The 60,948-nt window shown below is 43.5% G+C and overlaps 1 long non-coding RNA gene across 1 annotated transcript; it reads right to left on the reverse strand.

The window, feature by feature from the left end:
• Window positions 1–28,825: 28,825 nt before the first annotated feature.
• On the reverse strand, window positions 28,826–47,597 carry LOC142657175 (uncharacterized). Its single transcript, XR_012849829.1, has 3 exons — window positions 47,546–47,597; window positions 31,337–31,462; window positions 28,826–28,894 (listed from the first exon to the last, which is right to left on the reverse strand). It is a non-coding gene; the product is annotated as an uncharacterized LOC142657175 (long non-coding RNA).
• Between the last annotated feature and the right edge of the window lie 13,351 nt (window positions 47,598–60,948).

The following is a 60,948-nucleotide window of genomic DNA, read 5'->3' on the forward strand; positions in this document are numbered from 1 at the left end:
AAGACCTCCTCAAACCTGACATGGTGCCTAAAATATATTCCTAAAAAAAGGAGGCCCCAAAATCCACTGGGTGTTCCTTTGCTTCTGAGGCCTGTGCTTCAGTCCATTAGGACACTAGGGCCACATGTTGGATATTTCTAAAATCTGCAGAATCTGGGCAATAAATATTGAGTTGCGTTTCTCTGGTAAAAGCTTTTGTGTTACAGATTGTTTTTTATTACAAATGAATTTCGGCAAAAAAAATTAAATGTGTAAATTTCACCTCTACTTTGCCTTAATTCCTGTGAAACGCCTAAAGGGTTAAAATACTTTCTGAATGTGGTTTTGAATACCTTGAGGGGTGCAGTTTTCAAAATGGGGTGATTTATGTGGACTTTCTAATATAGAAGGCCCTCAAACCACTTCAGAACTGAACTGGTCCCTGAAAAAATGGCCTATTGAAATTTTCTTGAAAATATGAGAAATTGCTGCTAAAGTTCTAAGCCTTGTAACGTCCTAGAAAAATAAAAGTACGTGCAAAAAAAATTATGCAAACATAAAGTAGACATACGGGGGATGTTAACTAGTAACTATTTTGGGTGGTATTACTATCTGTTTTACAAGCAAATACATTTAAAATTAGAAAAATTTTAATTTTTGCAAATTTTTGCTAAAATTTGAAGTTTTTCACAAATAAATATTGAATTTATCGACCAAATTTTTTCAATCTCAGAATCGCTTGGATAGGTAAAAGCGTTCCGGAGTTATTACCACATAAAATGACACATGTCAGATTTGAAAAAATCATCTGTGTCCACAAGGCCAAAACAGGCTGTGTCCTAAAGGGGTTAACTGTTAGCCATAATCATCAACATTAAAAGAAAACAATGCTGGAAATAGATCACTCTGTGTGTAATGAATCTATATAATATATGAGTTTCACTTTTTGAATTGAAATACTGAAATAAATTAACTTTTTGATGATATTCTAATTCATTGAGAAGGACTAGTATAGCTATTAATTTCACAGTATTGTTAGTTATGTTCAGTTTGCATTATTGTACGTGTGTTAACCTCCTACCCATAACCTAACCAGTACCATTAGCTATAACAATAGCCAACTGGAGACGTCGACCCACTAGTTCACTAATGGATTTGGCCTAGGGGTAGACCAGAGAGCGAAGTCTAAGGCATTGTGTGTTCATCACCATTAACCCCCACAAGGAGGTGTGGACTATTCCACAGGGAATTCCAAGGTGGCTACCCCTGGAGTAGTCTCCGTTAACAACAACTGACCCATAGTTTAGCTGGAGAACCAAGTCGCGGTACCTGGGCAGAAGGCAGTAAAACTGAAGTTCTACAGACCTAGGGTCAAGGAAGGAGGCGTTCAGTCGTTAGTAGGTATCAGACACAAATCAGAACGGCCTAATGGGATTTGATAGAAGCACCAAGTGGTCAAACAGGCTGTTTTGCCCTGATATGTAGATGTGTAGTGATGTAAACCAGCAACAGGAGCTAAAAACAGTAAGAATCAAAACGGGATCTTTTCTATTTACCCCATGCCCACAAATTTCCACAGCTTGTTTTCCTTGCAGACACTGAAGCGCCTAGTGAGAGTGTCAGGGACTGCAAGGGGTTAAGAAGGATGGAACGTTTCAATAATGCCCAGGACCAGGATTGGTGAACAAGGGGTTGAGAGGGGCGTGGTTAAGAAGATATAAGGCAGGGGTTTGGGGCAGAAAGCCCTCTTACCTTCAAGCTGCAGTGGAAGAAACACCTTTGCTGCTGCTGGAAGATTCGGAGCGTGATCCTTCAGGACTGATGGCGGAAGATCTTTTGCGGCAGGTTGCACAGCGGGTGGCGTTGGAAGGGCCTGCCTGGCTGGAATCCCTGCTAGCTGATGGGGGACGATGTGGATCAGAGCGTGTCATGGAACAGCCGGGAGCGGCTACCCGAGGTAGGCCGCAACGCGTTATTCGCCCCCCAGTTCGTTTGAGCCCTAGTCCCGTTGCTGTTCGGGGCGCTATGACTGCTGCACCGGTGTGCGCTGGTCACAGCATGTCCCCTAGGCCTATGTCGCCTGGCGCCTCGTCGGTCGACATAGTGCCGCCCTCCCCCCGTCCACTCGTCGCGCTGGCGTCCCTCCCCATGGCGGTAAGAGGGCTGCTGTTAAACCGGCGCAGGCACGGTACAACCCACCTCGAGCTGCAGTTGCGGGCACGGATGCGGCGGCCGATTTCCGGGACAGCGGGGTGAGTATGGCGGGCCCAGGTAACTGGTCCGCCATGGTCGCGTACCACGAGGCATGTTCGCGGGAGCTGGGACTTACTTCCGGTTCCCGTGAGCCGCCGGGGCCGACGCCATCGCTCCCCGTTCTGTTCTCTGTGCAGCCAGAAATGGCTGTGGGGAGAACAGAGGCGGGACTTCCTGGCCGGCGCAGGTCGGCCAGGAAACAAGATGGCGGCACCCATGGAAAGAGGATGGCGGCGAGTACAAGGAAGCGAGCGGTGAATACGCGGCATAGCCCTGGGGCGGGGGCTTCTGCTGCGCCTGCTGCTTCTCAACTCCAATCTCCCCCAGTTCCCTGTCAGCAGGGGTCGAGGCCGGGAGGGGAGCGTGCTAGTGAGGATAGGGTCAGGGGAGCGGTGGACCCGTTTTGCCCTTCTCCTGCCTTGTCTCATTTTTCTCCTGCAGGTCCGGTGAGGGAGCGTTCCAGGCGAGGGAGGAAACGCCGAGCTGGAAGACATCGTCATCGCGGCCATCACAGACGTCGCAGATCAGGTGGCGTGAAGAGGCATGGTCGGCGGTCTTCCTCGTCTTCCAGTGAGGGATTCTCCTCCTCGTCAGCGACATCGGCATCTGCCTCGTCAGGGTCGTGGAGGAGGTCGTCGCGGAGATCGTAACGGCCGCAGAGACACAGTCGACGCCGGGAGGTGCGGCACTTGTCGGTGGATCGTGAGCAGCTGTCCCAGGTTGTCCCTCCCGCCGGGCCGGTGGAGGAGGTTCAGGCCGTGGTTCCAGTGCCGCGGCAAGTGGCTGACGGACCCTCTGGGAGCGGTGAGTCGGCCTGCGATGACGCATGGCTTAATAAATCTACTGCTTTGGGTGCTGATTTGATTTCCGTTTTAAAAGCCGTGGTGGCTGGTTTGAATGTGAATGAGGGAACGTCGGTTCCCTCTGTGCCACCAGGGGGGCTAAGCTCCCGTTTGGGAGAGAAAATACTTTAGCTAGTTTAACGTTTCGAGATTCTTTGTTTTGTGGGGTCGCTCCTCTCGGGACTCATTTGTCAGCTGAGACCAAGGATAAGATTTGGAAGAATGAATTTGTGGATATTTGGTCCTTGGTCTCAGTGGAGCAGGTGACTGTTGATAAGGAGCGGGTTTTTTAGAGAGGTTCGGATAGGAAAGCAAAAGTCGCGAAAACGTTTGGCAACTGGGTACAGTGTTATGCTACACTGGCTCACGTGATTTGCCAGCGGTATCCCGGGAAAGGGGCCGAGTTGTTTGTTTATTTTGACACAATTTTCAGCGCCCACAGGCTACACGGTGGTGCGGCCTGGTGGCGTTATGATGAAGAATTTCGGTGTCGTTTGGCTTTGTCGCCCGATATTAGTTGGGCGACTAAGGCAACGGACGTGTGGTTGCAGCTCATCTTAGCGCAAGGGAGCAGACAGCAACGACCCTTTCCCGGTGCGGCCGCAGCGCCAGGTCCCGCCCCCGGAGCTGCGGCCGCTAGGCCCACGGGGGCCTGTTGGCTCTACAACGAGGGCCACTGTCGGTTCTTTGCCACGTGCAAATTCCGACATGAATGCTCCATCTGTGGGGGCGCTCATTCGGCACTCCGTTGTTTCCGGAGAGGCAAGCAGCCGGTCAAGGCACCTCCTTCCGGCGCAGCGGAGAACGCCGGTGAACGTTCTCGAGATGGTCCCATGGTTAGAGCGATACCACAGGAGGCGGGAAGCAGAGGTGCTCACTAGCGGGTTTTCGTTTGGTTTTGTGATTCCTTTTGAACATTCTGCAACATTGTCGTTGGCTGACAATTTGAAGTCGATCAATGAGTATGTTGGCATTGCGCGTCTAAAGTTGGCGAAAGAGGTGGAGTTAGGGAGAATGGCAGGTCCATTCTGCGAGCCGCCGTATCCGAATCTGCGAGTTTCCCCCCTTGGCTTAGTTCCGAAGAAGGAGCGGGGGAAGTTTAGGCTGATTCATCACCTTTCCTTTCCTCGTGGCGGTTCTGTTAACGATGGGATTCCCAGGGCGGATGCGGCGGTTTCGTATACATCTTTCGATGTTGCAGTGAGGCTGGTACAGGCGGCAGGACAAGGTGCGTTGTTAGCTAAGTCAGATATTGAAGCGGCTTTTCGTTTACTGCCGGTTCATCCGGAGTGTTTTCGCCTGCTGGGTTGTTATTTAGATAATGCTTTTTATGTTGATATGTGCCTTCCCATGGGTTGTTCCATATCGTGTAGTTACTTTGAAATGTTTGCGTCCTTTCTAGAATGGGTAGTTCGTTTGGAATCTGGTTTTGCTTCGGTCATTCATTATTTGGATGATTTTCTTTTTGTGGGCCCTGCGGGCTCTGGGTTGTGCAGCACGTTGCTACGGGTGTTTCGGCAGGTAATGTCGCGTTTTGGGGTACCTATTTCGGAAGACAAGACTGAAGGCCCGGTAACTGTTTTGTCATTTTTGGGCATTGAGATTGATACCGTGCAGATGATTTTTCGCTTGCCTGATGACAAGTTGGCAAGTCTGGTGTCGCAAGTTGACCAGGTCAGGGGGTCTAAAAAAGTGACGTTAAAACAGTTACAGTCATTATTGGGACTGCTGGTGTTTGCCTGTCGGATAATTCCAATGGGTCATGTTTTTTCTAGGCGTTTGTCCTTAGCCACTAGGGGTATATTGAAACCGAATCATTTCATCCGGGTAACGTCCTGGATGAAAAAGGATTTGTTTGTCTGGCATTCGTTTTTGAGTTCATTTAATGGTAGGTCGGTGTGTCAGGACGCTGAGTTGTCTAATATAGATTTGGAATTGTTCACGGATGCAGCTGGGAGTGATGGTTTTGGAGCAATTTTGGGCCGAAGTTGGTGTAGATCTCCTTGGCCCTCGCATTGGGGGGAGTTAGGTTTGGTACGTAATTTGACGTTATTGGAGTTGTTTCCGATTATAGTTGCTATAGAGTTGTGGGGTAGCGTGATGGTGAATAAGCGGATTGTATTTTGGACAGACAACATGGCGGTGGTGCAGGCGGGGAACGGTTTGTCATCTAGTTCATTGCCTGTATTAGCGTTATTACGATGGTTGGTTTTAAAATGTTTGGAGTTAAATGTGTGGTTTCGTGCAAAACATGTTCCGGGAGTCCGTAATGTGATGGCCGATGCTTTGTCTCGTTCACAGATGTCCTGGTTTCGGGAATTGCACCCGGCAGCTTTGGCAGAAGGGGAGTCCCCCCCTTCACTTATGGGCCCTGGTCGAGGACAACTTATGAGACTGTTGAGGGGTTCTGTGGTGTCAGCGACTTGGAAGAGTCATTGCAGAGCGTGGGATCGGTGGTTGGAGATTGCGGGGGGTAATTTCCCATCACAGGATGGTTGTCACCTTGATATCACCCTTGCAAGCTTGGTGCAGTTACGTCAGGAGGGTTGCAGTGCGGCCACTGCAGGAAAACATTTAGCAGGTGTGGCCTTTATGTTAAAATTGTGGGGATGTAGAGATGTTACAAAATAATTTGTTGTTAGGCAGTCTTTGAAAGGGTGGAGGAAAGAGGCGTTTTCCAGGGACACGAGGCGTCCAGTATCTTTTGCGCTCCTGGGTCGGCTTCTATCCGTGTTGTGTTTTGTGTGCCGGGATGAATATGAGGTTTCGTTGTTTGGCGCGGCTTTTTCTTTGGCTTTCTTCGCCGCATTACGGTTTAGTGAGCTGGTTCCACCCAGCGTGAACACAAGCGGTGGGCTACTCGGATCTGATGTGGTGGTGTTGGGGGATTCCCTCCGGGTCTGCGTTCGGAGGTCAAAGACAGATACAGCAGGGAGGGGAGCTTGGTTGTTGATTAGGAAGATTGGGGGCCAGGAGTGTCCAGTAAGGTTGGTTCAAGAATTTGTGTCTGTCCGGGCGCCCGGGGTTCAATTCTTGATACATCAAAATGGTTCAGCGATGTCGCGTTTTCAATTTGAGGCGGTTTTTAAGGCCGGGCTAAAGTACCTGGGGCTGCCACAGGGCGAGTTTGGCACGCATTCGTTTAGGATTGGCGCTGCCACGGAAGCAGATGCCTTGGGCTTGGATTCAGTGGCTATCATGCGTTTGGGTAGATGGTGTTCTAATAGCTATAAGTCGTATGTGCGACCGGATTTGGTTTTAAAGTGTGATTAATCATGGTGGTTCCCCTGTTAGTTTCCTTTTCTCCTCCTCCCCCTGACCCCCCCCTCCCCACCCCTCCCCTCCTTCCTCGTTTCCATAAGGTATCGTGTTATGCTATTCCTGTCTGTATCCTTTCGCATTTGTCCGGGAATTTAGCTTGACTTTTCTTTTGTTAGGGTCTCGGCGCCCCCAGGTGTGGATCCTGGGGCACTCATATGTGCATTGGGCGGCGGTCCGAGCAGTACGGAGGCTGTTGGGTCCGAATTTGGGCCTCTCACAGGCCGACGTCCACTGGAGAGGTGTCCGGGGACTACGGTGGGTGCAGTTACTGCCAGAGGTTGTGGCAGTTACGAGGCACACGGAAGGACCTGTGGTCCTGATCATCCATGCTGGGGGGAATGATATCGGCCAAGTAAAAATGGCCGAGTTATTATCGTTTATACGGACTGATTTGGCGCGATTTCAGGACCTGTTCGCCCGTTGTATTGTGGTTTGGTCCGAGATAGTGGCGCGCACGGTGTGGCGAGGAGCGAGGAACATGGCGGCATTGGAGAGAGTGCGCAGGCTTATTAATGTGCGGGTGTCGCGGTTCATTCGCTCAATAGGTGGAATTGGGTTGCGGCACCAATCCCTGGAGGGGGATAATGCGGATTTGCTGGCGCCGGATGGAGTGCACCTCAATGATATCGGGCTCGATATCTTTTTATTGGATCTGTTGGATGGTGCCGAGAGAGGGCTGGCGTTGCTTGGTGGGGGTGGTCGGGGGACTGAGTAGGTTTCTCAGTTCCCCTTCTTGGCGGAAAGTACGGCAGAAGAAGACAGAGTTAGCACCCTACATGCCTGATGGAGACATGGAGCATCGGCATTTCAGGAGAAGGAGAGAAAGAAATATATATATATATGTCTTCATGCCGATGGTGTAAATATAATAATAAAGCTGTGGCCACTTCCACATTTCCATAAAGAAGGTGTTGGTGTGTTATTTAATGAAGGATGGTATAAGGTCCTGGGCAGGTAAGGTGGACAATGGGTCCTTGCAGTCTTGCAGACACTGAAGCGCCTAGGGAGAGTGTCAGGGACTGCAAGGGGTTAAGAAGGATGGAACGTTTCAATAATGCCCAGGACCAGGATTGGTGAACAAGGGGTTGAGAGGGGCGTGGTTAAGAAGATATAAGGCAGGGGTTTGGGCAGAAAGCCCTCTTACCTTCAAGCTGCAGTGGAAGAAACACCCGCCCTCCCTCCCCTGGTGGTGTTGGTTTTGTTTTTTGAAAAATTTTTCTACTGTTATATTCTTGTTCTGCCGTTTTTTCTGGTTTTTCGTAGATGTCACAGCTGGCGGAAAGTACGGCAGAAGAAGACAGAGTTAGCACCCTACATGCCTGATGGAGACATGGAGCATCGGCATTTCAGGAGAAGGAGAGAAAGAAATATATATATATGTCTTCATGCCGATGGTGTAAATATAATAATAAAGCTGTGGCCACTTCCACATTTCCATAAAGAAGGTGTTGGTGTGTTATTTAATGAAGGATGGTATAAGGTCCTGGGCAGGTAAGGTGGACAATGGGTCCTTGCAGTCCCACAATAATACTTGTCTGTATGCAGTTTTCTTGACGCAGATACAGTTGAACCCAATACTGAAGCAGGGAAACATCAGCTCCCTGCTTTAGAATTAGTTCAGAGTGGAGGAGCAGAGGGAACTCCTCTGCTTGCCGTGGACTCCCTGGGCATAGCGCTACTTTAAGCGCTGTGCTCGGGGAAGCCGCTGCCATCACTGTCTATATATGGACAGTGACAGTGACGTCAGTGGCTACTGATTGAGCGGAATCCCTGTTGCTGTTGCTGATGATCTGGCTGGGGATTCTGCTCCTAGAGGAAACCCCTGAGTCCACTGTCCAGAGTCGGTAACACGGATTCCGCACAAGGAGTAGCCACTGACGTCACTGTCCATATATGGATAGTGACATCAGGGCTTCCCTTTAGGAGCGGAATCCCCGGCCTATGCTTTGGTTGGGGATTCCGCTCCTCGAGAGGGTCCAAATAGTGCTATTTACAGAAGAGGGTAGCACTATCTACAGGGGGTGGCGCTATCTTCAAAGGCGGTGTGGCACTATCAACATGAACACTGTGGCACTATATAAAGGCATTATCTACATGGGCACTAACTTCTTGGGCACTGTGGCACTATTTACAAGGGCGCTGGCAGTTTATATGTCGGAACTGGCACTAGGGGCAGCTTTGGGGGCATTATACTGTATAAGGGCAGCTAGGGGGCATTATACTGTATGGGGCAGCTATGGGGGCATTATGCTGTATGGGGGTATTAAGCTGTAAAAGGCAGCTATGGGGCATTATACTGTATAGGGCAGCTATGGGGGCATTTTACAGTATGGGGCATCTGTGTGGGCATTATACTGTATGGGGCATTATACTATATGGGGCAGCAATGTGGGCATTATGCTGCATGGGGGAAGCTATGGGGCATTAATGCTGTATGGGGAATTTGTTTTGACATTATACTGCATTGGGGAATCTGTGTGGGGATTATACTGTATGGGGGCATCTGTGTGGGTGTTATACTGCATGGGAGACTCTGTGTGGGCATTATACTGTATGGTGGCAGCTAGAGGGCATTATACTGTGTGGGGGCAGCAAATTGGCATTATACTGTGTGGGAGGCACTATGGGAGCATGATACTGTGTGGGTTGAACCGGGTGTGTACAAGCGGGGATTGGGTGGGATTAGAGGCGTGGCTTAAAATAAAAATAAAACAGTTTGTCCCTTTTTGTGATACTTGAAAGTTGGGAGGTATTATGTTAGTGGCAGTTGGAGTGTTCCATATACAAACACTTGGGTAACTTGTGTTGTATTTGTGTGATGCACTTGACAGTGTATAACTCCTACAGTATGCTTACTTCCGAGTGGCTTATTTTTGTGTGGTCAGTCCAGGCTTTAGCTGCAGCCTAGTAGTGGATGGTTGGAATTTACAGAACAGTCATAATCAAGTAAATTAAACTTTGGGGGCATGTCGAGCACCATACATTAGGTCTGGGGTCCATGACAAAAGATTCATTTATTTTTTTGTGTCTGGAGCTTAACTAAGTGCTAATAACACACGGATTTCATGATGATTGTTCTTCAGAAAATGACACCCCATTAGCTTGTAACATTCCACAGGAAATGCTGTCTCATACACATCTGGTTCTAATAAGCCCACGTGCCACAATTGCTAATACAGCAAATTTTTTCTCTTAACTCAACAGGTGGGAGGAAAAATATTTAGGCACAATCCTTTTTACTTTTAACTCCCCAGGTCAGTAGTATCCATCATCAGTGGGACAATAACTATCTGTTGCTGTAGAAATAGCGCAAACAATAATATTAATATGTTCCAAGAAAAGTGCAAATCTCTTATCAGAGCTAGAATGATTTCCAGTTATGATACATTTTGGGAAATGTGTTTGTACCTGGTGATGAGCATTTCAAAGAGACTGCTGATATGGGAATTCTCTCAGGGAATGTACTGCAGAGCCTGTACTCATTTAGATTATGGGGTAAACAGGTACAATTGTGAAGACTGATTTCCACAATCAGTTTCTAGCTGTATATTGGGAGCAATATGTACTTTTTATCTACATATTTTTGCATATCTTCTTGAAAGACTTAGGGCCCTTTTACACTGGACAATTTTGGGGCAAACGATGTGTAAACAGGGCAACGATCAACCGATGAATGAGCAAACGCTCGTACATCGGCTGATTGTATAGTTTACGCAGCCTAAAATATTGTCATTGTCGGCATGATAGAAATGTATGGGGATGAGGTATCATAGTAGCGAGCGCTAGTCTCCATACATTACTGAAAATAACTCCTTGTGAAAGTAGCAAACGAGCGCCGATAAACAACCTGTCTCGTTGATCGCCGCTCGTTTACACGGTCCTCATCGGGCAGTGTAATAGGACCTTTTATCCACGCAAGCAACTCAAAACATTACTGTAAGCAGCTGTATTTGTTGTTGCACAGTCCTAACTTCCGTATAATGCGTTAAAGGCACTGTATATGGAAAAAGTTGTGTGCACCACAGGAAAATATTAAGATGTAAGCCTGATCCTAGATTTACCTGTAGACAGTGGCATTGCGAGCATCGGGCTTTCGCGGCCCAAGTGCCAGACTTTTGGCCCGGTGCCCCGGATGCCTGCCACATTAGCTATAGGGGTCGCAGCGGTCTATACTATACAGTATAATATTACTAATGGCTGGGGCCTTGTACCTAAGCCTACTATGTAGTAGGCTCTGATACTAAGCCTACTATGTAGTAGGCTTAGATACAGGGCCCATTAGACAGGATCACACATGGGCCCTGTATCTAAGCCTAACATGTGGTAGGCTTAGATACATGGCCCATCAGACAGGATCACACATGGGCCATGTATCTAAGCCTACAACATAGTAGGCTTAGATACAGGGCCCCAGCAGACAGTAATCTTATACTGTATAAGCTTACTGTCCGCTGGGGCCCTATATTTAAGCCTAACATGTGATAGGCTTAGATACAGAGCCCATCAGACAGGATCACACATGGGCCCTGTATCTAAGCCTATCAGATTTTTTGTTTGTGTATTTTTACAGGATCGGATGTTGAACTACGTCGGATTCGAGGACTACTTCGATGACGGCTTTTTTTATTTTTTTATTTTTTTTCAGTAAAATGGTTAATGAGGGTTGTGTGTTTTTTTTTATTTCAATAAAAAAAATGTTCTATGTCTTTGTATTTATGTTAAACTTAATTACTACCGCCTTAGTAATGCCCACTGGCTGATTGACAGCATCTATTACTAAGGTGGGCTTAGTGTTAGCCGGTGAAAAGGCTAACACTAACCCCCATTATTATTCTAGTACCCACCGCCACCAGGGCTGCCAGGAAGAGCCGGGTAAGATCCAGGACCCGACCATCTCTAGTGTTGGTTGGGCACTGGGGTGGCCGCAGGCTGGTATAACTAGTTTGGGATATCCCAAAAACAGTGGGCCTTCCCACCCTGGTAATTCTAGCCTGCTGCTATGTTGTGTCTGCCAATTTATGAAAAATGGGGGGACCAGCCAGTTACAACATAGCAGCAGCAAGCTAGCACTGCCAGTGTGGGAAGGCCCACTGTTTTTGGGCTTTCCCATCCTAATAATGCCAACCTGCGGCCGCCCCAGTAGCCAACTATCACTATAGATGGTTGGATACTGGATCGTACCTGGCTCTTACCGGCACTCCTGGTGGCGGTGGGCACTTGGGTAATAATGGGGGTTAGTGCTAGCCTTTTCACTGGCTAACAATAAGTCCCACCTTAGTAATGGACTGTGTCAATCAGCCAGCAGCCATTACTAAGGCAATAGCAATAAAGTTTAAAAAAATATAAGAACATAGAAAAAATATTTTATAGAAATATAAAAAAACACACACAACCCTCAATAATAATTTTTATTGAGAATAAAAAAAAAGCTGTGATCCAAGTAGTCATCGAATCCGAAGTAGTCCAACAACCGAACCCGTAAAAACACACACAAAAAAATTGGCAGCAATGTGAGCGAGCTGGACCCTATATCTATAGCTATATGGTTGTAGTGCTACAGATATGCTGTCTCATATATGTATATATATACACATATACACACACACATATTTTTGTTTTGGGGGGGTAAACATGCGTCTGGGGGCTTGTGCCCCATATCTTTTAAAACCCTAGCAATGCCCCTGCCTGTGGATACACCACAGCTTCACAATCACCAGTGTTTATACAGTAAATATATTACTGAGTCTCAACCCTCTTAACTTAGTCTAGTGATGCTTGTGAATTGTGCCAGTAGTGCTTATTACAGTGCCACACATAGCAGTGCACATTACTAATAACAGCCATATTACTGCCTATTAATAGTGCCATATAAACCAGTCTTCATTAATACTGAAAGTATACTGCGTCCAGTGGGTTCTGGAGATTTTGAGGTATGTGGTATTCCTTAGTGTAATATTAAATTTTTCAACCACAGTGACTATTTTTATGTATCCATCCTTGTTATTAGTATATATTATGTATATTGTTACTATTTGATTGGTGCACCTATTGTTACTATTTATTAAATGTTTATAATATGTGGTTATTTAAGATTTTAGAATGCTATTACCTACAGAAAGAAAAAGAAAAAAAAATACTACACAGGGAATGTTGTTGGACTTATATCTACGGAGACTCCCCCTTTGTTTAGAAGGAGCACCTTTAGTTTGGTTATGTATGCATAGAACACAGATTTAATGAAATTTGCACAAACCCTAGTATTATAAATTATTATAATCTAGAAACATAGAGGGAATTCATTCAATACAAACTTGTGTGTAGGATACTTTTGCATGCTTACTTTTGGTGCAATCTATCCAAATATTTCCTTAGGGAAAAAGTGGCACCCTGGTTTAGGTTTGTGTGGGCAGTGCTTAACTTCTGTCTTTGGTGTTCTTTGAGGCCTCATTTACACGAGCGTGTGCGTTTTGCGCGTGCAAAAAAACGCTGCGTTTTGCGTGCGCAAAAGGCAATTGACAGCTCCGTGTGTCATCCGTGTATGATGCGCGGCTGCGTGATTTTCGCGCAGCCGCCATCATAGAGATGAGGTAGTCAACGCCCGTCACTGTCCAAGGTGCTGAAAGAGCTAACTGATCGGCAGTAACTCTTTCAGCACCCTCGACAGTGAATGCCGATCACAATATACACCAACCTGTGAATAAAAAAAGACGTTCAAACTTACCATGAACTGCCTGCTTCCTCCAGTCCGGTCTCCCGGCCGTTGCCTTGGTGACGCGTCCCTCTCTTGTCATCCGGCCCCACCTCCCAGGATGACGCGGCAGGCCATGAGACCGCTGCAGCCTGTGATTGGCTGCAGCTGTCACTTGGCCTGAATTGTCATCCCGGGAGGTCGGACTGGAGGAAGGAGCCGGGACTTATCGGTAAGTCCGAACTTCTGTTTTTTTTTACACGTATATGTATATTGTGATCGAAAGTCACTGTCCATGGTGCTGAAACAGTTTAAGTCTTTCAGCACCGTGGGCAGTGACTGTCTCCTGACGTCGCGTACCCGAACATTTTTTGCCGGGTTCGGTCAAAACGAGTTCGGCCGAACCCGGTGAAGTCCGGTGCGCTCATCTCTAATTTGACACTCCGTTTGGATGTTTGTAACCAGAAAAGCACGTGGTGCTTTTCTGTTTACATTCATCCTTTTGACAGCTCTTGCGTGATTTTCGCGCATGCAACGCAGGACCGTCCGTGTGGCATGCGTTGTTTTCACGCACCCATTGAAGTCAATGGGTGCGTGTTGCGTGAAAAACGCAAGAATATAGAACATGTTGTGAGTTTTACGCAACGCACTCACGCAGCGCAAAAATCACGCATCGTCTAAACAGCCCCATAGACTATTATAGGTGCGTACGACACGCGTGAAAAGCACGCGCGTCGCACGCGCGTATAATACGCTCGTGTAAATGAGGCCTGAATCTGAGTTATGCACCGACCCCTCAGGCCATGCGCTTGCCATAATACAGTCTATCAGTTTCTCCCGGAGTGTACCTTTAAGAAATATATTTTTTTTGAATGTTGTAAGCCTGGAGAAACAAACCATGTAGATGAAGATGTGTCAGACAGATACTTATAGGTGCCTTAAACCATTGGTGTAGCTATAGGTGGTGCAGGTGCACCTGGGCCCTGGTGCTTGAGGGGGCTTCTCTGCCACATAAGCAGGCAACAGCAACATTTATGGCACATGGTAGGTGGCGGCTATTACAGATTTTTCATTCAAGGGGTTTTCAGAGTTATTTAAAAAATTGGCCACGGTAAGAGAGATGCAAAAAAAAAAAAAAAAGGGCCATTGCTCACCTCCTCGTCATTCAAGCGACGTCGCTTCCGGTCCTCCCTGCCGCTGTGTATTGACATAGCTGCAGTGATGACGTGCTTATATACCCACAGGATCGCTTCAGTCAATCACTGGCCTCAGTGGGTATACGGCACAGGATTGATGAGGCCAGGGCTTGGCTGCAGCGGTTATGTGGGTATATGGGCACATCATCGCTGCAGCTATGTCAATAAATAGTGGCAGGGAGGAAAGGAGCGGCGGCGCTGGAACGACGGGGATCTGTGAGGTGAGTAATGGCTCTTTTTTTTTTGTATACCTCCTACATTGGCCAATTTTTTAAATAACTCTGAAAACCCCTTTAACCCTTTCCCGCCGCTCCACTGGCGACTTACGTCGGGAAAGGGTATTTAAATATGGCGCGAATTCAGAAGCAGAGCGGGCACCATAGCCGCCGTGTCTCTGCTGTGTTGCACAGCATGGACCCAGCGGCAATGCTTGCGATCAGAAAAAATTCTGATCACAAGCATTTAACCCCTTGAAATGCCAGTGCCAGATGTGACCACCGGCATCTGAGAGGTTTGTAGTGCCCCTTCCACTTCAGGGCCGGTCACCGACTCCCGCACCAGTGTATTCCTATAGCAGCTGGGAGCCTTGTGAACGCTCCCAGCCCTGCTATAGGAAGATTGCTATTGAGACCTGCCTGTACCAGGTCTCAATAGCAACACACCGATTTTGCCATGGACTGCAATGCTGTGATATTGCAGTCTATGGCATAAGCGATCTAATGATCGCAGGCTCAAGCCCCCTAGGGAGGCTAAATAAAAATAAAATAAAAAAGTTAAAAAGGTTTTTAAAAAAATTTAAAAATTAAAATCACCCTCCTTTCCCTAGATCACATATAAAAAGAAATAAACAATAATAAACATAAACATATTAGGTATCCCCACGTCCAAAAATGGCCAAAATATAAGAATATAAAAATATTGATCCTATACGGTGAACGTTGTAGCGGGAAAAAAGGTAAAAATGGCAGAATCTCAGTTTTTTGCCACTTCAACCCCCCAAAAAATTGAATAAACAGTGATAGAAATGCCCAACATTACCAAAATGGTATTAATAAAAACTACATATTTCCATGTACAAAAATACGCCTTACACAAGCTCTGTACACAGAAACATAACAAAGTTACGGGAGTCTCAATATGGCAATGCTATTTTTTTTTCCGTTTCTTTCAAAAAAATAATTTAATGGTAATAAAACATAACAAAAACTATATCAATTTGGTATCACCGTGATCTGCATAATAAAGTTAACATGTCATTTTCACCGTACAGTAAACACTGTAAAAACGAAACCCAAAAGAAAATGGAGGAACTGATGTTTTTTTCCAATTCCACCCCGTTCTGAATTTTTTCCAGCTTCCCAGTACATCACACATAATATTAAATAGTACCATTAGAAAATACAACTTGTCCCATAAAAATGAAGCCCTCATCAACGAAAAACTAAAAGAGGTATGACCTTTTGAAGGCGGGGAGGAAAAAACAAAAGCATAAAAAAGAAAATGTCTCTGGTCCTAAAAGGGTTAAGGTCCAGGTGCTACAATAGCCATCTCATCTTCTTCAAGAAAGCCAACCCCACTGTATTGGAGAACCTTTTAGTCAGCTTATAAAACAGATGATGATTTTTTAAGGAATGTTAGTTCTAGCCAGAGTGTGCTAGTTTGCATTACACTCTGCATATTATTACATTGGGCATCTACAAGACCACACTGCACCCTGCATGGAAATAAACTTTTTTTCCCCTCTTCAAAACACTTTAATTCATTTTTAAAGGTAGAAGTAATGCAAGGCACAGCATAAAATTGATAGTACAAAACAGAAGACAGAAAGCAAAAACTTCAGAAATAAAACATTAATTTCCTCCTTACCTGTGCAATGTCGGTTCAAGAATGTTTATGACATTATTATAGTCATTATCAGGGCTGGCACAGGGCGCATCACTCTAGCAGGTGGAAAGGGGCACTGCGCTGGCTCCCTTCCCCTTCTTGTTTCAGAAGCGCCTGTGCCCGGCAACTCAGCAGCTGGCTTTTCCACCCGGACGCTTCTTCACTCAGTGGCGTCGCTATCAGCTGCTAGCAGACACCGGGCATGAGGGCGCCCTTGTCGCACATCGGGATTGCCCACCTGCACCCCATGGCCAGCGGCACCGCTAGCTATATCCCTGCTCCGCTATCTACTAGCGCCAATGTAGCTCCATGAAGGAGCGGAATGCCCCTGTGCCTGGGGATTCCGCTCCTGGACGGAGCGCTTGATGTCTCTGTCCATATATGGACAGTAACATCAGGGTCAAATCCTGAAGCGGAATCCCTTTCCACAGCTTTGCCGACTGTGTGACCAGGGATTCCACTCCAGGAGATGCCCTTAACTTCACTGTGCATAAATGGACAAAGACGTCAGGGGCTTCTACTGGAGTGGAATCCCCGATGCTGTGACCGGGGATTCCACTCTAGGAGAAGCCAGTGACGTCACTGTCCATAAATGGACACAGACGACAGGGGCTTCTCCTGGAGTGGAATCCCCGGTCACGGCGTCGGCAATGCTGTGGACGGGGATTCTGCTTCAGGAGTTGCCCCCGATATCACTGTCCATATATGGACAGAGACATCAAGCGACTCCAGGAGTGGAATCCCCAGCCACAGGAGGATTCCGCTCCTTCAGGGAGCTATAGTGGCGCTATCCACAGGAAGGGGGGTGCTATCTACAAGTGGGATGTGGGCTGTGTGGAACTAACTAAAAGAGGGCTGTGTGGCACTACCTACAAGGGGGCTTTGTGGCACTACCTACAAGGGGGCTGTGTGGCACTACCTACAAGGGGCTGTGTGGCACGACCTACCAGGGGTCTGTGTGGCACTACTTATCAGGGGGCTGTGTGGCACTACCTACCACGGGGCTGTGTGGCACTACCTACAAGTGGCTGTGTGGCACTACCTACAAGGGGGCTGTGTGGCACTACCTACAAGTGGGCTGTGTGGCACTACTTACCAGGGGGCTGTGTGGCACTACCTACAAGGGGACTGTGTGGCACTACTTACAAGCGGCTGTGTGGCACTACGTACAATGGGGCTGTGTGGCACTACCTACAATGGGGCTATGTGGCATTACCTACAAGGGGGCTGTGTGGAACTACCTACAAGGGGGTTGTGTGGCACTACCTACAAGGGGGCTGTGTGGCACTACCTACCAGGCTGCTGTGTGGCACTATCTACAGGGTGCTGTGTGGCACTATATACAGGGGGCTGTGGCACTACCTGCAAGGGGCTGTGTGGCACAACCTACAAGGTGCTGTGTAGCACTACCTACAATGGGGCTATGTGGCATTACCTACAAGCGGGCTGTGTGGAACTACCTACAAGGGGGGGGTGTGGCACTACCTACAAGGGGGCTGTGTGGCACTACCCACAGGGGGCTGTGTGGCACTACCTACAGGGGGCTGTGTGGCACTACCTACAAGGGGGCTGTGTGGCACTATCTACAAGGGGGCTGTGTGGCACTATCTACAGGGGGAATCTGTGAGTAGCGGGCTGATGGATGGTTATTTTACTGTGAGTGCGGGGCTGATGGTCATTTTACTGTGAGTGCTGGGCTGATTGTTATTTTACTGTGAGTGTGGGGCTGATAGTCTTCAAGTGGTTTCCACCTCTGAGCTCCAATTAAAATTAAGAGGAGGCAGAAAATACCTGCGGCGCTCGTTTGGTGCTTTTTTGCCTGCGTCTTTTGCATTACCTTCAACGGCTCAAAAAATACACCAAAAAAAAACCAAAAACTACGCTGTTAATTCCAATATCTGCTTTAAAATTCCTGAAGGAATTTTGAGGTAGATTTTTTTTTGCCTTACAAAAAACGCTGTGTGAACATACCCCAAGGGTGTAGTGCTTGTTTTTAGCCATTTTCTGTCTTTCTCTAAAACAATTTTTGGTAGGGGTGCCCTGAGGAAATTTTCTTTTCCAGTGGTGCCTCTAGTCCGAAAAGGATGGGAAAATCTGCACTAGGCTACAGGATCACGCCGGCCGACACAAGGATCCCGTCGTGGAGCAGCTCAGTTCGTTGCGAGAACGGGGCCTAGGTGAGAACAATTTTTTTTTGTTTAGGGGCACTGTCTACAAGGGGGAGGTGGGGGCTGTATGGCACGATCTACAAGGAGGAGGTGGGGATTATGGTACTGTGTACAGGGAGACTAGGCTGTATGGCATAATCTACAGAGGGGCACTATCTACAAGGGGGGGCTGTCATTATCAGGGCTGGCACAGGGCGCATCACTCTAGCAGGTGGAAAGGGGCACTGCGCTGGCTCCCTTCCCCTTCTTGTTTCAGAAGCGCCTGTGCCCGGCAACTCAGCAGCTGGCTTTTCCACCCGGACGCTTCTTCACTCAGTGGCGTCGCTATCAGCTGCTAGCAGACACCGGGCATGAGGGCACCCTTGTCGCACATCGGGATGGCCCACCTGCACCCCATGGCCAGAGGCACCGCTAGCTATATCCCTGCTCCGCTATCTACTAGCGCCAATGTAGCTCCATGAAGGAGCGGAATGCCCCTGTTCCTGGGGATTCCGCTCCTGGACGGAGCGCTTGATGTCTCTGTCCATATATGGACAGTAACATCAGGGTCAACTCCTGAAGCGGAATCCCTTTCCACAGCTTTGCCGACTGTGTGACCAGGGATTCCACTCCAGGAGATGCCCTTAACTTCACTGTGCATAAATGGACAAAGACGTCAGGGGCTTCTACTGTAGTGGAATCCCCGATGCTGTGACCGGGGATTCCACTCTAGGAGAAGCCAGTGACGTCACTGTCCATAAATGGACACAGACGACAGGGGCTTCTCCTGGAGTGGAATCCCCGGTCACGGCGTCGGCAATGCTGTGGACGGGGATTCTGCTTCAGGAGTTGCCCCCGATGTCACTGTCCATATATGGACAGAGACATCAAGCGGAGCACTCCAGGAGTGGAATCCCCAGCCACAGGAGGATTCCGCTCCTTCAGGGAGCTATAGTGGCGCTATCCACAGGAAGGGGGGTGCTATCTACAAGTGGGATGTGGGCTGTGTGGAACTATCTAAAAGAGGGCTGTGTGGCACTACCTACAAGGGGGCTTTGTGGCACTATCTACAAGGGGGCTGTGTGGCACTACCTACAAGGGGCTGTGTGGCACGACCTACCAGGGATCTGTGTGGCACTACTTATCAGGGGGCTGTGTGGCACTACCTACCACGGGGCTGTGTGGCACTACCTACATGTGGCTGTGTGGCACTACCTACAAGGGGGCTGTGTGGCACTACCTACAAGTGGGCTGTGTGGCACTACTTACCAGGGGGCTGTGTGGCACTACCTACAAGGGGGCTGTGTGACACTACTTACAAGCGGCTGTGTGGCACTACGTACAATGGGGCTGTGTGGCACTACCTACAAGGGGGCTTTGTGGCACTACTTACAAGCGGCTGTGTGGCATTACCTACAAGGGGGCTGTGTGGAACTACCTACAAGGGGGGTGTGTGGCACTACCTACAAGGGGGCTGTGTGGCTCTACCTACAGGGGGCTGTGTGGCACTACCTACAGGGGGCTGTGTGGCACTACCTACAAGGGGGCTGTGTGGCACTATCTACAAGGGGGCTGTGTGGCACTATCTACAGGGGGAATCTGTGAGTAGCGGGCTGATGGATGGTTATTTTACTGTGAGTGCGGGGCTGATGGTCATTTTACTGTGAGTGCTGGGCTGATTGTTATTTTACTGTGAGTGTGGGGCTGATAGTCTTCAAGTCGTTTCCACCTCTGAGCTCCAATTAAAATTAATAGGAGGCAGAAAATACCTGCGGCGTTCGTTTGGTGCTTTTTTGCCTGCGTCTTTTGCATTATCTTCAACGGCTCAAAAAATACGCAAAAAACAAAACAAAAACAACGCTGTTAATTCCAATATCTGCTTTAAAATTCCTGAAGGAATTTTGAGGTAGATTTTTTTTGCCTTACAAAAAACGCTGTGTGAACATACCCCAAGGGTGTAGTGATTGTTTTTAGCCATTTTCTGTCTTTCTCTAAAACAATTTTTGGTAGGGGTGCCCTGAGGAAATTTTCTTTTCCAGTGGTGCCTCGAGTCCGAAAAGAATTGGAAAATCTGTACTAGGTTACAGGATCACGCCGGCCGACACAAGGATCCCGTCATGGAGCAGCTCAGTTCGTTGTGAGAACGGGGCCTAGGTGAGTACAATTTTTTTTTGTTTAGGGGCACTGTCTACAAGGGGGAGGTGGGGGCTGTATGGCACGATCTACAAGGAGGACGTGGGGATTATGGTACTGTGTACAGGGAGGCTAGGCTGTATGGCATAATCTACAGAGGGGCACTATCTACAAGGGGGGGCTGTGTTTGGCAGCCAGGGGAGGGGGGCATTATACTGTGTGGGGCCTCTAAGCGGACATTATACTTTATAGGGGTACTACAGGGGGCAATATACTGTGTGTGGCACTTAGGGAGCATAATACTGTGTCCTTGAAGAGATTATAATATATTATTAAATATTATTATTATACTGTATGGGGGGCACTAAAGGGGCATTATACAATGTGGGGGCACTATATAGTGCATTATAGTTATACGGGCCATTTTTTTATGATGGGTGGGGCGCCGAAAGATAATTTTGCACGGGGCGCCATCTATCCTAAGGCCGACTCTGGACACTATAATAAACTTTCTCAATGTTTAAAGACACTACGTAGGTAGTGTAATGTATTCTAGCAGCGATCAGTGCTGCAGGTCTTTAAGTCCCCTAGTGGGACAAAAAAAATAGTTAATAAAAATGTTTTGTGAAAGTGTAAAAATAAAAGTTATAGCTTAAAAAAACAAAAACGGCTTTTTTTCCTATAATAAGTCTTTTATTATAGGAAAAAAAAAAAAAGTGCATATATTTGGTACCACCACGTTCATAATGACCCAAACTATAAAACTATAATGTTATTTTTTCCTGCACAGTGAGCACTGCATAATAAATAAATAAAAAACAATGCCAGAATCGCTACTTTTTGGTCACCACTCCAACCCTAAATATAGAATAAAAATAGATCAAAAGTCGCATGTACCCCAAAATAGTACCAATAAAAAATACAAAAAAATAAGCCCTTACACAGCTTTTTTGACTGAAAAGTAAAAAAAAGTTATGGCTCTCAGAATAAGGTGACACAAAAAATGTATTCTTTTTTTTTTTAAAAGTGATTTTATTGTGGAAACGCTGCAAAACATGAAAAAACTATAAACATATGGTATTGTCGTTATCGTATTCACCCATAGAATAAAGTAAAAATGTCATCAATAGCGCATGGTGAACACGATAAAAAAAAAACAGTCAGAATTTCTTGTTTTTGGTCACCTTGCCTGCCAAAAATGGAATAAAAAGTGATCAAAAAAATCGCATGTACCCCAAGATGGTACCATTGAAAACTACAGATTGTCCTGCAACAATGCGGTGTGCGTAGTCACGCCTCTAACCCCGCCCAATCCCCACCAATACACACACGGTTCAGCCCACGCATATCATACTCCCAAAGTGCCTCTCCACAGTATAATGCCTCCATAGAACCCACACACAGTATAATGACACTATAGCTTCCCCCCACACAGTATAATGTCAAATAGCTGCCCCCATACAGTATAATGTCCATAGATGCACCCATAAAGTATAAAGCCATCACAGATGCCCCTATACAGTATAATGCCCACACAGATGCCCCCATACAGTATAATGCCCCCATAGCTGCCCCATACAGCATAATGCCCCCATTGCTGCCCCATACACTATAATGCCCCCATAGCTGCTTCCATACAGTGTACTGCCCATCACAGATGCCCCTATACAGTATAATGCCCCATAGTGCCACAATGCCCTATAAATAGTGCCACAGTGCCCACTGTAGATAGTTCCCACATAGATAGTACCAGTTCCCACATACCACAACAGTGCCTACATATAAAGTGCCAGTGCCCACATATAAAGTGCCAGTGCCCACACAGTGCCACAGTGCCCATGTAGATGATGCCCATATAGTGCCACAATGCCCATGTAGATAGTGCCACAGTGCCCACATAGTGCCACAATGCCCACATATAAAGTGCCAGTGCCCACACTGCCCATGTAGAAGGTGCCCATATAGTGCCAAAATGCCCATATAGATAGTGTTGCACCCTCTTGAAGATATCGCCATCCTGCCTGTAGATAGCACTAATTCCCCCTGTAGATAGCTCCACCCTGCCTGTAGATAGCGCTAACACCCCCTGCAGATAGCTCCATTGGGGCTCCCTCTAGTTGCGGTATCCCCAACCACAGAATCAGCCACGCTGTGGCTGGGGATTGCGCTCCAGGAGGAGCCCTTGACGTCACTATCCATATATGGATATTGATGCCAGGGACTTCTCCAGGAGGGGAAGCCCCGACCAATGCGTCAGCAACACTCTGGCCTGGGGATTCCTCTCCAGGAGTAGCCCCTGACTACACTGTCCATATATGGATAGTGACGTGTGGGGCTTCTCAAGGAGCGGAATCCCCAGCCAGAGCATCGGCATTTCTCTAGCCTGGGATTCTGCTTCAGGAGGAGCCCTTGATGTCACTGTTCATATACGGACAGTGACGCCAGGGGCTTCTCCAGGAGTGGAGTCCCCGCCCAGAGCATCTGCAAAGCTCTGGCCGAGGATTCCGCTTCAGGAGGTGCCCCTGATTTCACTGTCCATATTTGGACAGTGATGTTAGGGGCTTTAAGATGTTGGAATCCCCGACCAGAGAGTTGTCATCGCTCAGGCCGGAGATTCCGTTCCTGGAGTAGCCAGTGACGTCACTGTACATATATGGACAGAGACGTCAAGGCCTTTCCCAAGACAGGAGTAACCGGCCAGAGAGCTTGCGCTGCTCTGGCCAGGGACTCCATAGTTGAATGCTGGAGCAGGAAGCTGACGGTACCATGCTTCAGCATTGGATTCAACTGTATCTGCCTCCTGAGGACGCAGATGCAGTTGAAACCAGGACATACCACCAGCCGCGCGGGACACAGCACGGAATCCGGGACTGTCCCGCTGAATCCGGGACGGTTGGGAGGTATGCAATATAAGTAAATAGTCAAAGAGCTTGTGACATTTCAAGATTGTTCAATGAGTCTTGCTGATTTTTTGTCAATTTTTCCATGTCGGTGAGTATAGTTTGAGACAGCCTTTTTTTCTATAGTATTATTATCTGCTTGTCTGGTAGAGGCCTCATCCTGTTTAGTTTCTGAGATGTCAATCAGGTTGTCATTACTGTTATCTGTACACATACTTTTTCTTGTTCGTCATGTCATCTTCTGTCCAGTAAGTTTCCACAGGTAAGTGCTGCTCCATGTCAATCTTGTCATAGTCCTCTTCTTCTGTTGATGGGCTGTATCGCTGTTGATCTACCGTAAGTGCACCGTGTGTTGTGCTTTTGTAGTTTTATGTAAATGCATCCTATTTCTCAATATTTTTCCATCATTTGTTTTGACCACATAAGATCGAGATGGCATTAGTCAAAAAAATGATTGTACTTTTTCGTGCCAAGTTGATCCATTCCAAATTCTGACTTCAGAGTCTCTTTGTAAACTAGTTGCAGTTGTAAACTTTATTAACATTAACAATTATCAGCACAGCATGTAGAATGTTTCCGGCTTGCAGCAGGTTGGCAACAGGTATTTGGCCACAGACTGGTAGCAGGAAGCTGGATACGGACTGGTAGCAAGTAGCTGGCTCCAGACTGGTAGTCGGTAGCTGGAGACGGAATGGTAGCAAGTAACAAGATATGGACAGGAACCTTCGCAGGAACAAATTTAAAGGGAAGGTGTCACGAAAATATTTTTTTTTATATAATATTGCTTTTAGTATGATATTAAAATAAATTTTATTTATTTGTGTTCTTGTGTTGTACTTTTTACTTTTTTCTTACTTTTACTTCTCTATGGGGGTTGCCATTTTTTTTTTCATCTCAGTATGTGTCGATTAACGACACATACAGAGATGGAATACGGCACATACATCCCCATAGAGAATGCGAACGGGGGCCATTCCATTCACTATAGCGTACGCCGTCTGTGTGGGAACGGCGCATGCGCCGCTCCCACACAGACCAAAAGGAAGGTCTTTGGCAGAGCGAAATCCGGTGCCATTTTCATGTGGATGAAACCGCGGCCTGACAGTAAGATGACGACTTCCGGTCGTGGCTTCCGGCCATATGTTCAAGGTAGCGAAGACGCAAGGTATAGGAGCGGAGGCGGCAGCGGCCGCAGGAGCAGGTAATGTTTGTGTATGTGATATGTGTATTATGTTCGTGTATGTTCGTGTTATACTGTCTGATTACCACTGTATCTAATCCTCCTACACTGTGCATTCGCTCAGAAAATGGCGGCACACAGTGTAGGAGGTTTGAGGATTCAACCCCCTCCTTCTCCTGGCACTAGCCAGAATAAGGGAGGGGGGATTGTGTGAGGACACTAGAGCGAGTGTTTCTACCCCAAATTTGCCGCATAAAGCAATGAGGTTGCTTTACCACATTGCCAATGCTGCAATTTTGGGAATTACTCCCTCTAGTGACCAGCACATGGAAATGTTATAAATTAGAATCTTATTTATAATATTTCCTGACTTATGAAGAAATTAAAAAAATTAAAACAATGTGTAATCACTTACATACTAACTGTTTAACTGAAAAAAAAAAAAATTTCTAGCGACACATTCCCTTTAAGAGCTGCATCAAAGTTCCTCATGCATCAGGTGCCACTGCCTTAAATATGACTGAGCATCAGGGATATGATGGGGATGATAATGGATGCGCACACTGGACCTTCAAGAAATGGCCAAGTGTGCACCCTATAAGACATTGCGTGCAGAGCAGCAAGCAGAGGGGAGAGATGGAGCACGACCACAGGGAGCAGACACATACTGGCTTCCGTCGCCGCCGAGGGACGTAGCATGCCGGCAGGCTTGGACCACCAAAACAACCTCACAGCCAGTGCATCGGCGGCAGGGGTGAGTAACCACCAGCAGGAGCGGCACACTAGGATTCAGAGGTTATTATAATATTCCAATGGTACTGGCATCATGGAGTAGTTATGCTGTTTTCCTTAAGGGCCTCACATTTCTAAATATGGTATTTTCCAGGTGCAAATAGATGGTATTGTTAAAAATAAACATAACACTTGGACTATTAGTGTCTCAACTACTAAAATCTATTTCTCTGGAGTTCTGAAGTTATTGATATTTGATAATCTAGAAAATCCTATGAACCTGCATATATACCGGCCCAAAGGACGCCAGGCAGAATATTTTTGTACAAAATAAGTATGAAATACATTTTTAAAATGCAGTAAAATAAAAGGGCGCTGAAATATATTCTAGTTTAGAAATGCAAGAAACAAATTCTCAAAAAAAATTACACACCTCCCCCATACTTAATTACACATTTTTTAAAAGAATTCCATTAGGGTTTAACATGCAGCTTGATAACACTAATTCTTAAATTAAGCTCAAGCACAAAAAGATTGTTTACTCAGTTTCTGAAAAGCTTAGTAGCAAGTTTATTGCCTAAATACAAGCTATTTTACACTCTTAATGCAAAAAAACAGTCACATAGTCATATACACTACCGTTCAAAACTTTGGGGTCACCCAGACAATTTTGTGTTTTCCATGAAAACTCACACTTATATTTATCAAATGAGTTGCAAAATGACTAGAAAATATAGTCAAGACATTGACAAGGTTAGAAATAATGATTTTTATTTAAAATAATAATTTTGTCCTTCAAACTTTGCTTTCGTCAAAGAATGCTCCATTTTCAGCAATTACAGCATTGCAGACCTTTGGCATTCTAGCTGTTAATTTGCTGAGGTAATCAGGAGAAATTTCACCCCATGCTTCCAGAAGCCCCTCCCACAAGTTGGATTGGCTTGATGGGCACTTCTTGCGTACCATACGGTCAAGCGGCTCTCACAACAGCTCTATGGGGTTGAGATCTGGTGACTGCGCTGGCCACTCCATTACAGATAGAATACCAGCTGCCTGCTTCTTCCCTAAATAGTTATTGTATAATTTGGAGGTGTGCTTTGGGTCATTGTCCTGTTGTAGGATGAAATTGGCTCCAATCAAGCGCTGTCCACAGGGTATAACATGGCGTTGCAAAATGGAGTGATAGCCTTCCTTATTAAAAATCCCTTTTACCTTGTACAAATCTCCCACTTTACCAGCACCAAAGCAACCCCAGACCATCACATTACCTCCACCATGCTTGACAGATGGCGTCAGGCACTCTTCCAGCATCTTTTCAGTTGTTCTGCGTCTCACAAATGTTCTTCTGTGTGATCCAAACACCTCAAACTTCGGTTCATCTGTCCATAACACTTTTTTCCAATCTTCCTCTGTCCAATGTCTGTGTGCTTTTGCCCATATTAATCTTTTCCTTTTATTAGCCAGTCTCAGATATGGCTTTTTCTTTGCCACTCTGCCTTGAAGGCCAGCATCCCGGAGTCGCCTCTTCACTGTAGACGTTGACACTGGCGTTTTGCGGGTACTATTTAATGAAGCTGCCAGTTGAGGACCTGTGAGTCGTCTATTTCTCAAACTAGAGACTCTAATGTACTTGTCTTGTTGCTCAGTTGTGCAGCGGGGCCTCCCATTTCTCTTTCTACTCTGGTTAGAGCCTGTGTGTGCTGTCCTCTGAAGGGAGTAGTACACACCGTTGTAGGAAATCTTCAGTTTCTTGGCAATTTCTTGCATGGAATAGCCTTAATTTCTAAGAGCAAGAATAGACTGTCGAGTTTTGAACGGTAGTGTATATACATCACCAGAACCAACCTCAGGCCATGTATACAGTACCAGAACCAAGCTCAGAACATATATACAGCATCAGAACAAAGCTCAGTGCATTACTACAGAACCAGAACAAAGCTCAAAACACAAATACAGCACAAGGACTAAGATTAATAGATATTTACAGTACCAGAACAAAGCTCAGTCCATAAATACAGTACCAGTACCAAGCTCAGTACATAAATACACCACCAGAACAAAGCTCAGCACATATGTATATATGTATATTTTTAGAGTTAGGCATATTGTCTTTTTTCACACAACTTATACTTTGAAATCATTCCTATGTTGATGCACCCCATGTTGGAGTTACATTGAGTTATAGTAACTGTGTATACCATCAGTGTATTTAAATATATATATATACTCAATGTATACATCTGTGATCCGTACAGGATTTATTTTTAGATTCTCTGTCTATGTCATTTAATGTATTTTATTCTTTTTTTTCAATAAAGATATTTAGTTGTTTCATACATTGATATATATGGACTCTGTTTCTCTGGTTTATCATATATATATATATATATATATATATATATATATATATATATATATATATATATAGCTAGCACCATTACTAAGATCAGTGCATATGACAGCAACAGAACCAAGCTCAGTACATAACTACAACACCAGAACCAAGCTCATAACATAAATACAGCACCAGGACTAGGCTCAGTACAGATATACATTACCAGAACCAAGCTCAGTCTATATTTACAGTATCAGAACAAAGCTCAGTCCATATATACTTTAACAGAACCAAGATCAGCACATATATACAGCACCAGAACAAAGCTCAGCACATAAATACAGCACCAGAACAAAGCTCAGAAAATATATACAGCACCAGGACTAAGCCTAGTACATATATACATTACCAGAACCAACCTCTGTCCATATATACAGAACCAGAACCAAGTTCAGAACATATATACAGCATCAGAACAAAGCTCAGTACATTACTACAGAACCAGAACCAAGCTCAAAACATAAATACAGCACCAGGACTAAGCTTAATACATATATACAGTACCAGAACAAAGCTCAGTCCATAAATACAGTACCAGTACCAAGCTCAGTGCATAAATATAGCACCGGAACAAAGCTCAGTAAATATATACAGCACCAGAAACAAGCTCAGTACATATATACAGCACCAGTATTAAGCTCAGTACATATATACAGCACCAGAACAAAGCTCCTAACATATATAAGGCACCAGAACAAAACTCAGTAAATATATAAAGCACCAGCACAAATACAGCTCAGTACAAAGATAATTTGCAAAATGAGGTTAATCAATTTTATTTCATTTTGTACCATGTGAAACTACAGCTCACAGCATGACCTCAACAATAGTAATGATATGGGAGCAGCTGTTTCACAAAAAAACAATGGTACCACTACCACCCATCATCTTGCAACGGACCATACAGTACTGATTAGTCAGAGGGAAAATAAACATTTAGATTCAGTGCTTTACAGGGGTCAACTTCTATGACTGGAGTAGTTTTCTATCCTTTTTTCCTGCTTTTGGCCCAGACCAGCATGAAGATTTCTTCCAGCTACATCTTGCCTCTGAAGAGTTTGTCTCCAGATGTCTGTTGTTTCTCACTCTTTCAGCACCTCCTATAGATAGTGCCACATTTTATATTTATATTAGATTCAACAAGTAGTAAAAGCATTACCAGTTTTTTTGCAAAGTCCTCATAGTTCGCGTTGTGCAGGAAACCACTGCTTCCTGTGGCCATTTCAGTAATATAAAAATTTCATCTGCAAACACAGAACTTACACAGTAAATATTGTTGTAATGTCACTTCACTGATCAAGACATTAATCAGAATAAAAAAATGCAATATTTCACGGAAAAATACATAAAAGTTCAAGGATGGTTTCAATGTGAAATTTACCTGACTAACTTTCATTTCACAAATTTGTAAGGTGTCGAACTAGAGTTTGATACTGTGATACTGCATACAAATGATGTTATTTTCTGTGTTTATTTCATGACTGGGACTCTCGCCGATCAGAAGAACAAAGTGACCAAGGTATATTTGGCTTATTACCTGCGCAGCTGTGCTCCCAGCCTCCCAATGTGCAGGGAACTGCGACACAGCTCTATTCAAGTGAAGTTCTTCTATTTCTATCATTGATCATTGGAGTTTTAGCTCAGGGATTGGCAATCTTGTAGATGCAGCGATCTACTGGAATAATACGTATGTAGATCTACCAAAATATATTTTATAGTTATCTAATTTTGGTTGAACAGATTCTCTTTGAATACATGAAATGTTATCATTAGTTATATAAGTTTTATATTGAATTTTATATTTATATTAGATTCAACAAGTAGTAAAAGCAAATTGATAACTTTTTTTGCAAAGTCCTCATATCTCGCGTTGTGCAGGAAACCACTGCTTCCTATGGCCATTTCAGTAATATAAAAATGGCACCTGCAAACACAGAACTTACACAGTAACTATTGTTGTAATGTCCCTTCACTAATCAAGACATTAATCAGAATACAAAATGCAATATTTCAGGGAAAAATACATAAAAGTTCAAGAATGGTTACAATGTGAAATTTACCTAACTAATTTTCCATTTCACAAATTTGTAAGGTGTCGAACTAGAGTTTGATACTGTGATATTGCATACAAATGATGTTATTTTCTGTCAACAATTGATATTCATACTTCTTGGTTGACCTTCAGTAATTAAAGCTTTCCTGGACAAAATCTTTGACATCATCATCGACTTCTTCAAGACAAGTTTTAGGTTCCAGATTCGACTATAATAGTAAGGCTAAATTCATACCACATTTGTCTATGCAGTTGCGTAGGTCTGCCTTAGACTGCTACTATAAGTTGCTTTGTATATTGTTGTATTCAAAAGAGCCAAAAGCTTTTCAATATATTTGGGGGATGCACCGTCCACGTGTATTGCGGCCACACATATACCATTTTGACTTAAATAAAAAAAACTGTATACCTTAACATTTATATTTTTTTGTCATTTATAGAGTTTAGTAGGTTAAAAAAAGTAGCCAGGAGAAAACTTTTCTAATGTATGTCAAAAGATACTAATAGTACAGTATTGTACCTTGTTAGCCATCCATAGAGACAAGAATTGTAGCTATATAATATGTTTTTTATTAACTAAATAAGTAGATTACAGATTCTATACGTTTCAAGACAGCTTAGGTCTCATCCTCGTCACACAATGCATGAAGAAGAGACCTAAAATGTCTTTAAAGCTTGCATCTGTAATCTACTCAGATTAAAATTCTAGATACAATTTTATTAATATTTGCTAAATGGGTTGTTTGTGGTATTGCAACTCAATCCCATTCACTTCAACGAAGCTGAGCTGCAATACTGGACACAACCCATGGACCGATCACATGGGTGTGAATCTGTTTTTTTAAGAAAAAAAAAAACAGCCATTTTTCTAATCCTGTACAACCACCTTTGAAAGTGACAGCCCCAAATTACAAAAAAACACAAAAACAACCAAACAACAAACCAAACATTTTAAAATAAACCCTGGGGTATTTCTACTTCTTTTTATGACATTAATAACAGGTGCCATAGGGCCAAGTATCTGAGGGGGTCCATCTCCTCTGTTACAGGAGGATCAAATCACCAAGACATGGCATAAATTATCCCAGAAAAACTTTATATGCACATTAAAACATTCAGGCTAATCATATGCTTTCTACTTTCTGCACTTATATGTTGCTGGTAATCACTGTGGCCCATGAACAAAGGATACAATTTTTTAAAGCACTTCTCTTAGAGGGGCATTGTGTACTGTAAGGCTTTTTACCCATGGCAGAGATATGTGTGGCAGGCAATACAGTGGCACATGAAGACCCATGTGGCTCGGTATTATGTAGTCATAGTAACTATCTGTGCTCCCATATGGTGCTCCATTGGGTGCCGTATGTTGATGATATTCTTTTTTTAGCATGGGAGACTATGTGCGACTTAAGCCACTGTATGGCATGTGTCAGAGGTATACATTAAATTAGGTATTTTACCATAAAGCCCTAAAAAAAAATTGAGGGAATGATCCCCTGCTCAAGGACTTTGTTAAGAAAGTGTACAAATCAGCAGAAAAGAAACCACGTGGGTTGTGGATAGCCTGATATAAGTGTGACCATCTCGTAATTGTTGAAAAGTCATCTCTATCATATTTATTGGTAGGCCATACCACAATATTCACTCCTTTGTCCACTGCCTTGTAACCCACATCATCCTATGATTGCAGTTCCGGTAGCGCCGTGCGTTGACTAGTTGTCAAATTGTCATTGGTAATTTTCTTCTGTGTACATGTTGCCTAATAGAGAGAAATGTGTCAATCAACGACTGGAGAACTAGGGAAACGTGCATGTCATTAGACACAAGTGCTGCAGCACAAATATAACATGTAAACTGTCATAAACTACTGAACATTATTAAGTGGCAGACTACTAAAATCACTGTGTCTGTCACTACTTTATGCTGCTCTCTTGCAGGGCAGTATAAAAACTTGAGAGATCCTTTTAATAAAATAGATTTAATCAACATTGAATGAGGCCAAATATGGATCAATAAGAAATCACTATCTTAACTTTAATTATATTTTTAAAATGGTTTTCCTATCATAGAAAGTGATGAAATCAATCAGTCGGATTCCCTCTGAACAGAAGTGTGGATTTCTAAAGTTAATCTGGTTTTCCCTTCATCCTAGCAGCAGCACAATAATGGGGTCTTTCTGTCCCTGTGTGCTAGTAGGACAGATGGAACTTTTGATTAATCAAATTAAACACAAATTAACTAGAGCCCCCTGACCCTAATAAAAGGACATCTAGGCCCTACCACGTTTGTTTATTATAAGTATTAATCAGGGCGGGAAGCTTGTGCTGCTGTTAGTACTAAGAGAAAACAGATTAACGATAGAAATCTACAATTCCCTTACAGCATGTCCTACCAGAAGAAAAATAATGGGGATTCAGCATGAAGTAACAGCATAGGGAGGGCCCTCTTGTCTGGTGGAACTCAAAATTTACCACTTAAGAGCCGTCTTCTCCGAGAATCAAAAATTCAGCCTATAATGGTTGATAAGTACTAATTGCAAGCTCCAAGCTACACAGCAAATCTAATCCAACGGGATCAGACTTTATTCAACCCAAGAGGTGAACAGTGCTCTAGTAGAGTGGGCTCTAGAAATATGAGATGGATCAGAGTTCTAACAATGTCAGCCAGTCTAATGGTCTCATCACTCCATCTATCCAGGGTAGGTTTTGGTTAATTTTAAGCCTTTGTTTCTCTGAGTGAACAATTAAGAAATTTTAACTTTCCTGATTTCTTACTCCAAGCTTAAAAGATCTCAAGACAACAGGAGAGATCTAGCAATGGAGATTACATTTCTCATGAGAAGAAAGTTTATGACACAACACAGGAAGGGAGATGACCTGATTACGAGCTGCAAATGGGGGTACTCTGGGAGTGAAGTTTGGCAGTAGGCTTAACAATACCATGTCATGAAGGAATTTGATGTACGGATCCACTGATGACATCGATTGAAGCTCACCTATTCTCTTGATAGATGACATGGACAGGGCGGACATACCACATGTGCAAACCATGCAGCTGCACAAGGGCCCAGTTCATTGCGTGTAAGGGACTGAGACAGTGGCTCACAGTTATTGGTGCATTGCTGGAGAGACACAACGTGGTGTGCCATGATAAACTATTGGAGAGCATGAGGGCCCATATTCCCCTCTTGCACAGGGGCCCTCCACCGCATATGTCCACCCCTGGTTATGACTAGGAGGAAATAACTTTTTAGGATAGGTAATTATGTGGGTGGTAGATGAGCATAAACCTCTTAGGACTAAAGCAAAGTCCCATTTTGCCACAGGTCTGAGGATGGTAGGTCTCATTCTAGCAGATCGTTTCAGGAACCTATTCACCAAGTATCTTACCAAAAAAGGTGGACTTGGACTAAATTTGGACCTTTAAGGTCGATGGAAGTCTAGGATGTTGTTAATCTGCGTGTTGGTACTATCCACTCCTTGAGTGGAATACCAAGCTGAAAAGATCCATTCGACCATGGGCTGGTTAACCTTCAGGCTGTCAGATTGAATCTCTTCAGGATCTGAGTTAAGTGCTCTGAAACACCATGTTCTGCACTGGGGGAAGTCTCCAGTAACACTCTCAACTTATCTGAATCAGTTGGGAGTAGGAAAAAACCATTACCGCCATGGCTTTTACCATGGCCTTGTCTTGCCTGATTTCATCAGTACCCTGGATATCAAGGAAAGCGGAGGGAAAATGTGGGGCAGCCTGAACCTCCTAGGGATTGACAGGGCATCCACTGCCAAGGAATTGTCCCCTGATTTAGGGAGATAAATGTTTCTACCTTGGTGCTGAACCTGTTCGCCATGAGATCGTTCCCTGGCACTCCCCACATCCTGGTGATCTGCTTGAATATCTCTAGAATCAGAAATAATTCTCCCTGGACTGCTATACCTTTACTCAGTTGGTCGGCAATAATGTTGAAGTAGCCTTAAATATATACAGCAAACAGATGGGTAAGTTCAACTCCATATAAAGAGCTTTCCCACTTCCATGAGAAGGGTTCTGATCGGATGCCACCCTGCCTAAAGTTTTGTTGCCTAACCTTACACGGACTGCTTTCCCCTGGATTTGCAGATCCAAGTAAGAGAGCATATGATATGGCTTTGAGGATGAAGAACATATACCTCGAGAAAGAGGGGATTCCTTGAACCCTGGACTGTATACTCCTCCAGGTGTGCTCCCAACCTAGTTGAGATGCATCTGCAATTAACAAGACCCAGAGATGCTGGATCAATGACCCTCATGTCTCTTAGATATTTCCACATCTGACGGATTCATGAGTTTAAAATGGCAGGTTGCACCTACTATTCAACCACTCAGGGTTGTCTTACCTTAGGTTCTGGATCTCTCTCTGGATGGGTCGTAAGTGCCATAAGGCCCAGAGAACTGCCTCTGCAGCTGCTGACATGAAACTTAAGACCCTCTGCCGCCAAGATTCTTTCCCGCCAAGCAGGAGGAAAGGGGAGAATAGATCCTGGGAGTTTATGACAATTCCTAAGAGCATCTTTGTTTTTGATGGAACAATGTCTGACACTTCCCAATTTATTATCCAACACCGTTGAAGTAACTGTACAGTAATTTGAACATGGAGCAACAGATGAATCGTTCAGGCAAAGAACCATAGATATCCCCTGGGTTCTTACAAGCATCAGTAGCGTACATCACCTTAAATAAGGTGTAAGGAGCCGAAGAGATCCTGAACAGAAGAGTTGTTAATTACAGGATGCTTGACACTGCATCTTATCTACAAAGCCATTCTTAGCAGGAAAAGTGGAATGTGAAGGTATGTATCCTTCAAGACCAGAGAGGCCATGAAATCTCCTTTTCATGAATCTGATTGTCTCCTATCTGAATTTCTTCTAAAGAATTGCAGGTCGATACGTTCCCCTCATTTGCCTGAAGGCATAGGAGCTAGAATTTCAGAAGAATAAACTCCAGTTCCTCTTAAAGGAGTAGCGATCTCTTCTTGTATCTTCCTTATGAGGATTTGTAAGAAGGAGACTTCAGGATGACCTGATGTAAGGAAGGAGTACGGGAAGTCTTCCCAGAGGAAGCAAATGAAATGTATTGAATATTATGGACTACATGATCCTCAACCCCAGGAAAAGGTTATACTTTGCCAGCTTCAAAGGAAAGTTGGAGACGCCACCAACAGGAAAGGATTTAGCATCAGAGTTTGGGCTTTCTGGTGTCAGAAATTAAATATGAATCACCCCCTCCAGGGGAGACTGCAACCTTAAAGGGGTCGTCCACTACCAGATATTATCAGGGTGGTGCGGGTCACCTGGACGTCACACCTATCAGCTGCTCCGTTTGCCTGCGGGCACCGGATGTCATTGCACAGTACAGTATGCAATGTATGGAGCCGGAATCAGTTGGCTTCGTACATTGCATAGCGGCTGGGCTGTCAAACTGCATCTCTGCTCCTATTCTCATGAATAGGAGCAGAGCTGCAGAACTGCAGCTCGGCTGCTATTCCATGACCGGAGCCATCTGCTTCCGGCATGGACGTGCAGTTCCTGCAGGCAACCGGAGCGGCTGATCGGCGCGGGATCCGGGTGTCGGACCCCCACAGATCATATATAAGTCATCAGTTGTCCGGTACCCCTTTAACGCAGAGCCTTAGATTGCTCGGCCATCCTGATTAACTTTGTTAGGGCTATGGAGCCTCTTAATCCTCCTCTCTGGAACCTTTGTCTGCCTATTGACTTCTGAGGCATCTGAGGAGGTTTTTCCACCTTTGAAGGATCTATGTCTATCTTAAAGGACTGCAGAAATTGTGACCCCTTCTTGTCAGGGAAGTTCTTCCTGATCTTAATCAGCTCGTAGCCAAAGACCCTACTTGACTCATACGTTAACCCACAGAAGTTGTACTTGGAAGCATTAACTGTGACCCAGAGTTTAAGGGTCCTCTTACATGGGCCGACGTTGGGCAGTGCAAAGAGCGCTGATCAATGAGACAGCTCGTTGATCGGCGTGCGTTTGCTTCTTTCACAAGCTATGTATGGGGAAGAGTGCTCATTACTACGATCGCTCATCCCCAAACATTTCTGTCAAGTCGGCAGTATGTCTCCGTGTTTACACAGGGAGATGTGCTGCCGACAACGTTAATATTTTACGCTGCATAAACGATACAATCAGGTGATAAACTATTGTTTGCTCATTCATCTGCTGATCATTGCCCTGTTTATACAGGGCAATGATCGGGAATGAGCGTTCTGTGAACGCTTGTTTCCCCGATAACTGTCCCTTGTAAAAGGGCCTTAAGGCAGAAGGAATGTCTACTAGCGGTAGATAGGGCCATAGTCTTGTCTGACAACTTTACCTGTTGGGAGCTACTATCACCCAGATAGTCAGGGACCCAACTGCTGATATCATATTGTGTAACTCTGACATCTGTATCTAATAGATCCCTTTTTATAAACCTTGGAGATTTTCAGAAGTTAATGGTACAAGGGGTTTCCAGTCAGTCTTCCACTCTGATACTTGCCAGGCCTAAAGCTGTATAATGTCTGCAATCAGGCACATTTAGCTTAGCTAATAAGAGATTCCGTGGCCAGGCCATAGGATAAGGCAACGTTCTCTAGACCAAGTGGACGTTGTACAGAGGAGTGTATGACGCTGACCAATCAGCGTCATGCAATTCTCCCCATTCATTTAGTCAGCTCATAGTGACACTGTGTTGTTCACTATGTGCTGTCTTATACTGACATATTAACGTTACTGAAGTGTTTAGACAGTGATTGGACATTCCTTCCAGCCAAGACGGGATGTCTATTCACAATCCCTGCACTTCATTAACGTTTCTGTGGTACTTACAGCACAGCAAGCGTAATCTCGCGACATCTCGCTGTAAATGACAGGTTACAGCAAGATTACGCTTTGCTCTGCTGTAAGTACCAAACAAACATTAACGAAGTCCTGGCTGGAAGGATTGTCTATTCACGGTCTAAACACTTCAGTAACGTTAATGTGTCAGTATAAGACAGCACATAGTGAACAATGCAGTGTCACTATGCGCTGACTAAATGAATGGAGAGAAGTGCATGACGCTGATTGGTCAGCGTCATACACTCCTCTGTACAACGCCCACTTGGTCTAAAGTAAAAACACGCCCACTTGGGCATTAAGAAACTAATTAGCATAAAGCTAAAATAGCTCCTAACGTGGTAAAAATAGATTGTTTTTCAAAATAAAAAGCACTGCTGTTACCTACATTACAGCGCCCATCTCCTTATGTAGGTGATAGGGCACTTATAATGTGGTGACAGAGTCTCTTTAAGTGTACCTCATCCATAGGAAACATGGACCTTACTTAGGATGTTTCCACTTCTGCCTTTATAGTTTTTTCAAAGCTTCAACTACTTTGAAGGCCCTACAGGTGGAGACTTGACCTTTACCCAGTTCAACATCCTGGTCCCTTGACAGCATGGACTTCAACAATCTCTGTGTTCTCTCCATGGTAAATAATATTCTCCAGCCTTTTCCTCACCTTCCTCAGATAATTCTCCATCAGAATGATATATTGACTGACATATATGATGTATTTCTGGCATTATGCCAGAAATACGATTCGTCACCAGTGAGCCTTCTGAGCCCTCTGATTAGCTGCAGCGGTTACATGCTACGTGCATGTAAACAACCACGGTAGTGCTGGTTGCCGGGGGGCAAGGATAGGTGAGTATTGCTTTTCTGGTTATTTATTTCATTTCCAGCCCCTAATAAAAAAAAATTCACATCCTGAATAACCTATTTAATTTGATTAATTAAAAATTCCATCTGTCCTACTAGTGCACGGGGCAGAAATATCCCGTTATTGTGCTGCTAGTAGAATGTAAGGGAAAGTGATGTCATATCCTAGTAAAATGCCACTACTTTCTCTGATGGGAAAATACATTTGATTTAGTCACAGAGAAAAATCCATTATTCAATGCGTTTGTCTTTATATTTACAGACTAAACATCCTTTTGGAGAGTATGGTTACTGAATGTTCTTTTTCTGTCCAGGCAATGTGAAGAGAACTGACTATTAAGATCATGCGGTATTTGGGAATTCCCAAGCTACAATATATTTACTGAGGCAAAAACTCTAAGCACCGATGGTGAGCTCACTTGCACTTTTGCTTATTGTAAGAGTAAGGTTTCCAGCTGATTACAATTGTTCTGAAATTCTGGTGGAAATTACTCTGTGTCTGATATTTAGAATTGCTTGCTGTAAATTGTGTTGTTTTAAAATAATTTTCTAATGTTTTCACAAACACCGATCAGTCATAACATAAAAACCACTGACAGGTGAAGTAAATAACAATAATTATGGCGCCTGTCAAGGGTTGGGTTATTTTAAGCAGGAATAAAATATTGAAGTTGATGTGTTGGATGCAGGAAGAATGGGCAAGCATAAAAATCTGAGCAATTTTGCCAAGGGCCAAATTGGGATAGCTAGATGAGTGGGTCAGAGCATCTCCAAAACGGCAAGTCATGTGAGGTGTTCCTGTTATGCCGTGGTTAGTTCTGGCCAAAAGTGATCCAAGGAAGGAAAAACTGTAAACTGGTGACAGGGTCCTGGTCGTCCAAGGCTCATTGATGCGCATAGGGACCGAAGGCTTGCCCATCTGGTCCTAACCCACAGAAGAGCTTCTGCAGCACAACTTGTTGAAAAGTAAACTCAGTCTATGATAGAAAGGTGTCAGAACATACAGTGAATCACAGCTTGCTGCGTTTGGCGCTGCATAGCCGCAGACCGGTCAGAGTGCCCACACTGACCCCTGTCCAATGCCAAAAGCAGCTAAAATGGGCACATGAGCATCAGAACCAGAATATGAAAGAAGGTGGCCTTGTCTGATGAATCACGTTTTCTTTTATATCATGTTGTCGGCCGGGTGCGTTTGCATTGCTTATCTAGGGAAGAGACTGCATCAGGATGCACTTTAGGAAGAAGGCAAGTTGACAGAGGCAGTGTGATGCTCTGGGCAATATTTGAATGGGAAACCTTGGGTTCTGGGATTCATGTGGATATTACTTTGACATGTACCACCTACCTAAACATTGTTGCAGACCAAGTACACCCCTTCATAGCAACAATATTTCCAAATGACCTGGAGGTAGCCAAATGTTTTAGAATGATAATTCATAACTTTATTAACAAATCATAAAACATAGTTTAAAAGATATATTTCAGTCTATAATGCAAAAAAATCTAAAATAAATTGTCTATTGTAAAAAATAAAAAAATAAATCCTAGCAATGCTCCTAACAATGGAAGCAATCTATACTGCTACTTGGTAAAAACCAAGAGGTATGTATCCAAATGGAATTGGTATTTACATGAGCCGCTAATGACCGAGCAATTTTTTAAGTTTTTCCATCGTCGCATTCAAGGATCTATAACTTTTTTATTTTTGCGTCGACATAGCTGTGTAAGGACTTTTTTTTTGCGGGATAAGTTGTATTTATAATAGCACCATTTTGGGGTACTTATAATTTATTGATTAACTTTTTAATAACTTTTTTAGTGGGGTACTGGAAAAAAAACAGAAATTTCGCCTTATTTTTTTGAGTCTTAATTTTACGCCGTTTACCGTGTGGTATAAATAACATAATAACTTTATTCAGCGGGTTGTTATGATCGCAGCGATACCAAATTTATATGGATTTTTTTATGTTTTCCTACTTTTACACAGTAAAAACACTTTTTTTTAAAAATTATTTTTCTTTTGTGTCTATTAAAAAATAAATAAATAAACTTTAATAAAGGTCTATTAGAAAAGTGCTTAAAATCACAAAACACATTGATTAAACAAAAAAACAAAACATTTAAAGTTTTCCATATCCTTTAAGGAAGGAGGTAATGTTGGATTTCAGGAACCAATTTTTCTGTCGTCACCCTTTGTCATTCCAGAGCTCATCACTTTTTATTTTTATTACATTTCAAATTTCATCTACAAAGCTTACTTTTACAAGGGGACTATTCAACATATTATAGCTTGTTTTTTCCCCCCAGATAAGTTACATGTGGTTTAACTATTCAAAACAAACAAGGATCCTTCCGATGGCCTATGTTCAGCAATAATAATGGGGCCAAAGCACAATAGGACACATACTATTTAGCACCAAACAACCTTAGTTGGAGATTAGAAATATATTGGATAAGTTACTTATAGCAATAAGGCCCCATTCCTATAACAACGCCATGTACACAGACCTGTACAGCACAGCACGGAGGGTTCCGGTTGTCTGTGGCATGGTGCCACTGTGAGGCAAGTACGTCTAAAACAGAATGCGCTAATAATGCTAAGATTGTTTTTTCTCATGGATTGGCGCCATATTCTGGATACATGTAACACAAATCCCAAATACAGCCGCGTTCCTTGCTTATTCATAGTTTGAGATTTTTCGCAAATAACCTGCTAGTCTTTTTTTAGTAATATGGTCTATGTTTTCAATGGTAACAAAAAGATGTTTGGTACTATAAACAATGGTCAGAGACCAATATGTTAAAAAAAGACGCTACAACTCAGTTTGCATATCGGTGATGGATATATAAATTACCTGATATTATCCACTGTATTCTAGATGGATGGCATTTGGTCAGAAAACGCGCAATTAGTAAAAGTTGGATGGAATACCTCATTAAATATATGATTTTAATATTCCCTAAGCATTACATCAAATAGACCTCATGCATGCCCTGTGGGTAATGCTCCACGATGCATCAAAAAACCGAGCCGCCACGCTGTTTGGCACGATTATATGTTGAGGCATCTTTTTTACATAAATGGGCAATAAAGTAAAAAAATATAGAAAAGCAAATTTCATACAACACTTTCAGAATTTCCCTGATGTCCCTGCTCAAAAGTTGGCATGTATGCTATAAGGTAAGTATAGATTTGATCATACCATATCACACCGATTATTGTCATGTATTGAACTATAATACACATCAACGGCAATTTCCCTCTGACATGTCTGTAGAAAATATTTGTTTAATCATAACATTCTCATGTCAGATCTGACGGTGGTATTACATAATCACTGCTCATCTCTTCTTGTAGAAGCAGTCTGTCACAAATGTCTCATGGAAGTTCCTTCTTCTGTGTAAATCACTGATTTAATGGCAGGTGGTGCTCCCTCTCTTTTTATAAAAGGGGTTCCTCAGCAGCTGCAGTGTGTATTATCGAGTACGGTAGCCCAGTTGCTGCAGAATAATACATTCAATGCTGCATATCTTCTTTTTGGAAAGGATGGGGGCATTTCATATCAATCAATCAATCAATCAATCAATCAATCAATCAATCAATCAATCAATCAATCAGTTTTGGACAGGAAGCTCCTGCTTTTTCTTCATAAAGAGGTGAGGTACCCCCTACTATGAATTCTAGAGAATTTTAGAAGTCATCTAAGTGTCCCATGACATATATGCTATTATAAGGTCACGGAACTCCTTGATAAATTCTAATAACTTACATTAGGGGATACATTATTCCATGTATATTTCTACTTTCTAATATAATAGTCAGTGCCCATGAACAGTGACTTATTATAATCTTCATTAATTTCCTATAAACAGAATTTCATTCCTCCCGACGGAGTCAAGAAAGTCCAATTTCTAAGGAATTTTAGTCCTTTGGAGATTAATAGGGGAAGTCTGAGAATAGTGAAAGTCTGCCAAGAAAAACAAGGGCTAGAAGTTGAACTTGGGCTGTTAATTTTCTGAACAATAGAACGCAGGAGAAACGTAGCAGTTTCTAAGAAGTTAGATATTAATATGTTTAGAACCTGGTCTATTTCCATCATCTAATTTATAAACATATTCTGTCAGAAGACATCAGAGCCTCCCTCATAATTTATTTCCTGGTAAAATGTATATTGCCTACACATATTTACTGTATAAATGAAAATGTTAACATCTTTATAAATATTCAGTGTTTCGTTCATGAAATCGCCACGTGAATGAGCATAGGGCTCATTCACTTCAGCACAAACACAATTTGATTTTACGTGAACATTTTGAGTAACGTTTCAAATACTTTGTTTTGATTTATTTCATGTCCTTTCTTATTTTTATATAGTTATGTGAAAAAGTAAGGTCACCCCATGTGAAGTTTATATTTTCAACATATATGCGCAGTATATAAAGATGAACATGATGTAATTGATCAAAAACAATAACAAATCGATGTTACAATAATTTATTACACAAAAAAATTAACAAATATGTCCATGTGCGCATTGAAATCATGTGCTTCATCTGTACAAGCTGCACGGCTGAAATCCGCATGGCAAAACTGCAGCAATTTGTTGTAAAATCACGCGCTGTTCTCTGAAAGGGCCTAATAGGTTTTCATCCATGGCAGACATGGGGCCTTTGTTAGGCTGCCATTGCCCACGCAACCGATCTTTACCCTGCGATCACACCAATGGGCTGACAGAAGGAGTCCCTTCCCTCTGTCGAGCTCCTTAGATGCCCTCACACTTCTCAATGGAAAAATAAAAAAGTTCTGGCTCTTAAAAGGCAGGAATGAAAAAACAAAAATGAAAACATGAATACTGGTTGCTGCGCCAAGAAGTTAATACACTGGGTAGCTAATTCACAAATGGTTTGCTTTATTGTTATACAGAAGTGAAACTTCAGTAGTTAAAACTAAATAGGATTCATCGTATGAAAAGGTGACAAACGTGGCAAAATTACAAACGCAAACTTTAACATTTTCAGCCTATGGAATAGATACTTAAATTGAACCTACAATTTTGGATGTCATCTATTGTACATGAAAATGTATTTTATTTCTGTCTATCGTATTCACCTCACTGATTTCAAATCACTTTTAAATTATGAATATATTTATTTATATACCATAAATTTTTTCTATATTGCCACACCATTTTTGGGCTAGAAAGTGAATACCATCATAAGGGTACATGCACACAGTGCAGATTTAGTCTGTATTTTACATCCGTTTTTTAGGCTGAAACTAGGAGTAGAACCTAAAGAGAGAAAAAGTATAATGAAATGATTTCCACTTCTCTTTTTTTGTATCCATTCCTGATGTACTGTGTACATGATGCATAAGTTTAACAATTACTATTAGGTCCACTTGGCATGAGGAACTATTTTCAGAGTAGAGGCTTTTGGCTGATCGCTCTCCTCCAGAAGGCTAGTAGCACAGGTCAATAGTGTTAGGCCAGATCCAGGCACTGGTATCACTGGTAACGCGAACTGCAGCAGGAAACATAATAGTTATATCAGGTTTATTGTATCATCCTTTAAAGCTCCACAGATGTGGGGGCCACGTTAATGTACTGATTTAAACATAAGATGATAGAAACATTTCCCGAATTTTTAGGTCTTTGCATCTATCTTATGAGAAATATCTTCATGACAAATAGTCACTGTTAGGCTGGGTTCACACGTGGCGGAATTTCACTTAAATTCCGCTGCGGACACTCCGCAGCGTTAATCCGCAGCGGAGCCGTTTCTCCATTGACGTCCACTTTAATTTAGCAGTGTTCGTTTAGACGATGCGTAAAATTCCGCTGCGGAGCATAGGCTGCGGAGCGGAATTTGGTGTCCGCAGCATGCTCTGTCTGTTGTGGAGCAGTGGCGGACTGGTTGCGGACTCATGGCGGAATTTCTCCATTGACTTCAATGGAGATTCTAATTTCCGCAATGAAGTCCGCAGCTGTCATGCACATGTTATGTGTGCTGCGGATGCGTTTTGCTTTTTTAACTTGACATTTCTTCATTCTGGCTGGACCTATGTATTTCTAGGTCTACAGCCAGACTGAGGAAGTCAATGGGGCTCCCGTAATGACGGGAGCGTTGCTAGGAGACGTCAGTAAATAGTCACTGTCCAGGGTGCTGAAAGAGTTTTGCGATCGGCAGTAACTGTTTCTGCACCCGGGACAGTGACTACCGATCCCAATATACAGCTACCTGTAAAAAAAATTGAAGTTCATACTTACCAAGAACTCCCTGCTTCTGTCTCCAGTCCAGTGCAGCCAATCACAGGCCAATAACAGGCTGCAGCGGTCACATGGACTGCCGCGTCATCCAGGGAGGTCGGGCTGGATGCCGAAGGAGGGACGCGTCACCAAGACAACGGCCGGTAAGTATGAATTTCTTTGACTTTCACAAGGGAAAGTGCTGTCCCTTCTCTCTATCCTGCACTGATAGGGAGAAGGGAAGTACTTTTACCGCAGTCCGCAGCAGCTAGTCCGCATCAATTTACTGCACATTTTGTGCAGATCCGCAGCAGAATCTGCAATGCAGATTCTGTGCGGCATTGATGCGGACAGTTGCGGAGGAAATCCGCCACGTGGGGGCATGCCCTTAGACTCTGTTCACATCTGCGTTGGGGTCATGTTCTGACGTTCCATCTGAGCTTTCAGTCAGAATGGGACCCTGAGCAGACACAAACTGACACCAACGGAATCCAGAGGTTTCCGTTTCCATCACCATTGAATTCAATCGTGGCAGATACGTTGCCCGTGGTTTCCATTTGTCTCTGTTGTGCACCGGACCCGTCGTTTTGCCGGAAGCAATAGCGTAATCGTCTAATACTGATAAACAGTACATTATTACATTGTGTTGCATTGGGCAGGAAATAGTATCTCATAAGTCTTTATTTCTATTCGTTCCAATTAAAAAAATGGACTTGGTTTATAAGATATAAAATGGAGAATGTTTTAACCACAATATTTAAAGGAGTATTCTACCCATTAACTGTTATGGCTCATTCATAGGGTCACATATAGACTTATATAGAGAGATGGGAAACACACTCTTTTAGCTGTTTTCATGATTCATTCTATACTCCCATGCAGACATTTATGGCATATCCTATTTCATCGACATCGCCTTTTTTTATTTAGTTTTTTTCAATTGCCATTGCTTATAGAATTGAATTAGATGGCAAAGGGAGTTTTCTTTACTAAATCATAATGGTCATGGAGTTGAAGACAGATCATATCAGTGCTGTTAACTTGTTTTCCTTAATTACTCAAAAGATATACATTATATTTCCTCCCAACTTTTCCAAATGACTAATGCATTGTGTATCGGAGGCAGGTATTACCGTACGAATGCAGCATCTGACAGCTGAGGACATGGCATGATTTCTTTACAGATTTCTTGTGAAAATGTGACTAAACAATAGGATTATAAAAGGTCAACTACAATGTCAAGTTGTCTTTTTGAAACACAATTAACCCTTTCATGACCAAGGGTCGTTGATGCCCCTGTGTCCAAGTCAAATTTTCCATTTTTGATATGAACTTCTTTAAATGATAACATCTTTGGAACCGCTTTAAATATCACAACTATTTTTACTTAGTTTTTTTTTTTTACAAGACTTATGAGGCTTTCATTTTCTAGATTAGTTTAAATAATTCAGTGTTTTTCATTTTTAATATGAGCAGACAAATCACTAAAGATTAAAAAAAAGAAACATTTTTTTTGTAATTTTTTTCTATCTGTCTATCTATCTATCTATCTATCTATCTATCTATCTATCTATCTATCTATCTATCTATCTATCTATCTATCTACATACACTGTAGAGCTCTGTAACAATTAGTCCTCTTCTCTCTCCGTCACCCTGGATCGCTGTGAGGGGAGAGTGAAGACACACAGCCCCCTGCAGATAGCGCCACAAACAGCCCCCTGTAGATAGCGCCACACAACCCCCTTGCAGATACCGCCACACACAGCCTTCCCTGTAGATAGCGCCACACACAGCCCCCATACAGATAGGGCCACACACACAGCCCACCTGCAGATAGCGCCACACACACACAGCCCCCTGCAGATAGCACCACACACAGCCTCCTGCAGATAGCGCCACAGTCCTCTCCATTTGCATATAGTGCCACACAACCCCCTCAGTGGATAGTGTCACACAGCCCCCTTAGTAGATAGTGCCACACAGCCCCCTCTTGTAGATAGTTCCACACAGCCCCCCTTAGTAGATAGCGCCACACAGCCTTCCCCCCCTTGTAAATAGTGTCACACAGCCCCCCTAGTATATAGTGCCACAAAGCCCCCTTAGTAGATAGTGCCACACAGCCCCCTTCTTGTAGATAGTGCCGCACATCCCCCCTTAGTAGATAGCACCACACACAGACCCCTGTAGATAGCGCCACGCAGCCTTCCCCCCTTGTAAATAGTGCCGCACAGCCCCCTAGTAGATAGTGCCACACAGCCCCCCCTTGTATATAGTGCCACACAGCCCCCACCCTTGTATATAGTGCTACATAGTGCTCTCCAACCTCCCCTTGTATAAAAGTTTAAAATACTACACAGCCCCGCAAAAAAAAATAATATATATATTGTACTTACCTTGCCCCGTACCCGCGATGAATGGAGAGCTGCACATCCTCCGGGTGGGACGCATCCGCAGAACAGCGTGATGCAGTGACGTCATCACGCCGGCCTGCGCAGTGAGTCTTCCCAGCACCTTATAGACTGCAGGCCTAACGTGGCCTGCAGCATATAGTATTCATTTGTACAAGTGAATGTGGCTGTCGCTGGCACCAGGGCCCCCACCGATGCTAGCAATGACACCGGGCATGAGGGGGCCGGTGCGGTTATGTGCAGTGCGCCCTAATGATGATCCGCCACTGGCTGCCGACATGATAATAATGTATGGGTATGAAAGATCGGAGTAACGACATCTCACCCCGATCCATAGCTCCTTGTGACAGGAACAAACGAGCGCCCATTAACGATGACTCGTTGATCGGCGTTTGCTGCACTCGCTGCAGCGGACAAAATCGTGTAATAGGGCCTTAACGTTCATTTAATTAAAATGTTGACATTTCATAGGGAAATATCAAAACCTATCTATGGAGTGCAACGTCTATACCCTAGAACAAACGCCTAAATCTACCAGCGAAAGCAGGGTGAAAAAATTTACATGCACCTCCAAAATAGTATCAAATCAGTAACAACATTTTTATTGACACCAAAAAGGAGAGGAGAAACAAGTTAAAAACATTGTATACAAAAATTCAAACAGTGATCCATAATAAGATACACAGTGAAATGTGCACAAGACCCAAACAAGATCAGACCTGCCGGACACATAAATACATGCGGTAATTCCTAACATTGGATAAGATCATGAATCAATGTGACATACAATGCAAAAAGGCACATACCTAAAACATCATAAGAATAAGACAATAGATAGAAGCCAGGCAGAGCGGCGCACACTTAAAAACAAAGACTAGCCCTACACGGGAGAAACTTAGCTTCCTCAGGGTTATCAATCAAAATTGTATTACTGTTTTGATACATAGTGCATGTAAAAAATGTTGCCCTACTTTCTCTGGTAGTTTTATGTCATAGTGACATGTCAAAAGTTTAGATCGGTTCTGAGACTCCCGTTCACTATAATGAAGAGGCAGAACCTCTCAGCCATGCGCTGTGGCCCTTTGACTCCATTGGAATTACTTAGACTCAGCTCAACTCTTCTTGGAGATGCAGGGTTAACTGAAGACTGGCTCATAGAAGTCTATGAGCCCGTCTACAGCTAATTCTGTCTTTCTCAAGAAGAGCCGATGTGAGCCGAAGTTATCCCATTACAGCTGAAGGGGCACTGCGCGCAGTGCCATATCCCACATTTAAGTTTAGGGCAGTGGCAGAGACTTGCCAATGTTTCCTCTACACTTCTTTGGCTATCTATACATACTATAGACCAGCTGTTAAATAGTATAGTTACAACCTTTAAATATACTTCTAAATGCAACTTGAATATAGCTAAATACATGGGTATAAAATATCAACATAATTTCCTTACCAATCCCCTGCCATTCCCATGCCAACGCTTCCCTGGTCCCCCACAGTCTCTGTTCTTTCAGCTTCAGCAATGACGTGTCGACACGACATGTGACTGCTGTAGCCAATCACTGGCCGCAGCAATGATCTCAGTGGTGTCGACACATCACCACTACAGCTAGTGATTGGCTGCAGTGGTTACAGTTGATGTTGACACATCATCACTGAAGCTGGAAAAACAGTCCGGCTCTGGTGCCTTAGGCCCTGTTCACACTGAGTTTTTTTTTGCTGCGGAAACCATGGCAAAAAACAGGCGTAATTGCCTCTCATTGATTTTAATGGGAGGTGGAGGCGTTTTTTTCCTGCGAGTGGAAAAAAACGCTCGCGGGACAAAGAAGCGGCATGCCCTATCATGAGGCGTTTTCCACCTCAAAAAACCCCATTGAAATCAATGGGATGTGGGGAAAAAAACGCCGTGAGCTGCCTCAGCGTTTTTTGACTCTTCTTTTTACGCTTTTTTTTGGCAAAGACCGTTCGCGTTTTTTTCTTTTATCTGTTGAAGAAAGAAGTAAAAACGCCTCATAAAAGGCGGCAAAAAACGACTGTGGTGCATAACCTCTTCAAAAAAAACTGACCTGATATTTTAGATAGAATTTTCTGCTTGCAAAAAACTCTGTGTGAACAGGGCCTTAGGGGCTCAGTGGCTCCACTGCTACATAAAAGAACCTTACCATAAATAAGATGTGAACATTTGGAGAGCCCTGTTATATCTTCAAGTTACTTGTAAATCACAGTATTATATTTATATAAATAGGTATAAATAGGATTTACATATAAATGTGTAATAATATGAATCTACTCCCTAATAATCACGGAGATATCAATAATATTATAATTTACTCATACGATAAAACACAGAATAATGTACCATTGGGGAAAACTATTTGCTCATTCCACGGAAAGCTCAGATCTATTGACCCTTTACTATGGTGGTCCCAGGTCATACCAATGATCCACTCTCTGCTGTAGTTTCCATTTGTTTGAGAAATATTGTTCCTGTGTCACTGCAGGGTACAATACTTTATTATGTTTTCCCCTTTCATTTCTGGCATCATTGTTTTTACAGAATTCTTTTCATCCCGGCCGTGCTTATTCCTCTCTACTTATACATGGCCCCTATTTTCCTGTGCTGATAGACTCCCCGGTTTGTATTATTTCACTAGTTAGTATTTTTCCATTGTTTATAGTCTTCATTATTGCCTACAGTGGACTTGTACTTTGGTAAATAAATTGTGTGTCAGCACAGTTTCTCTTTGTTGGATTAACATGGATAAAAGCATGGAGTGGGGTCACCAGAAATCTCTTTTGAAAATGTATGCCAACTCCCTATGTAAACTGGGTAATCCTAAAGGTACAAAGTAATAAAGTGTATTTATCAATGACACTCCATAAAAGATTGGAACAAACTATTAAAATCATGCCAAACTGTATTAGCAATTAAAACCTGGCTGTTTGTTAGGACATAGTGTTGTGCAATATGGAAGACAAAAAAAAAAGTGGTAGATAAATTATAAAATCACTGTAGATGTCTCAAAATCACATCAATTGCTGGTAATAAGTTTTAGTACAAGACCGTCAAAGTTGTAAGGCTTTGTATTTAACGTTGGGTTACTTAAGCGGTTCCATTTTAAGAAAACACAATCGGAGACCAAATGACTGTTGAACAGATTATTTTTACTGTACACAGCTGATATTAGAGTGGTACACAAAGCATATCAATTACGATCACCTTATGAGGCACAGTAAGCTTGAATGGTTGCAACACATAAAGTGGGACAGTCGCCTAAATGTTACAGCAATGCTTAACCGGATGAACCTTCAACCAATCAGGGATATCTCTTTCTAGAGGTCCCAACTTGTCTGGTGTCACCAGACCCAGGCTGTGTTTCTTCACAAAGCCTCACACCTCTCTCATGGGTTTTTGTCAGATGGGAGTCTCTCAATCTCTGGGGACGTATTCCGCTTTCTGACACTGTCCCTGCATCTCAAGGGTAGCAGTCTCCAAGGGATTGGACTGTCACCCAAGTTTCCATGCCTTTCAAGGGTTCTGCCTGCTTGCCACTGCTCAATATCACAATGCCTTCACTCCCTACCTATAATATCCACATTCATTAGTTCTAAATTCATGCTGCATCCAAGGGTTGGGGGTACAGCGTCCGCTCTTGGGGACAGGTAATGGGTAGATCTGACCGTGACCTGCGGAGGTGGTGGATGCCACTGTATGACATACAACGTGATGAAACTTGAGATAGCGCCAGACCAAATGATTCAGAGAATGTACGTACGGTGAGTATGATGGTCCCCATTTCCTACTATGGAATCTAAAAGAGAATAATAGCGACAGCATCCTTACTCCAAAAAAGTTTCTTTATTGTGACAAAAAAACGCATCCAGAGACACAGCAGCAACATTTCGACCCAATATGGTAGTTAAATAGTGGAGCTTGACAAGGAGCCTGTTACCATTTTGGGTCTAAACATTGCTGCTGCCTGTCTTGATGCATTTTTTGCCGCAATAAAGAAACTTTTTGGAGTGAGGATGCTGTCGCTACTATTTTCTTTTGCACTGTGTGACATTCTCTACAGGTATACGTTAAATGTATACATTGGGGAGCTCCAGTGACGTAAGTGTCCATATATGGTCGGTTATGTCACTGGAGCTTCCTGTACAGGGCTCCCCCAGATTCCCCAAACTGCTTCCCCAGAGCCATTGTCCCCCAGCAGAAGAAGCATCAGGAAGCACTCTGCTCGGGGACTCCGGCCCTGGGAAAGCTCCTGATGTAACTGTGCATATATATACAGTTACATCAGGAGCTTTTCCTGGGCCAATCCCCAGGCAGAGGAAGCATCAGGAAGCATTCTGCCCAGGGACTCTGGCACTAGAGAAGCTCGTTACTCGTTACGTCACTGTTCATTTATGGACTATGACATCAGGAGCTTTCCAAGGGCCATAGTCCCTGAGCAGAGCTTCAGGTAGTGCTCTGCCTTGGGTGTGAGAGGAGGTCGGGGCTGTTTGGGCAACGTATCCCACTGTATGCCTATAAAGTGGGAAACATTGCAACCTTCTGTTGAAAGTACACCTCAGGAGTCCTCTCATTGTCTACCTCTGACGGAAGGCAATAATGGAATGTGAAGTGGGCCTAGCTTGCATACCTTCATGAGTTGTAACCACTGAGCCTAAGAATGTGCCACTGTTTAACACCTTAATGGCATTGCCAATTTTCATTTTAGCTTTGTCCTCCCCACTTTCAAAAGCCATAACTTTTATATTATTTTGCCGAGATAGCCGTATGAGGGCTTGTTTCTTGCAGGATAAGTTGTAGTTTTTCATGGCACCATTTAATGTACCTTATAATGCACTGGGAAACTGAAAAAAAAATTATTTGTGGTATGAAATGGGCAAAAACCTCCATTCTTGGGGGGGGGGGGTTTAGTTTTCACGGCATTCATTGTGCGGTAAAAACTCCATGTTCACTTTATTCTATGGGTTGATACGATTACGACGATACCAAGTTTAATGTGTCACCACATTCTAAGAGCCATGTCTTTTTTTTTTCATCGATTGAGTGGGGCGAGATGTCGTTTTTAATGATACCATTTTGGGGGTAATTTCTTATTTAATTTTCTTGGGGAACTAAGGTGACCAAAAAATAGTAAAATTTACGGCATTCACCGAGCAGGTTAAATAATGTTATATTGTAATAGTTCAGACTTTTACCGACGCGGCAATACCACTTATATATAAAAAAAAAAATATTAACATTACTTTAGGGGAAAAATAGGAAAGGGTGTTTTTTTTTAACTTTTAATATATATATATATTTTTTTTGAAAACTACTGAAAACTTTACAAACTTCAAAACCGCTGATCGGCGGGGGTCCCGAAAGTCAGGACCCGACCCATCAGCTATTGATGACCTATCCTAAGGATAGGCCATCAAATTTTAGTGGCTGGATAACCCCTTTAAATACTGTGGCTGACCCCAAGCTTCCATAAAGTCGTTCTTAGGTCATTATTTCTAAGGTTCTTGTTTAAGAATGGGTATTTTCTCACCACACCCTGATGTGGCTTTTTATCTGCTGCAGTCTAGGTTTACAAGCTTGGGCTGTATTCACATGGATATACTATGGCTGTATGTGAGTTCTGTATATATAACGGCAAAAAGCTGGATTGTATAATGTCATAAAAAGCAGTATGAGGTCACCTTGTTGTGGCAGGTCGGCTCACACAATTTGAACAAAATGTGCGCTAAGAACCTCACATTTATAAGTGAAGTAAATATAGGAGCAATGCAATTTTAATGCATTCATATAATCAATATTATATATATCTCAGTGCCCGCAGAGTGCTGCTGCTTGTTTGTGGTTTTTGCTATTGCAATTTCAGTCAGCAGACTATCACCTGCAGTGGCGGAACTGCCGCTATAGCAGCCATAGCGGCCGCTACGGTGCCTGTGGCATGAGGGGGCCCATGCCGCCTAGCCCAGCACACACTGGCAGTAGGCCCTCCATGTGGCGTCATAACACCGAGCATCGGCCCGATACCCTGGGCGACTGCCACATTCAATTGTACCTGCGCCCTCTGGACGCCAGATATAATTGAATACTATGGCGAGGCAGAGAGCTATCAGCTCCCTGCTTCACTATCTGCTAGGCTACAGGCCACATTACGCCTGCAGCCTATAAAAACGTGGGACAGGATCCCTTGCAAAGGCTTGTGCAATGACGTCACTGGATCGCACCAGCATACGCAAGGGTCACATTTCAGCATCGCATAGGCTGCATGACTGAGGAGGCTGTGAGACTCTGCAACTCCATTCATCGTGGGAATGGTAATAGGTGAGTATAAGGTTTTTTTTATTTGTTTGGGAGGCACTATCTACATGAGTTGTGAGCACTATCTAAAAGGGGGGTGTGGCACTATCTACATGGGGCTGTGTGGCACTATTTACAGGGTGCTGTGTGTGTGGCACTATCTACAGTGGGCTGTGTAGCAATATCTACATGGGGCTGTGTGGCACTATCTACAGGGGGCTGTGTGTGGCATTATCTACAGGGGGCTGTCTGTGATACTATCTACAGGGGGCTGGGTGTGACACTATCTACAGGGGGCTGTGTGGCACTATCGACAGGGGGCTGTTTGCGGCACTATCTACAGGGGGCTGTGGTACTATCTACAGGGGGTGTGGGTGGCACTATTTACAGTGGGCTGTTTGACACAATCTAAGGCGGCTGTTCGGTACTATCTACAGGGAGCTGTATGTGACACTTTCTACAGGGGAAACTAAAACAGAGAAAAACACAAAACACGGAGCCACATGGTGCAGATAACCCGAGGATGGATAATAAATAAAAAGAAGGAGAAGAGCAATGCCCACCTTGTAGGGTTCTGCAGGCACAGGCACAACGCTGGTAAAAGATGTAAACAAAACCACATATAGAAGCTGCAACCATGGTCCAATTTACACTGGCAACATAATGTATATATTGCCACAAGGTAAAAGGGTATGCAAAGCATAGAGAAAAAATGTATATCTATTTATATATATATATATATATATATATATATATATATATATATATATATATATATATATATCCCAAAAGTAAATCCAGCAGCACTCCGATGTTTAAAAGTGAAAACAAGTGGTTTATTATGCCAGCATGGCAGGTACAATGCAACGTTTCCGTCCCACCTTGGGACCTTTTTCAAGCACATAAAGATAATTACAACAGTTTAAAAAATAATCAAACTTAGAAAACAACAGAAGATATTCATAGATAGCTTTAGCCAATCGATACAGAAGACATTTAACCCAAAAGAAAAAAAGTGGGTGGGGTGGGGGGGACGTACCTATTTAAAAAGCTAGGTTATATATTAAGATATTAGACGAGCGAAAATCCTATCAATCCTATTGTGCAGTATGTGCAATACGTAGGTGTAGATATTTTAAATCAATTATGAAAATATTTAGCAAACTCACGATCTGGCACTCGGCATCTGTGGTGCTGATCCATATCGGGATAGAGGAAATTAAAACACAGGTAGCGCTCAGATGAGCGTACCTGGCCACATGAAGCCGTGGTGAGACAAAAAGGTTTTCTGTGACGGTGCACATCATGGGAAGAAAAAGAAGGGATCGCACTGAGCCGGACATGAAGCTGGTGCAGGTATAAATAAGGAAAAAACAGGCCCAGTTTACATATCCAAATATAACCGGAATGAAAAACACCGGACATACTAGCAGTACACATAAACCAATAATTATAAATATAAATTAAATATAAAGAATATATATATATATAATAATATAACGAAATAAGTTTATATAGAACAATAGTGCGCATTAAAAACTATATTAAGGTATTATAAATATAGATAAAATAATTTGGATTATTATGTAAAAAGTTACACAGGATTCAATGGAACAATCATTCTAAAGAGGTCTCAGTGATGTTGTTCAAGCCCTTAGGATGCAAAGTAGAAAGTTTATAGACCCAAATATTTTCCCTTTGTTTGAGTTTAAAAAATCTATTAGTGTTATCTGATGGGATCTGCTCAATGGGAGTGACCTTTATACAATCAAAATTACATTTGTGTTTATATAAACAATGATGAGAGACACTCTGTTTAGGAAACCCTTTGTTGACATTTGATTGATTTTGTTGATCCTATTTCGGAGTGTTTGTGTAGTACGTCCTATATATTGGAGATTGCATGTACATTGTAAAAGGTATATCGCATATTCACTCCCACAATCAAGGAAACTTTTGATGGGAAAAGTTTCTAAAGTAACAATAGAAGAAAAATATTAATTCTGTGTGTGATATTGGAACAACATAGACACCATGGATGTCCACACCAAAAGGATCCAAGGAGCGCTGGGAGCATTTTAGGGACAGAATGTTTTTTGGTATGTAGCTTACTAGGTGCTACTAAGTTTCTCAGAGTTTTTGCCCTTCTGAAGATAACTTTGGGTTTAATAGGTAGTAACTCTTTCAGAAAAGGATCATTTAAAGGAATGCGCCAATGTTTATGAAGAATCAACATGATAGGCTTACTCCCAGTGTTATAAAATTATATTTAAGGTTAAAAGAGTCAGGATTGTCTTTTTTTATACTCACTGATTTGATACAGTCTTCTTGTGACAGGCCCATAGCTTTTTGCTGTGCACCATGGATGAGACTAACTGGATTTTTTATTTTTATTTAAGTCTCTTATTTAGAAGCTGACATTCTTTCAAAAAATTTTTATGGTCAGAGCAGTTTTTCCTTACTCGCCAATACTGCCCAAAAGGAATATTTTTTAACCATGGTGGATAATGGGCACTTGTGTACTCCAAATAGATGTTCACATCAACTAGTTTAAAATGTGTTTTAGTAGAAAAAGTGTCAATATTTCTGCTAATTGTGAGATCTAGAAAATCAATAAATCTACCAGAGTAGGTGTGTGTAAATGTTAATCCAAATGTATTGTATCAACAAAAGCAATGGCTGAAGTTTCGTCACCCCTCCACACAAAAAACAAATCATCTATATAACGTTTGTAAAATAGTACATTATTTCTAAAAGGATGCTCCCCTAAAATATAAGTCATTTCGAAGGCGCCCATGTACAGATTCACATATGAGGGAGCAAACCTCGACCCCACCCACCCCCTTTTTTTTGGGGGGGGTTAAATGTCTTCTGTATTGATTGGCTAAAGCTATCTATGAATATCTTCTTTTGTTTTCTAAGTTTGATTATTTTTTAACTTTTGCAATTACCTTTATGTTATTGTGATGACCCCATATGATGTCAGAGGTCATCTCTGACCTGCCCATTTTGGGGGGTTTTTCTTCACCTATTGTATTTAAGTTGTCTCTGTCACCGTTGCATGTACCTGGCCTGATGAAGACACATGTCCTGCGTTGAAACACGTAGCACTACCATTATTTTTATTATATTAAAAACATTTATTATCATTCCATTGGATTACTTATTGGTTGAGCAGCGCCATTTAGGGTCATATATATGTATATATATATGTTTATATGCCCACACATATATATATATATATATATATATATATATATATATATATATACATTTTTTCTCTCTGCTTTGCATACACTTTCTACAGGGGGGACTGTTTGTGGCATTATCAATGGGGGGACTTTGTGTGGCACTATACAGGAGGTGATGTGACACTATCTACAGCGGGACTGTGTGGGGCACTATAGAGGAGAGGGTGTGACTATCTACAGGGGGCTCTGTGTGCCACTGTCTATGGGGGGACTGTGTGTGCCGCTATAAAGGAGGGGGTGTAATACTATATACAGGGGGCTGTGTGTGGCACTAAAAAGGAGGGTGTGACACTTTTTACAGTGGGACTGTGTGTGGCACGATACAGGAGAGGGTTTGACACTATATTCAGTGGGCTGTGCGTGGCACTGTCTACAGGGGGACTGTGTGTGGCACTATCTACAGGGGGACTGTTTGTGGCACCATACAAAGGGTGTGACACTATATAGAGGGGGCACTTTGTTGGGCACTCTCTACAGGAGGGAGGGTTGATCTACCTCCCCAGCCGCCTCTATTTTATGAAATCCCATTAATATTGATCTACCATAGATCTATAATAATGGGATCTCATAAAAATGGGAGGGAAGGGGGGATGCATGCGGGGATAGCTGTAACGTAACAAAAGAATCTATACTCACCCCTCCCCTGTACACTTTGACAAGCAAGAACAGATGGAAACAAATCCTTCCTGTCCTAGTGCTTCAAGATTCATGCAAGTTTTAGAATAACTATTATTACTATGAAATAGCATAATTAAGTGATAAATTGGGGACAGGGTGCTCAGGCAAAAGTTTGTTATGGGTGGGGCCCAGCCTCTCCTAGTTACGCCCATGATCACCTGCCTATTTATTTTACTTTGTTAGGAGGTGCTCACCAACTCCATCTTTTTTATAGAAAACCTTTTTCAAAAAGTGGGTAAGATATTCCTCCATCCCCATGAAGAGATTTTGCTTTTATCTCTAAATATAAAGAAGACATGGAGTTATCTGTTAGCTGCATAAATGCTTTTAGACTTTTCGAAGGAGAACTAATCCTTAAAACTCAGTTTAGTGGGAATATTCCAGTGATCCAACCTCATCAAAATCTAAATTTTCTGTGGAATCCATAGTTGAGATCATCAGCAGGTTCCTCAGATGGGTAAATGTTAAGTGGGTATTTGGAGATCTCTATGTTTTAGATTTTGAGTCTAATTAAATTAGGCCCCTTCAACATCGCATTCATTACCTTTCATCGGAGGAATATGTGACATATACCGCTGATGGAAGACTGCAACGTATCTCACTGTTTATGCATACAGTGGGATACGTCGCCCGAACAGACCTGACCGCCATGCAGGACAACGGCCCTGGGAAAACTCCTGGTTTCAGTAGTTTCCCTATGGCTGGAGTCCCCATGGCAGAGCGCTACCTGATGCTCTGCCTGGAGACTCCGGTCCTGGGAAGCTCTTGACGTCACTGTCCACATATGAACAGAGGCATCAGAAGGCTCCGAAGGCAGGGCGCTACCTGATGCCCTGCCCAGGGACTTCAGCTCTGGGGGAGCTCCTAACGACATTGTCCACAAGAGTCCCTAAGCAGAGCACTGCCTGATACTTTCCCTGCCTGGGGACACCACCCGAGGGAAATCTTTTGATGTCTCTGTCATTATATGGACAGAGATGTCTGTAACTTTCCTAGGGGCCCGAGTCCCTGGGCAAAGGCCTTCCTGTGGATGGCATTATTCCTGTAGCCCTGTGCAGGAAGTTCCAGTAACATAACTGTTACGTCACAGTTACATTACTGGAGCTTCCCAACATATGAGTTTAACGTATACCTGTGACAGATCCCATACAGTGCCATCTGTCACTCATAGGCTCCCATGTTAAAAAGGAATACTGTGCATCATACTTTTTGGCGGGATTCCTCAGGATCCCTTGTACTACGATATTCCATCCTCCATAAATAAGGTATACTCTTTTGGCTTCCGCCGGCCTAATGAAGCCCCGTGGACACACATATCTTATACGTCGAGAGCTTTCCTGACGTATAAAAAAAACGTAGGGCAGAAACGTGATCTGATGGTCTAAGACAAGGAAAAAGCTCTATTCATTTGAATGACTTGCAGTACTAGGAACAGTACTGCACATAAAGGTGTGGCTGTGCCTAGTACTGCAGCTGTACTGGGGCTTTTTTCTTGTCCCAGTTAAAGGGGTAGTCCTGGAACTTACATTTATCACCTATACATTGGATAGAGTGTAAGTGGCTGGTCCCTGACTGCTGGGGCCCCCACTGATAACTAGAATGGGGATCCCCATTTCTCCTCATTGCATGATCGCAGTGAAGAAACTTTAAATGGAGTAAGGACGAACCTGCACTGTGCCATTCCATTCAAAGTATGGAACTGATGGAGATATCCGAGTACAGTGCTCAGTTGTTTCCACCAGTCCCATAGACATTGAATGGAGTGGCAGGTCACAGGCTCATGTCCACTAACGGCATCAGAAACATGCTTGCTTGAATTTATTGAACAGAAAGCATCATTTCTTTAGGTAGGAGCAGAGATAATCATCTATCAAAGGTGACAGATCCGGTGCCAATGGTTTCTGTTTGTCTCCGTTGTGCAAGGGTTCCGTCTTTTTCACAGAATCAATACTGCAGTCAACTACGCTATTCATTCTGTCAAAACGATGGAAACCTTGCACAACGCTGGCAAATGGAAACCATTGGCACCGGATCCGTCACCGTTGAAATCAATGGTGATGGAAACGGAAGTCTATGGTTTCCGTTTGTGTCTGTCAAGGCTCCGTTCCGACGGAAAGCTCAGACGGAATGTTGGAACGGAGCCCTAGGGCAGATGTGAATGAAGCCTTATCTGTCATTTATCCTTTATATATTTTAGATACATTGGAGCAATAAAGGAAAACAAATGATGCAAAGGTGTGCATAGCCTTTAAAACCAAAGTAGGATCATAGAGCATAAGCACTAATGCATCGGGCAGCACCAGATGTATAGCTAGCCAGGCCCAAAGGCATAAAAAGCATTGGCATAACATTGTTGGCACTCAATCAATGGCTAGTCAGAAAAGTCCCTTTTCACTGTGAAGTATCCTGATTATTTAAGAGCTTAAAATCTCACAATATATTTTCACTTTCTATTAAAGTAGAATAATGGTTGTTTCAGTTTCATTGTGTTCTATTAATTTCCACGGTGTCAAATATCGAAAGATTTTTCGTGACTGATTACATTTTTATCCATTTCTCCTCTAACTCCCACTCATGTTCCCATTCTTTCAAATCCTTACAGAAATAGGAAAACAACCCCAAATGTCGTCAGATTGTTTTAAAATAAATTGTATCTGATAATATGTAATTTTGTAATTCTTTTACTTTGATGCAGAATGTTACATAACAATGATAAACATTGCTTCCATTAGTTGAGGTTAAAGTATTGTGATACATAAAAGTAAAAAAAAAAAAATCGGACTATTATGGTCTATTCAGACGAGCATTAGAAAATCAAGCCAAAACGAACGATTTTCATATTGAATCAGTATTGTGTTCGAGTATGTTCCGTTGTCCATTCTTTAGGTCTGTATGACATCAGTTTTTCCCATCCGTCATAAAAAACCTGGAGAATGCCCACTTTTGTCACAACTGTCATTTTCTAGGGATTATTTCTGACTTCTGACCATGTCTGATATTTATTGGACACCTACAGACCATGTCCTTTTGTACTGGCTAGTTTCTAGGAGATTTAGAGGAATAACTATGGAGGAAGAGGGGGCTATGGGATCATCCTGACATCTGACAGCGGGCTTGGAAAGACCAATTCCACACTCTCTATTCTGACCTAAATCATCACCCTGACAAATTCTATGCTTTCTACCGCTTGTCCAATCCAGATATTGGACAGACTGTTGGAGGAGCTGCACCCTGGACTAACCTTCCAGGACACTAATATATGAGGAATAGCTCCATGTCACCCTAAGGTAAGAACACAGACTGTTCCCTGGTATTTAGATGGAATACATTTTTAACTTTTTAAAAGATCTTTTAGATTCCTGGCCAAGGGCAACTTGTTTGCATCCCCACATGTAACGTAAACATTGGGGGGACTGGATGAACAGCACATTAGCTATTAGAAGCCGCCTCAGGGTACTCAGGGTCCCGATACTCCAATTCTATACAGTATTTCTGGTGCTGTTCGCCTTGGCTGACAGTAACTACAGATTTATATTTATTTATGTGGGGTCCTATGGAAGCACTGTAGATAATCGCATCTTCAGGGCTTCCAGAAAGGGTTAGCGGCTTCACTCCAAGTAACTGCTCCTACCTGAACCCAGTATACTGCTCGGATCTAGTGGACCACCAGTCTCATTTGTCCTTGTTGCCCTATAAGGGGTGTCACAAAGGGTCTGTGGACCCACTGGGCCGTACCGCCTTGGCGGTAAGGCAGCTGGCCAAAAGGGAGCAGGTGACTGTCTATAGTTCTATAGGTACCTGTGGTAGCTCAGACAGCAGCAGGGCAGACTCGGCTGGGACTTAGGTATCAGGTGGACGTCAGGCGGGGTGGAGCAGGTCAGACGTGGATGCAGCGCAGCACGACTTTGGCACGGCTCCGTGCTAGACCAGGAATGTATGGATTGCTAGGCACAGGAACTGGAAACAAGTATAGGTACAGGGACAGGGACTGGAACAGGAAACACACTAGGAGGCCATCACATAGACAAACTATAGGAAACACAACAACGCTCAGGCATAGAACTAGGGGGCTGGACCCCTCTTATAGTCCAGGGTACTCACAGGTCAAAGTTCGTCCATGAGGTCCGGCGCGCGCGCTGCCCCTCTAAGAGCGGGCACGAGCGTGCGCGCGCACCCTACGGGATCCGGCAGAGGTGAGTGGACGCAAGCGATGGCTTCTCCTGAGGAGGAGGCTGGGCCCATCGCTTGCCGACTCGTGGCTGCTGCTGTCAGGGGGAGGTTGGAGCTGACATTCCGCAGTCACGGACATAACAAGGGGTTTGAAATGTCAGTGTTATGCGCCCAGGATTATACGAAAGGTGGGGAATTTTCAATTACGGTCTCACCAGGGGAAGAAGGTGTGCCTTTGGAATATTCTCCAATAAATGGAGAGTTTTCTGGAGAAGCATCCCCACAATGTCGACTCCATCATGAAAGTTATGATAGTGCATAACTACGGCAGCATTTATAACACTTCATCGGATGTTGACCAACACCTGCTAACAGCCACTGCTCCTTTCTGACACCTCTAACCAGGGGCGTAGCTAGGGGGGGGGCAAGCGGGGCACGTGCCCCGGGCGCAGT

This window comes from Rhinoderma darwinii, chromosome 7 (genome assembly GCF_050947455.1).
Source record: "Rhinoderma darwinii isolate aRhiDar2 chromosome 7, aRhiDar2.hap1, whole genome shotgun sequence".
Lineage (NCBI taxonomy): Eukaryota > Metazoa > Chordata > Amphibia > Anura > Rhinodermatidae > Rhinoderma > Rhinoderma darwinii.